Source organism: Choloepus didactylus, chromosome 9 (genome assembly GCF_015220235.1).
Source record: "Choloepus didactylus isolate mChoDid1 chromosome 9, mChoDid1.pri, whole genome shotgun sequence".
NCBI classification, from domain to species: Eukaryota; Metazoa; Chordata; class Mammalia; order Pilosa; family Megalonychidae; genus Choloepus; species Choloepus didactylus.
In genome coordinates, this window is record NC_051315.1 from 41339294 (window position 1) to 41411382 (window position 72089).

The following is a 72089-nucleotide window of genomic DNA, read 5'->3' on the forward strand; positions in this document are numbered from 1 at the left end:
GCATCTGAAAGTTTAGAGATATAGCCAGATACTTTTGCAAATATTATTTCATTTAATTCTAAAAGATGTTCAGTGAGGTAGTTGAAGAAACTGAGTTTCAGCGGCTGAATTACAGATCATGTAATTATAGATCACTTTGTAAGTCAATATTCAGACTCAAGTCCTTTGTCATTTTAGAGTCCTATTCATTTTGCTAACCTGTCCCTCATCTAAGTTTTCTAATTAAGAGGATTGAGAAGGCCAAGTCTGCAGAGGCTTACTGTTAGTGGAAAATTATATCTGGTTGGTGTTAGCAGAGTTTGCCAAAGTGTGGTCTTTGCACTACTCTTATAAAAACACTTGTAGAACTTGTCAGACCTGCAGATCCCTAACCCCTTCCATGAGCTATATAATCAAAATCTCTTGCAGATCCCTAACCCCTTCCATGAGCTATATAATCAAAATCTCTAAGTGTTAGAATCTGCAGCTTTATTCTAGATATTTGATTCCTTTAGTTCTACTGCAAATGGAATTTGTTTTCTTGATTTCCTCTTCAGACTTCTCATTATTAGTGTATAGAAACTATACTGATTTTGGCACATTGATCTTGTATCCTGCCACCTTGCTGAAATTGTTTGTAAGCTCTAGTAGCTTTGTTGTAGATTTTTTTGGAACTTGCCACAAATAGGATCATGTCATCTGCAAATAGTGAAAGTTTTCCTTCTTCCTACCCAATCTGGATACCTGTTATTTGTTTTTCTTGCCTATTTGCAAGTGGTGACAGTGGGCATCCTTGTCCAGTCTTGTTCCTGATAGAGGGAAAGCTTTCAATCTTTCATCATTTAGTATGATATTGACTGTGGATTTTTCACATATGCCTTTGCTCATATTGAGGAAATTTCCTTCTATTCCCACTTTACAAAATGTTTAGTTTTTTTTTTGTCAAGAAAGGATACTAGATTTTGTCAAATGCCTTTTCTGCATCAGTGAGATGATCATGTGAGTTTTCCTTTCATTTTGTTAATGTGCTGTATTACATTAATTGCCTTTCTTATGTTGAACCACTCTTGCATAACTGGGGTAAAACCAACGTGATCTTGGTGTATAATGCTTTTAATATTTGTTGGATTTGATTTCCAAGTATTTTGTTGAAGATTTTTGCATCTGTATTCATTAGGGTGATTGGTCTGTAATTTTCTTTTCTTGTAGTATCTTTATCTGGTTTTGTTATTAGGGTGATGTTGACCTCATAGAATGAGTGAGAGAGTTGTACCAGTTTGTATATATTATGTCTCACAGAAAAAGCCATGTTCTTTGATGCTGTCTTGTGGAGACAGATGTATTAGTGTTGATTAAGTTGGAATCTTTGGATTAGGTTGTTTCCATGAGATGTGACCCACCCAATTGTGGGTGGTAACTCTGATTATATAATTTCCATGGAGGTGTGGCCCGCCCATTCAGCATGTGCCTTGATTAGTTTACTAGAGCCCTATATAAGAGCTCAGAGAGAAGGAACTTCCTGCTGCAACTTACAGAGATGTTTTGAAGACAGCCGTTGAAGGCAGAGTTTTGCTGATGCTTTGGAGGTACTAGCCCAGAGTTTGCCCTGAGAAGCTGACACAGAGACATTTTGGAGAACACCATTTTGAAATGCAACCTGGGAGCAAGCAGACGCCAGCCTTGTGCCTTCCCAGCTAACAGAGGTTTTTCCGGACACCATTGGCCTTCCTTCTGTGAAGGTATACTCTTGTTGATGCCTTCATTTGGACATTTTCATGGCCTTCAGACTGTAACTTTGTAACCAAATAAATCCCCTTTATAAAAGCCAATCCATTTCTGGTGTTTTGCAAAATGGCAGCATTAGCAAACTGGAACAAGAGTATTCCTTCCTCTTCAGTTTTTTGGAAGAGTTTGAGCAGGATTGTTATTAATTCTACTTGAATTCATCTGTGAATCCTTCTGGCCCTGGGCTTTCCTCTGTTGGGGGGGGGGGGGTTTGATGACTGATTCAATCTCTTCTAACTTATCTGTTGAAATCCTCAATTTCCTCTAGAGTAGTGTAGGTTGTTCATGTGTTTCTAAGTATTTGTCCATTTCATCTAGGTTGTGTAACTTGTTGACTTACAGTTGTTCATAGTAACCTCTTTTGTTCCTTTCTGTTTCTCTGGGGTTAGTCGTAACGTCCCCCCTCTAATTTCTGATTTTATTTACATCTTCTATTTTTGTCAGTTTAGCTAAGGGTTTTTCAATTTCGTGGATCTTTTCAAAGAAACAACTTTTGGTTTTGTTAATGGTCTCTATTTTATATTCTCAATTCCATTTATTTCTGCTCTAATGTTTTTTGTTGTTGTTGTTTTGTTTTTTTTTTTTTTTTCTGCTTGCTTTGGGTTTAGTTTGCTGTTCTTTTTCTAGTTCCTCCATGTTTGCAGTTAGGTCTTTGATTTAGCTCTTCCTTCTTTTTTAACATAAGCATTCAGCACTATAAATTTCCCTCTCAGCACTGTCTTCACTGCATTTCATAAGTTTTGATATGCTGTATCTTGTTTTTATTCATCTTGAGATATTTATTGAGTTCTCTTGTAATTCCTTCTTGACCCACTGATTGTTTTAAGAGTATTATTTAACTTCCATATATTTGTGGATTTTCTAGTTCTCTGCCAGTTATTGATTTCCAGCTTCATTCCATTATGGACAGAGAAGATGCTTTGCATAATTTCAGTCTTTTTAAATTTATTGAGACTTGTTTTGTGACCCAACATGTGGTCTATCCTGGAAAATGAACCATGGGCACTTGAGATAAAATGTATATCCTGCTATGAAATGTTCTGTATATATCTGTTAGGTCTAGTTCATTTATCATATTATTAAAGTTCTCTGTTTCCCTATTGATCTTCTGTCTAGATGATCTACCTGTTGATGAGAATGGTATATTGATGTCTCCAACCATTGTAAAGGTGTCTTTTTCTTACTTCAGTTTTGCCAATGTTTGTCTCATGTATTTGGGGGCACCCTGATTAGGTGATAAATATTTGATATTTCTTTTTGCTGCACTGACCCTTTTATTAATATATAGTGTTCTTCTTTGTCTTTTATAACAGTTTTTAACTGAAAGTCTCTTTTGTGTGATATTAGTATAGCTACCCCAGCTCTTTTTGGTTACTGTTTAAGTGGAATATGTTTTTCCAACCTTTCTCTTTCAACCTGTTTGTGTTTTTGGGTGTAGAGTGAGTCTTTTGCAAACAACATATAGTTGGATAATGCTTTTTTATCCATTCTGTCAGTCTGAGTCATTTGGAGAGTTTTATCCATTAACATTCAGTGTTATTACTGAAAAGGTAATACTTCAGCCATTTATTGTTATTACTATTATTTTTGGTTTTTATATGTCATATCATTTTTGACTCTTTTTCTTTACTGCAACCTCTTTTTCCATACAGCTGATCTTTTGTGATGTATCTGACTGATTCTTTTTTGATTGCTTCTGTATCTATTTTACTTACTTTCTTTGTGGTTTTCCTGGGGTTTATACATCTATAACCTACTAATTTGAAAAGATACCAACTTAGCTTTGATAACATACGTCTTCTCTGCTCCTCATCCCTCTGTTTCCCCCTTTATATTTTTGTCCCACTTTACTCTTTGTATTTCATGTCCAATATCAGGAATTATGCCTTTTCCTTGTTTGATTGTATTCTGATGATACAGTACTATTGGGTTTTGCATTTACCCTTTTAGTTTCCTGTATTGAAGATCTTCATTTCTTCACAGTACTCCAGCCACTCTCTCCTGCCTTTTCTTTTCAACCAGTGGAACTCCTTTTAGTAATTCTTTTAGGGCAGGTCTTTCATGGAGGCACTTTCTCAGTTTCTGTTTATATGTGCATATTTTAAACTCTTTCTCATTTTTGAAGGACAGTTTTGCCAGATAAAGAAATTTTTGGATGGCAGCTTTCCTCTTTTAGTAACTTTAAATATATCATACCACTGCTTTTTTTGCCTCCATGGTTTCTGATGAGAAATTGGCTCTTAGTCTTACTGAGGATCCCTTGTATGTGATGATTGCTTTTCTCTTGCTGCTTTCACAATGTGCTATCACCTTTGGCATTTGACGTTCTGATTAGTATGTGTCTCAGAGTAGGTCTATTAGGATTTATTCCATTAAGTGTATGTTGCCCTTCTTGGACATATATATTTTTGTCTTAAGAGTTGGGAAATTTTGGGCCATTATTTCCTTAAATATTCTTTCTGCCCCTTTTCCTTTTCTCTCCTTCTAGAACACCCCTAATATGTATGTTCATGTGCTTCACGCTATCACTCAACTCTCTGAGACACTGCTCAATTTCTTCCTCTTCTTTATCTGTTCTTTTGATTGTATGATTTTGATTGTGCTGTCTTCTAGTCCACCAATTCTCTCTTCTGTCTGTTCAAATCTGCTGTTGTATGCTTCCAGTGTATTTTTAAGCTGTACTATTTTGCCTTTCATACCCACAATTTATGCTATGTTTCTTTATATACTTTCAAATTCTTCTTTGTGGTCAAGCATTGCCATCTTAATATCCTTTAGCTCAATCAATATTTTCCTTCATGTCCTTGAATTGACTTAGGAGATTTGTTAGAACTTCTTTTATTAGTTATTCCAAATTCTGTGTCTCCTTTGAAGTCTTAATTTGCTCCCTTGACTGAGTCATATAATTCCTGTTTCTTAGTATGGCTTGCAATGTAAAAGGATTTGTCCTTTTAATTAACTGATTCTGAGGGGAGATTTTTCTAGGGGATGTCTTATGTTACCATGTTGATGACATCACCATTAGCTCTACCTTTTGAAAAAGGAATAAACCAAAACTCTGTCTGCATGTTTCACACCAAAGACATATTTGAGATCCTCAGAGACAAGAAAGCCAACTTTCTTTACGGTATATATTTATAATAATGATTCAATTTCATTTTGATTCAAAGTCTGTCTTTAATGTTGGCCACCAAATTAAACTTAAAAATGGCTGCCCAGCAGTTTTTCCAGAAAAACAACTTTTAAAGTTGTAGTAGGCAGTGTATTAAATGGACCCCAATGATGCCTATCTCCTGGTACTCACACCTTTTATAATCTCTTCCCCTTCAGTGTAGGCTGGACCTACTATCTTGCTTCTACCAAATAAAATATGGAAAACATGATGGCATATTTCTGAGATTAGGTTATAAAAGACTGTAGACCTTCATCTTGTCCCCTCCCCCTCTCCCTTCCTGTCTCTCTCTCCCTGGCTCCTATTGCTTGCTTGCTCTGATGAAGCAAGCTGCCATGTTGTGAGAGGCCCACACGGCAAGGAACAAGAGCAGCCTCAGCCAATGCAGAGAGGAACTGAGGCTCTCAGTCCAACAACCAGCAAGGAACGGAATCCTCTCAACAACCAACAGTCAAACAATCACTTCCTGGCCTACATAAACTGAGAAATGTTGTTTTTAGCTACTAAGTTTTGGGTACTTTGTTATCTAGTAACAGATAACAAATATAAAAGTTATTAAATTGCTTCACTTAGAAAGACCTTGTGAGCTTTCCTCTCTACATGTTAAAAACTTATGCATATTGTGTCTATTTCCACTATTACACAAGTAGCTTAGTTTACTTAGTTTACATGTGCATGATTTTATGAACCTCTGCTTAATAATTAGTGAAAACAAATGGCAAGTTTTGGCTCTTGCTTATCTATGAACCTCTTTAGGTGTCTCAGAGGTCTTTCTGTCTAACTGCTTTACTTCTCAAATGATGAAGCAACTCTGGCAATACATGGCTTTCCAAAGGACAGTTGCCAGATAAAAATACAGGATGCCTTATTATATTTGAATTTCATTTGAACAGTGAATTTTTAAAAATATAAGTATGACCCATGTAATATTTGGGACATACTTATACTAAATTACTTGGTCATTTGAAATTCAAATTTAACTGGATGTCTATATTTTGTTTGGCAACGCTTTGCCCAGGATCACACAAGCAGTTAGTAACAGAGTCTGCACTAACTGCAAGGTGTCTGATTTCCAGGCCAATACTGTTTTTCCTACATGACCTTGTGATGCTGATGAAAGTGGTGCCTTAGAAACTCATCTTGTGGTTGTGCGTGCTTGAAGTTTTAATGTAATAACCATTACTGAACTGCTCTTGAAAGGAGCTCATGGGTCATTAAAGGACAAAACTGATGTTCTTTTACACAATCAATGGGTCTTGTTCTGCCAATGAAAGTCCAGTCTGATAGCATTAATGGAAGGCAGCTGTGGATCCTGATGTTCATATAATAGCAAGCAGGACCAAATGATAGTTTGACTTGATTGCATTAATTAATGATTTGAATACATAGACATATTATAAAGAGGGACTTTGTGTGTGTGTTGGGGAGAAACTGAATCAATTTTAAGGAGTTTTATATTTATATATTTAGCACATGCAGCTCTATAAGCATTAAAGTAATTATGTCAAATATGTAAATACACAGTAGGCATTAAGAAGCGCCTTGCCACCTGCTTCTAAAAGACCTTAAGCCTGTTTGTGATTGCTCTCTAATTAGAAGTAGTGTTTCTCTGCTTTTGTTCTTTAACTTTGAATATCTATGTGGCTTTAATTGTTTAAGTACATTTACTTGGATAATTTACATAATCTCTTCTTGATAATGGCTTTGGGCAGAGTATGGTCTTTTGAGGATAGCAAGTGAATTAAGAAAATAGACTGGCAGAGTGAAAAAAAATAAAGGAAAGCCCAGTGACCATGGAGGTTGAATGAATTCCACTCAGATTTTGTGCCTTTCCTCATTCTAGTGTATTTATTCCAGTGCATCTCAAGACCTGTAAATGTTTTACATTTATGGATTAAATAAAACTGATCAATGTTTTTGTGATGTTCCACCAATAAACCTCCAATAATTTTGTCTCCTTTGGAGACAAGCAATAAAGTATAAGCAGTAACTTGGAATTCAAATAATTAGGAGTCTCTCTTGATGGTTAGGGTTTTTTTTATACTTCTTTTGGTAATAAAATATTAGGGTAAGCACAGTATCGATTATATGTTTATTTGAGATAAGAAAATTCATTGCTGTTGAAGTAAAATAGTATCAGCATATTTGATAAAGTATAAATGAATAATGCTTTACTTGTAATAAAACACTTTCTTTTACATTGTCTCAAAACAACCATGAAAACAGGCTCAAAGAAAAAATTGCCTGAGGTCGCTCTGGGCAAAGATGGAATGTGGCACAGCCAAGTTTCAACTCATATTTTCTGACTTCAAGCCCAAGACTCTCCACTGTGCCACACTGCCTCTTGTTTTCTTATACTGTTCTGTTAAGAACTGCATTCACTATTCAAAAATAGAACCAGTGTTGTAAGGAAACCAGGATTTATTATCAGACACTCTAGAGCCTGCTTCCTGGAATTTAGCATTTGGAACTTCTTGAAGTTTGAAAATGACTTACTTAGAAATATTAAGAAAGAGGGATGGAAATTCACTTTTTCCATTTAGAATTTTCATGGTTGACCTCATCTCCATTCAGAGTGGTGCATCTTTCTGAATATTTTATTGGTAGAGTTCTGCTTGCAGCTGAGTTAAAGTGCCTGCCCTACTGCCTGAGCCAGGGCACAGGGTGTGTTCCATAATTTTTTGCTGACTGGCTGCCTGACTGACCCAAGGCCTTCAGGGTGGATGTTAGGAGTGAATATAGAACATCTTAGCCAAGAAATGAGCCAGAAATTAAAAGGATATGAAATCTAATGTTTGAGGGAAATAAAACTGTACCAGAATCTTTGAATTATCTGTGTCAGTGTTCGGTTTTGTTGGTGTGGATAATAGAGAACCGAGATGATGTATATTTTTTGTCTTTTGTGATCATGTAATACACAGAAATCAATAACAGCATGATTTTATCCTCTACTCAGAAATAACCATTAAACGTTACTATAGAGAGCTTGAAACCTAGCAACTGATTTCTCCCTCCGGCATAATGAGCTGAGGAATTCTAGGAATTTGAGCATCAGATTTGAATTAACCGCTTTAATATGGTTGTGGAATAACCCTAAGGAGTGCAAATATCCATATAAAGTTGAAGTTACAGAAGAGTAACGAGACTCCAGACTTTCTCTCCTAATTTATTTCATCAATCTCCTGCCACGCCCCCCCCCCATACTCAAACACATCTCAATTCCGCTCTCACTTCTTGTTCCCATCTCCAAAGGAGCTTGGAGACCTTAGTAGTATCCAAACTGCAGTCTTAGCAGTCTTTTTGATTTGGTTTTTACTTGTATTTTTATTTTCTCTCTAGTTATTTTTGACTTCTGGATTCACAATACAGCCCTAATGTGTCTCTTGTGGACCATCTTTGGGGTTTTTATTCTACTCTGGGCTAGCTGTACTAGACTTTGCTGTCTTCTTGATCTGAGCCTTTATCTCATGGCTTACTGTTTTTCCTATACCTTTGGTAGTTTTGGATAATTGATACTATTTTTTTAATGCAGCTCAAGATATTTCTATCTGATGATAGGACTAATAGGGAAGTCTTCCTTTGACCATTATAATAACAACAGGCATTCATGGAATATCACTGTGTGGAATGTGCTATTCTATGTTCAATATTCATGTAATGATTACAACAATCATTAAGAGTTATGTATTCATATTCTCATTTATGGATAAGGAGAGCAAGGCTTTTATAGAAGCTAAATGACTTACCCAAGGTCAACATAAATGTATGAGCCAGGATTTGGATTCATGTCCCTCTGACTCCAATGGTCATGTCTTCACTCCCACACTGCGGTGTGTCTTCTCTGTCAGATTGTCCCTTAACGAGTATTGGATTCCTATTCATGTAGGGTCTCTGTCTGCAAAATACCACAAAGAAAATGCCCTTCTATTTCATGTGCCTCTCAGGTGAAAGGCAGCGATCTCTGTGTCTATTTATCTATTCCTCCTGTGTATGTGAGAGTATGTGTACATGTCTACGGGGGACTTGGTTAGAAAAGAATGTTCTCTGAGAATGTATGCTGGAAATCCACCAGTACTAGTTCTGATTCCCTCTGGCCGTTGTTTAGACTGCATAGCCATTTATCTTGCATCTTTAGCTCAACAGAGTTGAAGGCTACATTTTCAAATGGCATCTCTGCTTATCTATGAGGAAAATGCAATGTGGTCTTGCAGGAGGTTTGATTTGGGGAAGAAAGATCGCAACAGGCTAATAAAGGTCCTTTTACCCATAATTTCCTAGTGACCCTTGTGCAAGGTACTTTCTCTGGCAAAATGAAAGTCCTGACCCAAGGCATACCAGGTGATTTCTATAAATGATTCATTGCTTTTCACAGATTCAGGTCCTAAATGTTTAGCTACTACTCCTAGGTAAAGGGAGGTGCATTGGGTAAGGGGTGTGTGTGGAAAACAATAATTTAAGAGCCATTTCAATAAGTCTGAATAGCAACTAAAATATAGGAACCAGGAAAGTTCCTCAGGACTTGGCACATTAGTAACATAAAACAAATACTTGTAATGTGAATAAACTCAGCCTCTGGTCTTTTTATTTAAGAATACAGCCTGGTAGAGAAAATGGAGTGGATTTATAGAAAAGAAGTCAGAAGAAGGTTTTTTTTTGTTTTGTTTTGTTTTGTTTTGTTTTATGATAAGTTGTTCTTCTTGAAGGCTTCAGAGACTATATCCTATACTAATAAAAATTTAAGGATGTAAGGATTAATGTACAGGTCTTATTTTCCCCCAGTGTTTTTAGACACACCTTACAAAATGTTTATCAAGTGTATAATGGCTGAATAAACTGGAAATACTACAATCTATGAAATGTTATGCAACTATTTGAAAATAGGAGTTATATCTACATTTATTTCCTGGGAGAGGGATATCCATAAACTATTGGGTGAGAAAATAAGCTCCAGCATGATTATATATACATATATATGATATTGCTCACTTCTTGAAATAAAAGCAAACATACAGTCACATTTGTGTGTGTATATATGTGCAAATGTTTGTATGAGCTGAGAAGTTATCTCAGGAAGGTGGAAATGCAGGAGGTGAAGGAATCATTAACTTGACCTTCATACAGCCTTGCATTATTTCACTAGTTAAAAGCATTTTTAATAAATAAAAGAAAAACAAATTTTTAAAGGAAAAAAAAATCTACCCTTATAGTTAAGAGATCACCAGTGTTTGGAAGTTTGGATGAACTTCCATTATATCTTATATCTGAAGAGCTTGAGCTTTGTTGCAGTGTGAAAAAGCCCTAACATCTGGTACGGACATCTGGCAATGGATCCTTGGATGAGAAACTCAGCTTCTCTATAGCTAATTGTTCTTTTTTGAAAGCTTAGAGATGTGAAGCAGAAGTTTTCTGATATCTCTTCCACCACGGATATTCTATTCTATTGTTTAAAAATAATAATACAAAGTTATAGAAAAATGTAAAAGTAGCAATGATGCTAAGATATGGCCTAGAGCTGTAGCCCCTCCTCCAATCCATCAGTCACCTGTACACCATTACCCATAGGCTTGTGACCTAAATAAAATGCGTGAGTATTTCTTATGGGACACATTTTGTTCCCCCATTCTGGGAGAGAGCTGGTCTGCTGTTAAATTATGTCTGAGGAGACATCTTAAAAAAGTGACCTGATTGCGGTAGAGTAACTTGTAGGGATTGCCGTGTACTCCAAGAGATGGAAAGAGCCTTAGCTTCTGATATGGAGAAGTTATCTCCTGCATCAAGTAAACTGCCGCTGAGAGACCTCCAGTATTGTGTATGTGGGTGAGTTTGTGGTGAATGATCTCAGAAGAACCCACGCAAGTACCATCTTTAAAAATTTGTCAAACCTGGCAAAGAACAACACCAGCTCACAAGAGTGTCCATCAAGAATTGACTTCTCTGAACCTCCTGTCTTCTCCCCAGAGTTTTCAGTTTAAGCTGGAGATGTAAGAAGTACAAACACAAAACAGAAAATCAGACCATTTGACCTTTTCCAACTGTAGATTTCCCACCTGTACCAAGCTGGGGGAAGGAAAACACTTTGGCTTTACTTCCAGTTTTGACTTTCGATTTATTACTGGAATAAAATGTTTTGTGATTTAAAGTTACTCTGGGACTTGTTGTTACCTAAGAGTAATTATGAGAAAAAGTAATGGGGACTGCCCAATTTTTCATCTGGGGCCAGTGGAAATACTAGCCCCACAGAATAAATCTGAAGACAGCAGGAGATAAAAATGAAATTCTATCCCATGAGTCATGCTTGTTACGTATGTCTACTCCACAGCCTTGCCCTGATTAGTATGATATCGATTCTCATGTCAGCCTGAAAATATTTGTTGAGCTCATTCTTATTTGATGTGGAAATTTCTCACTATTTGTAAATCAGCATGTAACTATTAAACTGGATTAACTATTTTTTCAATCTTTAAGAAGAGAGCCTGCCAAGGAAGTCTTTGCTTTTAGATGGTCAAAGGTTTGGAAAAAATCCAATTCCTCTTGTCGCTGGGAGAGTTATACCAGCACCCAGCTCAGAGTTTACTTCCTGAAGTCTCTTGCAGTCACACACAGAATACTTCATGCTGGTTTGATCTGTGGAGATTTCCAGTGGTAAAGAAACTGAGGAGCTGATATTAATGACAGTGTAACCCAGAAACTGTATACATGGCAGTAAAACTAAAGAATGGTTAGCATGCTTTAAAAAAATCTACAAAATGTAGGTTTGAAATTTAGAGTATATTTCTTGAATAAAGGTAATAGACAAAACTGACAATTTCCTAAGAAAAACAAGAATCCCAGTCTCCTGAAATTATCTTTAGATTCTGAGTAACACAAATTTATATTTGTCTATAATAGAGACACAGTTTTGGTCCTTAACAATTGTCGTCATGTCTGATAAATGCCTCATCTGGGTGGAATGGCTGCAGTCTCCCCAGAATGTCTTGGTGTGTGGAGACTTGGAGCCTTACAAGTTGGAAGACAAGGGCTGTCTTGTATTTTCTTCCTTCAGAAAGCAGCCAGCCATGGCCCACTGTATATAGTAGGTATTGAAGAATGCTACTGATCAAATGTCTCAGTGTTTCAGTCATTTGGATTGCATGTTGCTGCCTATTCTTTATACTTGAAACACAAGCATCATCAATACTAATATTCTGTGGCTTCTAAATTCCTTTCATGGCTCTCTCCTCATTTAGACTAATTACTATTTTGATACTTAAGATGGAGGAATCTGAAAACTTAAAAGGACCGTGTCTCAAGGAAAGAATCCATGAAAGTCAGTTAAAAGTTATCTCAAATCCTCAGCATCCAAATGACTTTAAGTTTGCTATTTTGTTAAGGCATAAATGAGTAGCGGTTATTTTTAACTCCTGAAAATCACAAAAATGTATTCCCACTGGAGATGATTCCCCTGCAGTGTAAGTGTACCTCAAATTTTAAATAGGTATAAATAGGAATAGGTATGACATACTTCTAAGGGATGACATGAGTACAGAGAGTTGACAACAGAATGGTATATGGGAAAAATCCATCTATTGCATACTAGGGGCTATAATTAATAGGAATACCATGCTAGTACCACACAAATACTAGCAAACAAATAGTTAAGGGCTAAAAAGAGCTACGTGGTTTTTTTTTTTTTTTTTTTTTTTTAAGAGTAGGTAACCTTTCCCTCTGTCATTTCTGTAAGTGAATTTTCTCCTCACATCCTCCAAGAGGGTGAGTAGAGAGGACATATGAAGAGCTAGTGAGTGAGGCTGTTTATCCATTTGCTGTAAGATTAACAATACACTAAGCAATTCTCAATTATTATTTATGAATGGTAATAGCCTCGGGCAGAACCAAGAAAGTTGTCTTTGCTGTCAACTCATACTTATTTTCTTTATCTCCTTTGTCAATCTCCTTCCCAAACTTCTAGAACTTAGTGCCCAAACCCACCCCCAGGCATACATGTCTGCATTCCCTCCAGAGAGGCTTTATGCCTAAACTTTTCTTGACTTCTTTCCTTAGTTCTAACTTGTTCCTATGGATTCCATCCTCTTAGGCTTCGCTTCATGTCTGGTTAACAAAAGTGGTCAATTTCCCCATTTAAGGTAAACAACCAACAATGACTCAATGTGTTATCGAAGAGTTGTATCATATGCATATTTAACTTAAATAAGTCAAGCATGAGCACAGGTTTTGGGAATTGGAGAAGATGTGAAAGAGAGAAAGAGAATTAAATAGCAAGAGGAGTAATTTGCTCCACCTTCTACAGGACTGTGGATGACTGGGAATGAGTGAGAGATGGCAAATATGACTCTGTTTCTCCTTGTTAGTTTCAGTTCCTGCTTTCACTGTATGAATATTGTGATGGTTAGGTTCATGTGTCAACTTGGCCAGGTGACCCAGCTGTCTGGTCAAGCAAACACTGGCCTAACAATTGCTGTGAGGACGTTTGAGGCTGGTTAATAAACCAACAGGCTGGTTTATTAAATCATCAGTCAATTGTCTGCAGCTGTGACTGATGACTCACCAAAGGGCGTGCCTTCCACAATGAGAGAATGCAATTGGCTGGATTTAATCCAATTAATCAGTTGAAGACTATAAGCAAGACAGATAGAGGACCTTCACTTCTTCTTCAGCTGCCCGGTGAAGCATTTCCTGAGGAGTTCGTCGAAGTTGCCGGTTCGTTTCCTGAGGAATTCATCGGACATCTTCCTTGGAGTTGACAGTTTGTTGACAGCTCTACAGAATTTGGACTCGTGCATACCCACAGTTGCGTGAGTCACTTTTACAATTTGATAATCAGAGACATCTCTCATTGATTCTGTTTCCCTAGAGAACCCTAACTAATACAAATATTTTGCTGGATTGAGTTTGAATCTCAAATTTAAATATAAATAAACTCCTTAGGATATGACCAACTGTTTCACCTGTCATCAGCTGAAGAAATAGTTCTGTTCCAACAGTGTTGGGGCTAAAAACACTTATTGAGAAAGGGCATATATGCATGCTGTACTTCATGGCTGATTTAAGGGACTTTCAAGGGTAATTTTGCCGATGTGTTAATTTTCATCTTAGGTATTGTTTTAGGGCCATACCAAAGAGAACTTCATTATACATTTGGATTTTAACAGCCTTGAAAAGGTAACCTAATGTCATGAGTAATTTGGAGATGACAGGTATTTGTTAGGGTGTATTTGGGCAACAAGACCTGGAGATACCTTTGAAACACATGCCATAGGTGGTATCCTCCTTGACAATAGGTAATTAAGAAACGTATTTATATAGGACTTTGTGATTCATCAAATGCTTTATAACCCTCATATAAAAATATAACATGAAGCAAAGTACAAAACTTCAGGTGACTTGTTTATTTAATTCAGAGGGATATTTATTGTGATACAGGAATGGTCAATGACTTCTATTCATTGGGAAAGATGTTTTCAGGTATACTTCTCTTTAAACATCCTCTCTTATTAAAAGCCAAAGTTTATTAGAAATAATTCCCAGGTAGCAGGAAATTTTAGAACAACTTAACTTTAATTTATTCAGGAAATATTTGAGTGCTGACTAAATGCTAGCACTGTTAGAGGTTTTAGGGAGCACTGTTAAGCAGAGCAGAGCAGTAAGTAGCAACTTTATAAAGGGCTTTGTAAACTAGAGTACTGGTCTTTTTAAGCTTCGGCACTAAGAATTTGTTCTGTAATAAATTACAGATGGCAGTAGATGATGCTATATAAAAAAAGTAGTTGAAGACTTTGTGTTTATTCTGAGCAAGCACAAAGATTAATAATTCACTGGAATTAATATAAATACCTTGATGGGAGGAAATGATCATTTCAAGGTAGATAGGCCTGGGAATGGGAAAATGAGCACAAAAAATAATAAGTAGAAACACAGAATTGTTAGGACTTTTCCAGTAGCAAAAATAGCCTAGAGCACTAGCTCTTGAGTCACCAGTGTGCCCCATATGTTGAAACTCGCTAGCATTTAGTCCAGTGTGCTATAATAATGCAATTTATGTGTCATGGCAGTGAAAACATGGGAACATAGGATTAAGGATTTCACAAATACTTCAGCAAGGTGTGGCTTTAGCACCATGATCACGTTGTTTATCATCTCTATGTGGTTATGCTCTGTGTGTGACTTGATGTATTATATACATTGTTATATATTATATGGATATATAGAAAATAAATGAGCTAATTCTATTTTGTATTTTTGGCATTCTCAACTAAACCTTATGCTGTCATGATAGAAGTTAATTTCTTCAGGAATTGTAAATGATAAATGTCTGAATTTGGTGGACCCACTAGTTAAGAAATACTCCACATAATAAACAATCTCAAACAATGTCAAAAAGTACATTGCCTTTATAGGATTATCTTGGTTTATAGATAACACTTAAAATTTCACAAACATTATTTCACATAAGCAGGTATCATAAGCCTCATTGTGGAGACTGGAACACGGGGGCGCAGAAGTATTTCTTATCAAAGCCGGACCAGAGTCCTCTCTTATTTTAAAATCCTGAGAGAATCTGTTTGGCCAATGATATGCTTCCTTGTGTCAGATCATATTCCAGGGTTGGTTAGCTGTGACTGGGGGAAAGGAATGGTGGAATCAGAGCTGAGAGTGTGGGCTGAAGCCAAAAAGTTGGGTGAGCAGTTACTGCAAAACATAACCAGTACATTCACCCAGCAAGGCAGGGTGTAGAAACACTTCTAGGCTAGTATAAACAAAACCTGTACCTGAAGGAGTAGGTTTCTGGCAATATCAAGAGTTTTAAATTATATCAGGGATATTATGAGAAAGTTCTATAACTAAAACTACCCTTGATCATCTTTTGTCCTCTTGCTTGGAAAGATGAAGGTGGTACCATATATGTTCTTGGATATTTTATATCAGTTAAGAATGGGTTCTCAAAATAGAGGGGGTGTGTGGGTTATTTTTTGTTATCATTTGACTCCTTGTTCAAACCATGGTTTTCACACAATCCATACATTTACATGTGTTCTATAATGGTGAGGAATGATCAGCGTGGCTCCTCTAACAGAAACATAGACAGAGTTCCTCTGTCGATTACTGTTTTCTCTTTACCTCTTATCAATAATTCCCTTTCACAAATGGGGCCCTGTTTTTAGCATTTTGAAATTTATTTGCTGTTCCCATATTTTTCTTCTGTCCCTGCTATTTTATTAGAACAACTGGAATAAAACCAACACAGTCAGACCTATATTAACTTTTTTCTTTGAACTTCCAAACGTCATCTCCTAGCATATTTTCTAGGACTTTTCCATTGCAGAACTCATTAGCCATGGGATAATTACATAGCTTGGGAAAGAGTCTTACCTGACAACAGCCCCCAAAAATGGGGAGAGCTCGATTCACTTTGGGGCAAACCAGGATGGTTGTTAACCCTAGTTCACCTTTTGGGCAGCTGACTTTCAGGCAAATCTTCTTCATTCCAAGATGCATTTCTTATGCCCTTTGTTCTCTTTGGCATTTCACTGTCATGTTTGTTTAACAGACTCTTTCATAGTGTTTAATATGGGCCAGGCACTGTTCTTAACTCTTTCAAATATCTGCTTATTTAATCCTCGTAAAAACTATGAGGTAAGTACTATTACAATCTGTTTATAGATGAGAAAACTGAGGCAGAGGTTCAAGTAACTTGCTAAAAGTCACACAACTATTAGATAGAAGAGCTAGGATTCAAACCTAAGCATTCTGATTCTAGAGTCCATGCTGTTAACCCTCATGATGCCTGTATATGGTGTATATATTCTAATTAGTAGTACCCGGAGTACCCCTCTCTGTACCTTAGAGTTTGCTGGGATATAATCTGAGACAACTACTTGAATGAGAGTGTTATGGCTTTGAACAACATGGGGGAAAGGATAAACTAAGAGGCAGGCAAGTAACGTGGTCAGATGACATCCAGGGCTGAATTCCCAGGGTGCAAGCTTTTCGGATCTCTGGTTTTGACTTTCTTTCTGTTACCTGTTTTCATAGATATTTCTCTTTAGAATGAACTGGTTCCCTGAAAAAAGGAAAGAAGAGATTTACTAAAAGAAAATAACAAAAATATCTAATAAAATCAACTATTTTGACTATCTGGGTTTGGGTAGTCATAAGTTGTCACATCAACCTAGATTCTTAACATTTTATCGAATTTTGAGTTAAATAATTCTTTTTATATTGAAATTTTCCCCTCCCCACCCCACTCTGCACCTCAAACACAAACTCACAGTTTCTAGTCTCTTAGGTTGTTCTGCTACAAACTTTGATTAATAGTTGCATGGTTTTGCCACAATAGCTAAGGCTCTTCAATATGAATAGTGGCACAGATGGTTTGAGATATATGCTCAAAGGTTCCTTAGTCTTCTTTTTGCATATCCAATTTAACACTTTTCTTGGAAATATTTGAGAATATGAAAATCTCCTGTCCCTTTTTACTGATTTATTTAAAATTCAGAAATGATTTATTCTAGGCACTTCTCTTGTATCACAAATTTAAATTCAACAGAAGGCATACTGTCTTCATTTCATGTTATTTCCTATGTTTTAATGGCAGTCAGCATAAGATTTCTGAAGGATAAAGTACTATTTTGGGCACTTTCTGACATGAAGTGGTGGTGCCTTCAAGATTATTCTAGAGCCATTTCACACACCACGTTCTGTTAGCCCCTAGAATATAAACCAGAATTTTCCTCTCACAGACATTCTACCGGAATGTTCTCATGATCAGTCTTAAAATTCATTTCAGAAGTTTTTGAGCACCTTTATGCAAGGCCTGGTGCTAGAATGTCCTTTTTTAGATGGTAAATTCCAGAAGATGAGATCCATGACTTGAAGTTGTGCCTTGAAGATATAAAGTAGAACATTATAGGATTTGTAATGGGAGTACAAAGGGATTCTGAAGAACAGGAAAAGAAGGGAGGGAAAGGATTGGAAGAGGGATCTTAGAAGGGGTGGCATTTGAATACAACCTTGAGGGACAGTAAGGGTGTGAGCAGATTTTGAGGAGAATGGGGGGGAGCATTTCAAGCTCAGAGAAAACAAAAGCAGAGGCACACTAGACAAAAGACAGAGTAGGAAAGGGTGAGATACCCAGATACCTGGGTGAGATTACCCAAGTCTCTGGCCCAGAAGGATATGAGTACTGTACTGTCAGAGAGGTGGGAAGACATTTGGGGTATGATAACGGAATAAATTGGCATGTTTTTATCATGGACTTTGTTTTGTGGGCACAGGGGACAATTGCTTAACTGAATAATGTATGTGAGCTCACATGCAACACGAGGCATAGGATAGTTGCTCAATAAATGGTTGTAATTATTACTGTTATTTCTTGGAAGTTTCTGGTAAATACAAGTGACTAGGTCATGTTTGGAAGAGGTTCTGAACTGTTTATATCCTTACTTTCCCCAAAATTGGTCTTTACTCTCCCCAAAACTGGTCTTTACTCTCCTATCACGCCTTAAGAACAACTGAGGGAAAAGTGAACAGAGAGGACAATCAAGTCTGGCATTTGCTGATGTGGCAATCCTACCATTCACTTCCTCAAAGAGATCATGTTATTCCAGCAATCAGTCACCCAACCAACAACCATTTATTATGAAAGAAATAATAATTGACATTATAGCTAACAGTTTTTGAGCACATAGTATATAGCTAACACTTTATGAGCAAAAAGTATGAGCCATGGATAATATTAGGTGCTTCTTCACATGTGTTATTTCATTTTGGGTCCCCACAAGAACGCTGTAAGTTAGCTGGCCTGGGTCAACCACTGAGAGGTTGGAGGAGGTAGGTCTTGAGCTGACCTTGGAGAAAGAAGGGATTCCAAAGATTGTAGAGAAAGAGGACAAGGCATCTTGTTCCTCTTCTCTTGCCCCATCATGGATAGGACGTGAGCAATTGTGGGCATCTATATGTGCTTTCATAAAAAATAAACTAAACTGGAAGATTGATAACTCACTTAAGGTCACACATAGCTGGTAAGTTTAGAGCCAGAATTCATATCCGGCAGGTCTAACTCTGAAGTTTGTGCCTTTAATTCTAGAACTTGAACTCAGGTTTGTAGGACTCAAACAGAACCTGTGCTGTTATTCCCTATTTTACAGTGCTATCCTTTCAATTTTACAAATGTTCATATAAAAGGCATTCATTTTATTAATTATGTTAATCACCATGAGGAACCCTGTTGTCAACTAACTTTTACTGTACTTGAGGAAGCTGGTTATCCAAGTGGGATCCACATCTTTCATTTTTGTATTCTTATTGAGTTTGTTGAAAGAAAAGAGAAAGGATATAGCATTCACTTGAGCACCAGTATGGATCTGGCCTAATGCTTTTTTTACTTAATTTTAAAGTTTTAATTCACAGATCACAGAATTCACCTATTTTAAGTGTGCAACTCAATGGTTATTATAGTCCCAGAATTGTGTAATCATCACCATAATCTACTTTTAGAAAATTTTCATCACTTCAAAAAGAATCCCATACCCATTAGCAGTTACTCCGCATTTCTCCTCAACCTCTCCAGCCCTAAGAAACCATTAATCTATTTTCTGTATCTATAGACCTGCCTATTATGGATATTTCATATAAGTGGAATCATACAGTATGTAGTCTTCTAAGACTCACTTCTTTCACTTAGCATAATGTTTTCAAGGTTTGTCTATGTTGATTGGATGATGTGTCTCTTTATTGAGTTGTAGGTGTTCTTCATATATTCTAGATAAAAATCTCTTATCAGGTACATAACTTGCAAGTATTTTCTCCTATTCTGTGGGCTGTCTTGTTACTTCCTTGATGGTGTCCTTTGAAGCACAGAACTTTTAATTTTGGTAAATGCCAACTTACCTATTTTCTTTTGTCGCTTTGTGTTTTTTTGGTATCATATCTAAGAAGGCTTTGTCTAACCCAAGTTTGTAAAGATTTACTCCTATGTTTTCTTCTAAGAGTTTTAGAGTTTTAGCTCTTACATTTAAATCTTTGGTCCATTTTGAGTTAATTGCTGTAAATTGTGTGAGGCAGGGATCCATACTCATTCTTTTCCTTTTGAAGATCCCCTTGTCCCAGTTCCATTTATTGAAAAGGCTATTCTTTCCCCATTGAAATTGTTTTAGCACCCTTTTTTGGAAATCAATTGACCATAAATGTGAGGGTTTAGTTTTAAATTCTCAATCCAATCCCATTTATCTATATGTTTTTCCTTATGCCAGTACTAGATTGATTACACTGATTACAGTGGCTTTGCAGTAAGTTTTGAAATGGGGAGGTAGGATTCCTCCAAATCATTTCTTCTTTTTCAAAATTGCAATGAATCTTCTGCATCTCTTGACTTGCTGTATGAATTTTTTTTTTTTTAATTTTTATTGGGATTATTCAGATACCATACAATCATCCAAAGATCCAAAGTGTACAATCAGTTGCCCCTGGTACTCTCATACAGCTGTGCATCCATCACCACACTTAATTTTTGTTCAATTTTTAGAACCTTTTCATTACTCCAGACAAGAAATAAAGTGAAAGACGTAAAAAGAAAAAAAAAAAAAAAAAAAGAAGAAAAGGAAACTCGAATCCTCCCATATCCCTAACCAACGCCCCTCAATTGTTGACTTGTAGTGTTGGTATAGTACATTTGTTACTGTTTATGAAAGAATGTTGAAATACTACTAACTGTAGTATATAGTTTGCAATAGGTATATATTTCTTCCCTATATGCCCCTCTATTATTAACTTCCAGTTGTCATACATTTGTTCTGTTTCATGGAAGAGTTTTCTAATATTTGTACAGTTAATCATGGACATTGCCCACCATAGGATTCAGTTTTATACATTCCCATCTTTTGACTTCCAACTTTCCTTCTGGTGACATATATGACTCTGAGCTTCCCCTTTCCACCTCATTCACGTGCCATTCAGCACTATTCGTTATTCTTACATCTTGCTACCTACACCTCTGTTCATTTCCAAATATTTAAGTTCATCCTAGTTGAACGTTCTGCCCATACTAAGCAACCACTCCCCATTCTTAAGCCTCATCCTATAACTTGGTACCTTATATTTCATGTCTGCGAGTTTACATATTATAATTAGTTCTTATCAGTGAGACCCTGCCTATTTATACTTATGTGTCTGGCTTATTTCACTCAGTATATTGCCCTCGAGGTTTTGTCATCAACCCATTTTTTTTTTTTTAAGACGGTTTTGTTCACACACCATACATTCCATCCTAAGTAAACAATCGATGGTTCTCTGTTTGGTCACATATTTATGTGTTCACCACCTTCACCACTATCTATATAAGGGCATCTACATTTCTTCCACAAGGCAGGAGGGAGAGTCAAAGAAGGCAGAGAGGCAAAAGAAAGAGGAAAAAAAATGACAGCTAGGAAGTAGCAAAAGGAAAAGTAACCTTAAATCAAAGTAAAGAGTCAGACAACACCACCAATGTCAAGTGTCTAACATGCCTCTCCTATCCCCGCCTCTTATCTGCATTTACCTTGGTATATCACCTTTGTTACATTAAGGGAAGCATAATACAATGATTCTGTTAGTTACAGTCTCTAGTTTACATTGATTGCATCCCTCCCCCTGTGCCTCCCCGTTTTTAACACCTTGCAAGGTTGACATTTGCTTGTTTTCCCTCATAAAAGAACATATTTGTACATTTTATCACAATTGTTGAACACTCTAGATTTCACCAAGTTACACAGTCCCATTCTTTATCTTTCCTCCTTTCTTCCAGTGTCTCACATGCTCTCAACTTTCCTCTCTCAACCGTAATCATAGTTATCTTTGTTCAGTGTACTTACATTGCTGTGCTACCATCTCCCAAAATTGTGTTCCAAACCATGCACTCCTGTCTTCTCCTATCACTCTGTAGTGCTCCCTTTAGTGTTTCCTGTAGGGTGGGTGTCTTGTTCACAGAGTCTCTCATTGTCTGTTTGTCAGAAAATATTTTGAGCTCTCCCTCATATTTGAAGGACAGCTTTGCTGGATATAGGATTCTTGGTTGGTGGTTTTTCTCTTTCAGTATCTTAAATGTATCACACCACTTCCTTCTTGCCTCCATGGTTTCTGCTGAGAGATCCGCACATAGTCTTATCAAGCTTCCTTTGTATGTGATGGATTGCTTTTCTCTTGCTGCTTTTAGGATTCTCTCTTTGTCTTTGACATTTGATAATCTGATTATTAAGTGTCTTGGTGTAGGCCTATTCATATCTCTTCTGTTTGGAGTACGCTGCGCTTCTTGGATCTGTAATTTTATGTCTTTCATAAGAGATGGGAAATTTTCATTGATTATTTCCTCTATTATTGCTTCTGCCCCTTTTCCCTTCTCTTCTCCTTCTGGGACACCAATGATATGTACATTCTTGTACTTTGTTTCATCTTTAAGTTCCTGGAGACATTGCTTATATTTTTTCATTCTTTTCTCCTTTGCGTGTAAGCTTTCAGGTGTTTTGTTCTCCAGTTCTTGAGTGTTTTCTTCTGCCTCTTGAGATCTGCTGTTGTATGTTTCCATTGTGTCTTTCATCTCTTGTGTTGTGCCTTTCATTTTCATAGATTCTACTAGTTGTTTTTTTGAACGTTCGATTTCTGCCTTATGTATGCCCAGTGTTTCCTTTACAGCCTCTATCTCTTTTGCGAAATCTTCTCTCAACTTTTTGAATTGATTTAGCATTAGTTGTTTAAATTCCTGTATCTCAGTTGAAGTGTACGTTTGTTCCTTTGACTGGGCCATAGCTTCATTTTTCTTAGTGTAGGTTGTAGTTTTCTGTTGTCTAGGCATCTGACCTCATAGGTCACCCCAATCAGGTTTCCCAGATGAGAACAGGCTCAGGTCACAGAAGGAGGTAATATTCAGTATCTGGTTTCCCTGATGGTTTTCCTTAGAGGATTGATACACCTGTGCTTTTCTGCCCAGCAGGTGCACCTATCACCCTGTCACCGCCTGTGTAAGAGGGTGTGGCCTGTGGCTCTCCTTCCCTAGGCTTTGGGGTCTGGTTCCGGAAAGGTGGGCACTAAAGCTGGGCCCCTCCCTTTCCTCTTGGGAAGCTATGCCCCCTCCAGAGAGGTCATCTGCAATATCAATAAGTTCTTTGTTTCTCTGACTCTGCTGATCAAAGTGTTTTGATTTTAAAATGGCTGAGGCTGTCTTTACTGCAAAGTGCTGTGAGCTGAAAACAGCTGAGGTTTCCTCCACAGAGAGAGAAAGGGACAGAAAAGCTCCCAGGTTCACCTATCAGCCAGAGATAGCACCCAATCCTCTGGGCTCCCCATCCTGAGACAGATATGTCCCCCAACTCTCCCAAGGTCAGTTGTCACCAAAAGCCTCTGTCTGCTTGTTGGGGATTCTCTGTCTGTATTGAGCAGTTGACATTTAAACCCCAGTTGGAGCTGGGCTGAGAGAGTGCTGCTCTCTAGCACCACGAGGCTTCCATGAGGGAGAGGCTCTCGGCTCTCGGCTCTCAGCGCGGGTCCGCAGTTTTACTTACAGATTTTATGCTATGATCTCTGGCATTCCTCCCAATTCAGGTTTGTGGATGATGAGTGGACAGTCACATTTGTCTCCCCGCAGTTATTCCAGGTTATTTACTAGTTTTTTTGTCATTTATGAATTATTCCAGGGGAGGACTAACAGTCTTCCACTCCTCTCTATGCCATCATCTTAGCTCCTGCCATATGAATTTTAGGGTCAGTTCGTCAATTTCTGCAAAAACACCAGCTGGGAGTTTGATAGGGATTTTGATTACACTGAATTTGTAGGTCATTTAGGAAGTATTGCCATCTTAATAGTATTAAGTCTTCTGATACATGAACATGGGTTGTTTTTCAATTTATTTAGGTTATCTTTAATTTCATGAATATTTCATTTTCTGAGTATGTTTTGCCATACTTTTGCTAAATTTATTCCTTAGTATTTCCTGTTTTCTGATAATGAATAGAGTTTTCCTAATTTCATATTCAGATTGTTCATTGCTAGTGTAGAGAAAAAACTGATTTTTGTATATTGCTCGTGTACACTGCAACCTGGCTGAATGTGTTTAATAGTCTAATAGTTTAATAGATTCATTAAGGTTTTCTATGTAAAAGATCTTGTCATCTACAAATACAGTTTTACTTCTCCTTTTCCAATTTGGATGCCTTTTTTTCCTAGTCTAATTTTCCTGTACAACCTCCTGTACAATGTTGAATAGAAGTGGGAAGAGCAGGCATCTGTGTTTTGTGGGATCTTAAGGGGAAGGCATTTACTCTCTCACACTTTAAATATAATTGTTTTTTGTAGTTGCCTTTTTGAAAAGACTTACATCTACTGGGATGATCATGTGTGTATTGTCCTTTATTTTATTGATATGTGTACTACGTTAATTGATTTTTCAGATGTTTAACCAACTTTGTGTTCCTGGGATAATACCACTTAGTCATGGTGTATAATCCTTATTTCTGTGTTGTATTTGGTTTGCTAGTATTTTTTTGAGGATTTTTGTGTCCATATTCAGAAGAGATTTTGGCTTGTAGTTTTCTTTTTCTTTTTTTTTTTTCTTTTTCTGGTTTTGGCATCAGGGTAATTCTGACTGCACAGAGCGAGTTGGGAAGTATTCCTTGCTCTTCTGTTTTTTGGTAGAGATTGTATAGAATTATGAATTCTACCAGACATTGAAATAAGAATTAACAAGTGAAGCTGCCTGAGCTTTTCTTTGTAGGAAGTGTTTTGATTACTGTTCTAGTTTGCTAATGCTGCCGGGATGCAAAACAGCAGAAATGAATTGGCTTTTATAAAAGGGGGTTTATTTGGTTACACAGTTACAGTCTTAATTAAGGCCATAAAGTGTCCATCAACAAAGGGTACCTTCACTGGAGGATGGCCAATGGTGTCTGGAAAATCTCTGTTAGCTGGGAAGGCACGTGGCTGGTGTCTGCTCCAAAGTTCTGGTTTCAAAATGGCTTTCTCCCAGGACATTCCTCTCTAGGCTACAGTTCCTCAAAAATGTCACTCTTAGTTGCTCTTGGAGTGTTTGTCCTCTCCTAGCTTCTTCATAGCAAGAGTCTGCTTTCAACAGCTGTCTTCAAAATGTCTCTGTAAACTGCAGTTCCTCTCTCAGCTTCTGTGCATTCTTCAAAGTGTCCCTCTTGACTGTAACAAGCTCGCTCCTTCTGTCTGAGCTTATATAGTGCTCTAGGCAAATAATCAAGGCCCATGCTGAATGGGTGGGGCCACACCTTCCTGGAAATTATCCAATCAGAGTTATCACCCACAGTTGGGTGGGGCGCATTTCCATGGAAACAACCTAATCCAACTGTTCCAACTTAATCCCCGCTAATATGTCTGCCCCCACAAGATTGCATCAAAGAACATGGCTTTTTCTGGGGGGACATAATATATAAAAACTGGTACAATTAATAATCCAATAACTCGTTATTGGTCTATTTGGATGTTCTATTTTTTTGAGTAACATTTGGTAGTTGGTGTCATTTAGGAGTTTGTTCAGTTCACCTAAATTATCTGTTTTGTTGACATACAGTTCATAATGTTACCTTATGGTCCTTTTTATTTCTTTAAAGTTGGTCTTGATGTGAATCCTGATTAGTAATTTGAATTTTGTCTACTTTTTTCAGTCTAACTAAAGGTTTTGTCAATTTTCTTGACCTTTCCAAAGAACCAAGTTTTGCTTTTGTGGATGTTCTGTCTTGTTTTTTCAATTGTTTCATTAATTTCTTCTGTAGTCTTATTCTTTCCTTCATTCTGCTTGGTTTAGACTTAGTTTGCTTTTTTCCCAGTGTCTTAAGGTTGAAGATTATATAATTGATTTGTGATCTTTCTTCTTTAATATAGAAATTTAGTTGTAAATTTAATACAAAAATTTACAGCTATAAATTTTCCTCTAAGCACTGCTTTGGCATGTTGAGATTTCAACTTCCTACACCTCATAGTATTTTCTGATTTCCTTTGCAATTTCTTCTTTGATCTACTGCTTACTTAGGACTATGTTGTTTAACTTCCACATATTTGTTAATTTCCCAAATTTCTTTCTGTTATCAGTTTCTAATTTCATTCCATTATGATCGGAGAACATACATTGTGTGATTTCAATCCCTTTAAAATTTTTGAGGCTTGTTTTATGACTTAGTATATGGTCTATTCTGGAGAAAAGTCCTGTGCACATGAGAAGAAAGTGCCTTCTACTGATGTTGTGTGGAATGTTCTATAGATTTCTTTTATGTCTAGTTGATTTGTAGTTCTGTTTATGTCTTCTATTTCCTTGTTGATATCTGTCAAGTTCTATCAATTATTGAAATTAGGGTATTGAAGTTACCAAGCATTAAAGTTGAATTATCTATTTCTCTCTTTTCAATTCTGTCAGTTTTTGTTTCGTATATTTTTGTTCTCTGTTTTAAGGTGTACACATATGTATGAGTGTTATATCTTTTTCATGGATTGACCTTTTTATCACTATAAAATGTCCCTCTTTATTTCTAGTAACTTTTTTTCCTTTAAAGTCTACTCTGTTTCTGATATTAGCATAACCACTCCAGCCTTTTTTATGGTTGCTGTTTATATTGCTTTTTATATGATCTTCCATTCTTTTACTTTTGATCTAATTGTATCTTTGAATCTGAATTGTGTCTCCTGTAAACAGGATGTAATTGGATCTTGTTCTTTTATCCAGTGTGACAATCTCTGCCTTTTGATTGGCTTGTGTAACCCATTCATATATAATGTTTTTATTGATGTAGTTGGATTTACATCTATTTGACTTTTTATTTTCTATATGTCCTGTCTTTTTTTTCTGTTCCTCTTTTACCATTTTAGTTTGCATTAAGTGAATGTTTTCTAGTAGAATACTTCCTCTAAAATTTTTAATTATATATTATTTGTGGTTGCTCTAGGGTACAGTCAGAAGCTATTTAATATTTATGCTAATTTAATTACAGTAAAATAGAAAATGTTATTCCTCTTTAAATCTATTTTCTCTTTCCCCTTTTGTTTATTTGTATACATACTCATCTGTATATGTAACACACCCAACAAATACATCATTATAATTATTTATATCATTCATTCATTCATTTTATTTATTTTAAAGGAGCTGAGAGGAAGAAAGATACAAAGTATATACTAACCTTTTTTTTTTTTTTTTTTTTACCATTTCTAGTTCCATTCTTTGTTCTGTAGAATTTTTGCCTTCTGGTTTTATTTCCTTTTCCCAATATAGATTTACTCCCACCCATCTCTGTTGTGTTGTTATTGTTAAATACATTACATTTCTATGTTATATACCCAACAGTACAATTGTATACACATTGTTTTACACAATTCCTGCTTATATCAGTGAAGAGAAGTAGAAGCAATATGTATTGTCTTTTATAATTTCATAATTTTTTTTTCATGTTTATTTGAATTACTGTCTGGGGTCACTTGCTTTCAGCCTGTAGAACTTCCTTTAGTATTTTTGAAAGGCATGTTCTAGCAAAGAATTCTCTCATTTTTTGTTTATCTGGAAATGTCTACTTCACCTTCATTTTTGAAAGATAGTTTTGCTAACTATAATATTCTTGGTTGACAGTTTTTTCTTTAGTCCCTTGACTGTATTACTGTACTGCCTTATGGCCGCCATTGTTTCTGATGAAAATTCAGCTATTAATTTTATTTGAGTTCCTTTTTATGTTTCAGGGTTTATTTGCATTTGCCTTTAAACATTTTTATTATGATGTGTCTGGGTATACTTCTGTTTGTTTTTAGCCTATTTGGAGTTTGTTGAGCTTCTTGATGTATAAGTAAAAATTTTTCATCAACTGTTTCTTTAGATATTTTTTTCTGTTCCTTTTTCTCTTTCTTCCCTTTTTTGTTTATTCCCATTATGCATGTGTTGCTGAACTTGATGGTGTCCTACATTTCTCTGAGGTTCTGCCCATTTTTCCTTTTTTCCTCTCTGTTCTTCATATTGTACAATCTTTATTGCTCTGTCTTCAAATTCTGATTCTTTTGTGCTCCAGTTCAAATCTACTGAATTTTTCACTTGTTTATTATACTTTTCAACTCCAAATCTCCATTTTAAAAAATCTTATAGTTTATATCTTAATAAATATTCTCTATTTGAGACACTGCCATCATACCTTCCTTACATTCTTTAAGCATGGATTACATTTGTTCTTTGAATGTATTTGTGATAGCTGACTTGAGAATTTTGTTAGGTCTGATATCCTTCCCTTTCAAAGGCAGTTTCTGTTGCCTGCTTTGTGTGGGGGTGGGGTGGGGAGGTGGGGGGAATTACATTTTCCAGTTTCTTTTTGGATGCCTTGTAATGTTTTGTTTAAGACTTGAATATTCAAAATTTTTGAGTAACTTCCTGTCTCTCACTCTTACCACATAAAACAAATTTCACAGGAAAGAGCCTTGGAGCTCTGTTTTACAGATGCTTCTTCCTCTGGGAAAACTTCTGTGTCACTGCTTGGTAGCTTAGGGTAAGAGGAGGGGACAGTAGCTCATTTCTCTTGGAGTGATATCCTTACCTCACAAGCAGGGTGCTGGGCTGGAGAAATAGTCCCTAGTCTTCTGATGTGGAACATCCATTCTATGAATGAGCTGGGGTGAAGGTAATCTGGACCCTAGTAATCTCAGCCTGCAAGCCTGAGGTAGAGATTCCCCTCTACTACTGGGGGACACGTGAAGAAAGAGAGCCCTGGACTTTTCAGCTGTTATTGCTAGGAATAGGGACTCAGCAACATGGAGCTGGTAGCCTTCCCCTGCCTAAGGAAATACTATAGCCATCAATTGGGAGTTGGAAAGATAAGGAACCCTGCGTTCTTGACTGTACCTGCCAGGAATGGAGCGATCATCATGCCTAGCTGGAAGTGGAAAAGGAAGCAGAGGTTGTGGCTCAAATGCTGTAGATTCTTATTCTTATGGAGATTTAGGTGATTTTCTTCAATAAATGTTTCTTTATTTGCTGTACTTCCTCAGGACAGTTTTCAGAGGTTTTAGGTGGTTGTTTATTTTTTAAAATAGTTTTCATCAGTTATGGTTATTTTTCTGGGGAGAGGGTTTGTTGAGCTCTTCTGCTGACATTCCAGAAGCTGTCTCCCTATATACGTAATTTTTAATCTGATAATCTCTGTTAATCCTTAGAACAACTTAAAAGAAAGGCAGTAAATGTCAGAACCAGGATTTTAATTCAGACTCTTGGCACAATACCCTGCTTGTGCTATGTGCTTAATAATATTTGCCTAATAAATGAATGAACCAAAAATAACAAGAAATGCAATTTAAGAAAGCACATGTTTCCAAATGAGGTATAGTGATGATAAATGCTGTTGTGGTTGAGTTGAAAGAGATTTCATGGAGCATTTTCCTATTATGGAAAAAAATACCTAATTTCTTATAAATTGCAGAATTCTTAAACTTTGTTCCTGAACTATAGAAATGACCAAAATATACTGTATAGCCAATTCTTCAATTCTGTACACAATGCTATTACAGTGGTACTTCAATTAATTCATTTTGAAAGATGAGTCATTTGTTGTCTTCACATACAGGGCAAGACTCTTGAAGGGGATAGGTGGGAAGTGGCTACTTAATATTAACACTGCTGGAACTCTGGCACCTTGGGGCACATTTGGGAAAGCATTTGGTCATTTTATTTGCATAAGTCCCAGTGAGATTCTTGGAAATAATTGAGGATGAGAGGTTCATGGATGAAGGTAGGGAGAAAGAGCCTTTCCCGAACACCCAAATAATGTCCTTATTGGACAGTGAACTTACCATGGAGGGATACAAAGTTTAATTGGTTAGGTTCAATTCCAGGGATTAGGCTGATGATTTGGGCCACTAGACTGTGGCATAATGTGTATTATCTTCTAACCCATTACCTGGGAAGAATGTATCACAAGATCTTTAAGAAATGGGCTCTTTGAGAAAAGAGAGACTGAGAAGGAAGAAGGAGGTGGAGGAAGGGAGGATGAGAGAGAGATAAGGGTTGTAGATCTAGGGACACTGTAGGGTTACTTTGCCTTAATGATGATCTCATATATGGAAATGAGAAGATTGACAAGTCAAAATGTCAAAGATATCTATGTGACAATGCCAAGTCACACAGCTTGGTCTGCCGTTAGAAATGAAAGTGGGACGGAATAATGGAGATGGGATGAATTATGAAGAAATGCATAGAATCAGAAGGAATGATGTCAACATAGTGACCCACTGCAGCTACCCAATTTCCAGTAAGTGGAGGAGTAGCTCAGAAAAGGGGCATCATTTCCTAAGGAGAATATGGATTCATTTGGTGAACATAAGGAGGTATAGAAGGCAATCAAGAGCTCTGAGGTGGTGAATACAGAAGAAACACCAACAGTGATAAAGGGGAACTTTAGTGGCTGAAGAATAACACAAGTGGGTGAGCCCAGAATACCAGCAAGTGAGGGACATGGAGAACTAGAATTTTATGATTATTTCTGGTGGCAGCACTTAGCCCAAGATTCCTGCTATCATCTTTCAATCCCCTGATGGTTCCTCTAGCATAGGACAGGGAAAATGTTCATTTCTCTGCTGGTATTTTCTCTTTTGCAAAATGGTTAAAATGGGGAAAAGAAAAAAATGGAATTATTTTTCATATATTATTCCTGTGCCTTTCTTTAGGCCTCCTCCTATCCATTTTTTTTCAGTACCCTGAGGCTCGTGCCTGTTAACATCTGAAGCCAGATCCCAGGATCCATCATAAAAATGTTATTGTCTTCTCTGGTCCATCCCAGAACACTTAATCTTTCTCTTTGGGTTATAATAACTGTGGTGCCGTAGTCCCACAGCAATGAAATCAAGTTAAACCTGGGTGTAAGAATGCTGCCCACACTGAAGGGAAATCTTGAAAAGCAGCCATGGTCATTTCAGTTCCATTCATCTCCCAAAGCAAGTAGCAGTGTCTGCCAGATGGAAATAGTCTAATCTGAAAGATGGAAACATTTCTAAGACTCATGGACCGTATTACAAATGCTTTAAGTTGAAGTCTCTTGTATGACTCAGAATTGTATTTACTGTGCTGTATCATTTAAAAAGCCCAAAAAGAATGCTTAATGGAATGGAACAGATAATCTAACCCCAAAGCTTGCTGATATCATTTAGAAATCAAATACGTTTTTGCCTACCACTAATGTGTTAACAACTTTTCAAAGATTTTTTCCTGCCCTCAGCATATTTTTAAATGACAGGCACAGATGTTTGCCTTCACTTCTAAGCATCCTCACCCTGGGCATTGATTGTCTAAGTACTGGAGTTTGGGTCATCACGTGAATGCTTACAAAACATGCAGCCAAGTCCACTGTCCTTTTCCACCTCTAGCTCTCATATGGGTCATTGGATAATTAGATATTTGAAAAGCACCTTGAAATAAGAGTTATAAATAGTTCCTTTCTCCATTTTTAGAAATCTCCATGTAAAGAAGGGTCATTGGAAAAATCCTTGGATAAAGCTGCATTAAATGCTGGTGTATGTTTGCCTTTGAGTAATTCAGGGAGAGGGACTGTGGTGCTATGGAAATAGGTCCTGATGGAGAGGAGAATGGGGATCTAGTCCTGGCTCTGTTACTAATTAGCTGGGTAAGCTTAGGAAAGTCTTTCACCTTATGAGCCCATATATGTAGTATAAGAAGATAAAACTAGATGTTTTCTAAGAGGCTTTTTTTTTTTTTTTTGGATATTCTGTGAACACTTGATTTTCCCATGTGCCACCTTCTCAGTCTCCTTGGACTATCTAAATAATGGTTCTGGTTTGTCATTAGGTAAGCAGTTCCTCTGACTCTAGGAAAACTTGAGAAGCCTGGATTGAGCACTTGAATCTTTAAGCCTCCATGTTACCCCAGAAGAGAGAGAAATTTATCTTGTGTATCAAGCAGGCAGGAGATAGATGAATTGATTTTCAAGAATGAGCTGACTCAGTCAACATTCAAAATTTAAGATGCTAGATTTCAGTCTAATTCCTGGATATATAACAATCCTCTCCCACAAGGCCTATGGATAATAAGAGACCAGAAGAGGGAAAGTGTTCATGACCTGGGGAAAACAGTAATTAAGGAAGTGGACTCTGAAGTCAGACAGATCTGAGTTTTTTACTCCAATTTGCCATTTACTAGCTTGGGAAAAATTTAACTTCTCTAAGCGTCATCTGCTTTATTTATAAAATATAGCTACCTAAGAGACTACCTCAAATTGTTATTGGGAGTATCATGTGATGTGTATAAAGTGATTAAATACCTGGCAAATAGAAAGTGCACAATATGCACTAGTCAGTATTCCCTTCATTATTAGTAAGGGTGGTACAACTTGATTTCTATTTTATAAATAATTTAATAAATACCTATTACATGTTTAGCACAATATAGTTATACAAAAGCGGAAGACATGGTTTTATTCCTCAAAAAACTTAAAATCCTATTTGTGAGACAAAACTGTCATCCACTATGGTGTTAAGAGTATATGTCTATGGATTGGGGGTTTTGTGTTTCTTAGATAGCTATTTAAAGGCAGTATACAGGATGCAGTTATTCATTTATTTAATCATAAGAACAAAATAAGACAAAGTAAAATTTCCGGTTATCTACTACTTTTAGCCAAAAGCTTGTGAATATTATAATGTGGAAAGATATGTATAAAATCATATTAATTCTGAAAGAATGCATAGATATATACATTTTAATTTAATTAACGTTACTGAACTATGTTGGAAAATGCTTTAGTTTTCAAAGATACATTCAATGGGATTTCACTTCAAAGATTGTTGATTATATAATAATACTAATCCTCAAAGTTTGAGCTTTAGAAAAATTAAGCTGAGTTCTAAAAATATTTCTTAATTGGATCATTTTGGAACCCCAGGTCTTTGATTCAAATATAATTTTGGCATTGGGGTTTTCAGAGTGTGTGACTATCAGGCACCTGGCAGAGATGGATTAGGTCCAAATCCAACCAGACGTTCTGTGGCAGATGGCTCCCAATGCAGTTACTCCAAACTTGGAATGTGTAAAAAGTTAAATGTTCGGAGACCGAAACCTAATCCATTATGGACATATGTGTACTGAGTTAGTGGGGATCTGTGACCACAGAGAACAGGATAGTAATACTGCACGAGGATCTTTGCTTGGGCATGACCTTCAACTATCAAGATGTTCTTCTAGGTCTAAGTGACTGTGAGAATTAGATTAAATTTAGCTTTCACACAGGGTGGGGGCAGCTCAGGGGAATGGCAGAGGGTTAAGAAGCCAAGCTGTAATTGGTGGCCGGTCCTCCTGTTTATCCGCCCACTATCCTTGCAAGGTGGAGACTCGGGGGGGTAGATGTTCCTAAAATAGCCTCATAACTTGTTACCAAACTGGCTCAGACTGGCTCTGCTGTTAAAGGACAAAGGAAAGAGGCCACCTAAGCATAGACATGGTGTCAGTGCCTTATATAGTCATAACAGTTACAGTCAGGGGTGGAGACTTGTTTCAAATGTTTCTTGTTTCAAATGTTTCAATTTTGCACAGGCTGAATGTTTCAAATTTGAGCAGGTTATTTACGCCTGTCAAATAGGCTGTAACTTCTGGAGTATCCAGCCAATGGAGAAACAGGGGAAGGACTTGGGTTTTAGGCTTAGGGCATAAATAGTACTGTGTTCTATTGTTCTTTGTGCCAAACCCCCATGTTTTGGTTGCACGCCGATTCTTGCAAGATTGTAAATAAATTCTTTTCTTCTCCACAATTGGGTGAGCTTTTATTCCTTTTTAGGTATAGTGCTTGTTTCCCACAGTGACTCCTTAAGAAAACGGAACATTATTCTTGGGTGCTCTGAGGACACAACTCAGTTTATCCCTATTCAGTTTATTTATTTTCCAAGTTCCTTTCATCCAGATTTAGTCCAGCAGTTCCTTCTAAACCCAGGGAGCCAGACTCACCCATTTATTCTGGTTTGGAGTAACTCTCATCCTAAGAGCTCAAAATATGAAAAAAAAAAGCCATCTCATGGTACAAAGAAGCCCTAACTGACTATCATAGCCAGCTATTGCACTTACTGGTAGGCACAGGTTCCCAGACATTCCTCATGACTATAGGGCACAATCACAGAACTGTGCTCACTAACCAGGACATCTCTATCTAGTACCTGTTCCTGTTGCCCTCTAAGATTCAATTCGACCAGTCTCTTTGAATCAGGGAGGCATGTCTGAGGTTTTCTTCAGCCAGAAGTTCCTAAAGCATTAAGATTCTACTAGAAAAGACATTGTACCCAAGTTCCCCAGCTTACAGAGCCTACAGAAGGCTAGATAGTCACTCTTTATCCTAGACAGCCAGGCAACATATATTCATAGAGTGCTTGTGTGATGGAAACAGTACCATGAGCTTGTGATATAGCATTTGTTTGTGGAATTTATAGTTCAGTGAACAAGCCCTATCCTTGAGTGTAAGTCAGGAATAGATTCTGTTACTTCCTTTAAGGAAGGTTTTCTCAACAGTAGAGCTATTGACGTCTTGGACCAAATAATTCTGTCCTATGCATTGTAGGATGCTTAATGGCACCCCTGGCCTCTACCCACTAGATGCCAGTAGCAATCCCTAGTTATGACAAACTTTACAGACATTGCCAAATGTCCCCTGGGGGAGAAAATTTTCCCCAGTTCAGAGCCACTGGTATAAGACTTCTCATCTACTCATCCTATTCTTTGGGCTTCCCTAGTTTCTCAGTTTATGTTCAGGACTTCAGGGTCCACAGAGTGCGCTAAAGTATCAACAGAACAGCTTGAATATGTTGTGATGGCTCTAGACCAGCTTTCCCCAACTGACACCCCATGAATGCAGTTATCTAGAATGAAAATTGATGCATTTTAAAAACAAAATAAGTTCTATTGTTAAATATGTTTGACGTATGCTGGGTTAAACAAGGTTAAACAGACTTATTCACTGTAGGACTTTTCATTACCTTTAAAATGCTCATTTGAATTGTAACTATCTACAAGGAGATACAGTATGCAACATCCCCAAACTTGTTTCAGCAAAGGTTCCCTTTTCACAACTTGCTTATAAGTCTCAAGAACAGACTTCTAAAGAATACAGTTTGGGAAATGGTACCCAAGGAGATTCAACATTTTCACTGGAGCTTAATGGCTTAAGAAGAGGCCTCTCTAAAATCAGATGAAGGAAATTTAGCAGCAGGGAAAAGCAATGGGAGGTGGAACAGTAAGGTGGTTTAGCACTGGAGTCAGTCTCCTCGCAAATTGCAGCTCTACCACTTACTAGCTGTGCCTTGTTAAGGTAAGTTACTTAAGCTACCTGTGTCTCAGCTTTCTTATCTGGAAAATGCAGTTATTAATGATGCTACTCTCTAGAACTTTAGAGAGGATTACATGAGTTAATAGATGCAGAGCGTGTAAAACATCACTTGGTATAAAGTAAGTGGGAGCTATTGTCCTTATTATTAGGGCTTAGAACCAGTATGGTGAGTATGGAATCCAGTTTTTGTGAGCCTGCCTCAATTAGGGACAAATGAACTGCTCCAGCAAACTGGGGGAGAATCTGATTGTTTGCCTGAGGATCCAGGATATTGGAGATCCCATATCTATGAAAGAACTGAAAACCAATCCTGGCTGAAAAATATTAAGTATTATTTCAGGTATAGAAAGATCCAAACAGACCAGTGAAGGAATGAATTTTCCTTTCTGTGGCCCTATACAGTTATGTGGAGAGCATTGGTTTTTATTGTTATTGTTATTATTATTATTATTATTATTATTTTATTATGATTGTTTACATACCATACAATTATCCAGAGATCCAAAGTGTGCAATCAGTTGCCCCTGGTACCATCATACAGCTGTGCATCCATCACCACAATTAATTTTTGTTCAATTTTTAGAACATTTTCATTACTCCAGGAAATAAAAAAAAAAAAAAAAAAAAAAAAAAGAAACTCAAATCCTCCCATATTCCTAACCACCCCCCTCCATTGTTGACTTGTAGTATTGGTATAGTACATTTGTTACTGTTGATGAAAGAATGTTGAAATACTACTAACTGTAGTATATAGTTTGCAATAGGTATATGTTTTCTCCCTATATGCTCCTCTATTATTAACTTCTAGTTGTAGTGTCATACATTTGTTCTGATTCATGAAAGAGATTTTTAATATTTGTACAGTTAATCTCGGACATTGCCCACCACAAGGTTCGCTGTTTTATACATTCCCATCTTTTAACCTCCAACTTTCCTTCTGGTGACATACATGACTCTGAGCTTCCTCTTTCCACCACATTCGCACACCATTCAGCACTGTTCGTTATTCTCATAACATGCTACCATCACCTCTGTTCATTTCCAAACATTTAAGTTGAACCTAGTTGAACATTCTGCTTATACAAGCAACCACTACCCATTCTTTAGCCTCATTCTATATCTTTGTAACTTATATTTCATGCCTATGAGTTTACATATTATAATTAGTTCCTATCAGTGAGACCCTGCAATGTTTGTCCTTATGTGTCTGGCTTATTTCACTCAGTATATTGCCCTCAAGGTTTCATCATTAACCCATATTTTTTTAAGATGGTTTTGTTCACACCCCATACATTCTATCCTAAGTAAACAATCAATGATTCCCTGTATAGTCACATAATTATGTGTTCACCACCCTCACCACTATCTATATAAGGACATCTATATTTCTTCCACAAAGCAGGAGGAAGAGTCAAAGAAGGTAGAGAGGCAAAAGTAAAAGAAAGAGAGAAAACAAAAACAAAAACAAAACAAAACAAAAACATGATAGCTAGGAAGTAGCAAAAGGAAAGATAACTTAGCTCAAAGTAGAATAAAGAGTCAGACAACCCCACCAATGCCAAGAGTCTCACACCCCTCCCCTCTGCCCCCCTCTGATCTGCATCTTATCTGCATTTACCTTGGTATATTGCCTTTGTTACACTAAAGGAAGCATAATACAATGATTCTGTTAATTACAGTCTCTAGTTTACATTGATTGTATTTTTCCCCCTATACCTCCCTATTTTCAACACCCTGCAAGGTTGACATTCAGTTGTTCTCCCTCATGAAAAAACATATTTGTACATTTTATCACAATTGTTGAAACACTCTAGGTTTCACTGAGTGATACAGTTCCAGTCTTTATCTTTCCTCTTTTCTTCTAGTGTCTTACATGTTCCTAACCTTCCTCTTTCAACCATACTCATAGTTATCTTTGTTCAGTGTACTTACATTGCTATGCTACCATCACCCAAAATTGTTTTCCAAACCTCTCACTCCTGTCCTTTTCTGTCAGTCTGTAGTACTCCCTTTAGAATTTCCTGTAGAGCAGGTATCTTGTTCACAAACTCTCTCATTGTCTGTTTGTCAGAGAATATTTTGAACTCTCCCTCATATTTGAAGGACAGTTTTGCCGGATATAGGATTCTTGGTTGGTGGTTTTTCTCTTTCAGTATCTTAAATATATCACCCCACTTCCTTCTTGCCTCCATGGTTTCTGCTGAGAGATCCGCACATGGTCTTGTTAAGCTTCCTTTGTATGTGATGGATCACTTTTCTCTTGCTGCTTTCAGGATTCTCTCTTTGTCTTTGAAGTTTGATAATTTGATTATTAAGTGTCTTGGCATAGGCCTATTCAGATCTATTCTGTTTGGGGTATGCTGTGCTTCTTGGATTTGTAGTTTTATGTCTTTCATAAGAGATGGGAAATTTTCATTGATTATTTCCTCTATTATTGCTTCTGCCCCTTTTCCCTTCTCTTCTCCTTTTGGAACACCAATGATATGTGCATTCCTGTATTTCATTTTGTCCTTAAGTTCCCAGAGACATTGCTCATATTTTTCCATTCTTTTCTCTATCTGTTCTTTTGTGTGTAGGCTTTCAGGTGCCTTGTTCTCCAGTTCCTGAGTGTTTTCTTCTGCCTCCTGAGATCTGCTGTTGTATATTTCCATTGTGTCTTTCATCCTTTATGTTGTGCCTTTCATTTCTATAGATTCTGCCAGTTGTTTTTTTGAACTTTCAATTTCTGCCTTATGAACATCCAGTGTTTTCTTTATAGCCTTTATCTCTTTTGCCATATCTTCTCTAAACTTTTTGAGTTTATTTAGCATTAGTTGTTTAAATTCCTGTATCTCAGTTGAAGTGTAAGTTTGTTCCTTTGACTGGGCCATAACTTTGTGTTTCTTAGTATAGGTTGACGTTTTCTGTTGTCTAGGCATCTGACCTCCTTGGCCACCCCAATCAGGTTTTCCCAGAGGAGAACAGGCTCAGGTTCCAGAAAGAAGAAATATTCAGTCTCTGGTTTCCCTGATAGTGTGTCTTAGAGGATTGACACACCCACTGCTTTTCTGCCCAGCAGGTGGCACCTGTCAGCCTGTAGCTCCAGACTGGTGTAAGGAGGTGTGGCCCATGGCTGTTTTCTCCCAGGCTCTGGGAAATGGTCCTGAATGGAAGGCAGGTAGTACAGCTGGGCCCCACCTCTTTCCTCTTGGGAAGATATGCCCCCTAGAGAGAGCTCATTTGCATATAAATAGATTCTTTGTTTCTCTGACTCTGCTGTCTTCACCCTTGTCTGGGTCAGAGTGCTGCGAGTTTAAAATGGCTGAGGCTTTCTCTACTGCAGAGCACTGTGAGCTGAAAACAGCTGAGGCTTTCTCCACCAAGCCACCCACTTTGAGAGAGAGAAAGGGACAGAAAGCCCCCTTTCAGGGTCAGCCAATGGCCCCCAAATTCACCCCTGAGCCGGAGATAGCACCCAATCCTTTGGGCTCCCCATCCTGAGACAGATACGTCCCCTGACTCTCCAAGGTCAGTCGTTACCAAAAGCCTCTGTCTGCTCATTGTGGATTCATAGTTTGTGTTGAGCGGTTAACATTAAAACCTTAGTTGGAGCTGAGCTGAGGTATATTCACTTGTTCAGAGAGTGCTGCTCTCTAGCACTGCGAGGCTTTGCAGTTCAGGTTGCCATGAAGGAAGGGACACTCAGCTCAGGTCTGCAGTTTTTACTTACAGATCTTATGCTGCGATCTCAGGCATTTCTCCCATTCCAGATTGTTGCACGATGCGTGGACAGTAACGGTCGTCTCCCAGCAGTTATTCCAGATCTTTTACTAGTTGTTCCTGGTTTTTTATTAGTTGTTCTGGGGGGACTAACTAATGTTCACTCCACTTTATGCCACCATCTTCTTGAGCGCTGACATGGTTTTTCAGAGCATTGGTTTTAAATATTGCTAGATCCTTTGCAAGTATCCGTTTGCTGTGAAAGGATAACACCAAAAGAGAAACCTGCCTCAGAATCCTTACAGAATCACAGAAATTGATGAGGATGTTCATGAAGGGAGTTGGTGAAAACACCCCAAGAGGAACATTTTGAAGACTGCACATAAGCTGCAAGAGGAGCTGGAACACAACCCGTGATCAGCAGATGCTGGCCACATGCCTTCCCAGCTAGCAGAGGTTTTCTGGATGCCATTAGCCTTCCTTTGGTGAAGGTATACTCATGTTGATCCCCTAATTTGGACATTTTCATGGCCTTCAGACTGTAAATTTGTAACCAAATAAATCCCCTTTATAAAAGCCTATCCATTTCTGGTGTTTTGCTTAATGGCAGCATTAGTAAACTGGAACAAGGTGCATTTGGACATATTGGTTTTCATGATTTTCCATAAATTATATTCCATAAGTAATTACATATTCTAACTATATGATGGGCCATCCCTGAGTAGGACATCTTAGCCTGTCATTCTTTGAAATTCTTAGAGGTATTCTTGTACTTTTATCCAGTATTTGTCTTCATCTTATATCTGCAAAGAACTTTATTAACATTCTCCTCTTTTATTCCTTACCTTTTTCACTTCCTTCCAGAAGCAAGATAGTAGAATGTAATAGACAGAACCATTAAGTCATACTGAACTACTTTGAAAAATAGATCAGTAATACCTCATTTCATAGATGAGGAACTGAGAAGAAAATAGGTTGTCCAAGATATGAGACTAAATAGATAACTTGCCCTTCTAGGCCTTAAAAAATATATTTGGTATGTGGAGAGGGTGGTTCCTTCTTATGTTTGCTACCCTAAGCTCCAGGATCTGATCTTGATGGAGCCCTATTTACAGGAAGAACGACAAGGACAGTTAGAATGTGATCAGAATTGGCTCCAGATTTTTCTTGTTCAGAGGAACTGGCATTATAAAATCTGCACAGAACTCAATATAATCTTAAAGTGCTTTCTTAGTGATGAACACAAAGCATAGTTGAAGGATTCCTACTTTATCTTGTTTCTCTCTTCCTGTTCACATGAGTATAAGGAATCTCTAAAGAAGGCAAACAGGATAGAGAAGAGTCAACAATTTCAGGGTATTTGTCATGTCAACTCCCTTCCAAGGGTGTTTAGGAATCATGAGATTTTTGTGCTACTTCCCCTTGATGTTTTGAAGCCAACTATAGTAACTACAAACAACTAGAGATGTCTATGGTGATCCAGCAGAGTTACCTTACATAAGGCAAAATTTAAGGTGGAAGATGGCTTAAGGAATTAGGGAAGTTAAAGACAATGAATTTATAGGAAAACTTGGGTATAATTTTTATGTCCTTGTTCTATTGAAAATCTGGTCCTCAAGTCATCTCTTCTTGATGTCTTGACTACTCTGGATCATTAGGCATTCATTAAATGGTGTGCAGGGTATTTTGAATTCTTTCTAGTTGAGGCAAAAAATAATATCTAAAAAAAAAGAGGAAGGAGTATGGTAGCAGTAGCTGGGAACTCAATACTCTGTCAAATACCGGAGTAACCCTAGAATGCATTGTGGGAGTTGAACATGTTTGAGTCAGGATTGTCTTTGAGGTACAGCAATAGAATAGGAACTAAATGTATAAATTTACTTCCAGTGGTTAGATTCCTAGTTTCTAAGGAGTATTTCAATAGTTTTGTCTTGACCAAGATTGATATATGCATAAGCACATTTTCTGGAACTCTAATAGAAGACAAGCTGCTGCATTCTTTTAAAAAATTCATTAAGAAATGCACAAAAATAATCCACATTTGGTCAGAATGCTGCATATTTCATTTAAAAATAACTCCTTTGTGGGTGTTGAATGCCTCTTTGCAGCATCTCTGGTACCACCAGAGGTGATTTGTAACCTAGCACTGGAGAGGAAGTATCTATCTTGAGTTAATCCAAGCCCTGCAGGATGACACACACTCCAGCAATAATATCGGTTTCCTAGTTAGGTAGCAGCTGCTGTCTCTCTTGCCACCTGAATAATTCTGTTGACAGATCTTTGTGGTGTGAATCAAATCTTAAAGGCGTAATGGAAAAAAGGAAAACCACAGCTCCGATCTACTTTCTCTTTCTCTTTTATTTTTTTAAGATTCTTACTTAGTTGTTTCAAAATAACATTTGAAAGATGGCTCTCAAGTGAAATGTAGTCTATTTTGCATCTGAATCCAGAAATGCTTAACATGGAAGGTATATTCATTCACTTGTATTAAATTTACCTCTTTAATGAGGGGAGACAAAGCTAGAAAAGAAAATAATATAAATGCCGTCACTCAATTTCTATTGCTCATTAAGACATTCAAGGATTCTGAAGTTTTTACAAACTAGTTTCTGAAAACATAGTAAATCCTCAGAAAGAAAGATGTATTTGATTCAAAGAATGTTATCTCTAATGCTTTCAATCTATTTCTCTAAAATAACGGAAAAAAAATGGAAAAAACAAGGGGAAAAAAAAGCAAATACCAGAACTCAAGAGGTTAACAATCAGGTTAAAAGCCTCAGAGATTTTGCAATTGAAATATGACATTAGAAATCAGGAAAGAGAGCTGTGGTCAACAAAAAAATGGATGCTGGGATGTGAAGAGTTTGCACTTGGTAAAATAAGGCTTAAAGTGCACAAGCTCACATCCATACCAGGGTGACTTTAAATGCCAGAATAGTCTTATGATTTGATGATAATAAAACTGAAATCTGCTTTAATCTTAGGGCCAGTTGTAAAAACCTTGAGCTGTTTATATAGTAATAATATTGGCTTCCATGTACTGGGCATTAAATATGGGCCAGAAAATGTACACAGATAATGGATTTAATCATCCCGGCAGCCCTGCAACATAAATGCTCTTGTTATTCCCATTTTATAGATGGAGTAACAAAGATGAGAGATTGGGCAACTGGCCTGAGGTCCTATAGGATTCAGTCCTTTCTCTGATTCCAAAGCTTGTGCCTTCTGTGACCGAGACAGTACTTGGAGTTATTTTCTTTTTTCTGGACATCGGTAAGATTGCGTTTCTCAGCCTTCCTGCTGGAAGACTGAGTCCTTGCCAGAACTTACTTATGTGACGTCTGGGCTGAGACAGTTAAGAGATGGTATTCCTCATTCGTCATTATTATTCTCTCTTCTGCTTCCTTTGGAACTTTGAAGTCTGAATGTTTTGAAGATGTTAGTGTCACAAGGTGGAAGAACTCTGAGTCACAATTTATGAGAGTCTCCAAGGAGAGTTTTCCAGCACATTTGCGCATGACATGGGCAACAGATAAACCTTTTCTTTGTTAAGCAACTCTGATTTAGGATGTGTTCATTACCACAGCATAGTCTATTCTATTCTAGTACCTTTCAGTTCCTGTACTACACCTTACCTTTCAATTTTTTGCTGTTAATACAGTATACCCTCGTGTCTTGTTTTTGCACATGAAGAACTGGTAGTTACTAAAATAATCAGATCGAACCCAAACAAAACATTATCTCTAGAAGCATCATCTGGAATAAGATAATTACTTAGAAAACATTTGGAAAGGCAGACTTTGTATGACAATGCTTTTGGGTATGTAGAGTTATCTTTCAGTTGTTCAGAAATCTGCTGATCTAATTTATAAAGAACGCATAGTTTGATATCTCTTTTGTCTCTATGGCCCATGAACTCTTACCAACTTCACTCTCATCAGCATTTCTCTGGAAGAAGGACCAAACTGTATTGAACTACTTCTTGTCCCCTTTAAGTAACTCCAACATGCTATATTGCTTGACCTATTTGATTGCCCTACACCTTTGATATCAAGAGATAGACTGCGTAGAAGAGAAAACTTATGGCATACTGGCTCTATTAATAAACACAAATAAAAAGTTGACCTGCTGCTGAATCCTGAGTGGAGTAGGTGTAACTTATCTCCATTTTATTGATGGGGAATATGAAATCCAACCTGTTTTCTGGAGGAAAGCTAGTAACCAAACCTTGATATTTGACACCTTGCCTTTAGCTAGGTATTCTGAAGTCTGTAACATGGAACTCTTTCCAATTTTCCTTATAAGGGATGACCTTTGATTTCTTTGTTGATTGGCCTCTTGAATATAAAATGCTGATGATGTGAATGACTAAGGCAAGGAAAATAACTTCTCCCCAGGAAACATCATAAATGGGATGTGGCAGTGGTAACTGACTTGGAAAAGACCATGTAAAATATTGCATTCAACTGGTAATATCAGTGTTCTGTTGGGAAATCTTAAATAAGAAAGACCTTTATCTCTCAGCCCTTTCTTCTAATTTTCTCTATAGTTTAATGATCTCTAAGCCAATAATACATAGTGCTGTATATTTGATTTAAGATGCTTCCTATACCAGGTTTCTCTCTAATATAGTCGTATAGTTTAAACACATCCACCCTTGGCACATCTTTTCTCAGTGAAGGTAAACCCTGATTACATCTTCCTTAGACACTGGTGGAAATGAAATGAAGATATATGATGATACATTCAGGAGAAGGGGGACCTGGGGTTTTGAGGATGATAATGAAAAGGTTTGATTTCTCATTTTCTCTCTACATGATTGTTGCCATTAGAAACCTCAGTGTTTCTAATTCTTCTCATACATCTGATTTGTCACTTTTCCCTATTTTTAAACTTATAACTTAGCATTGACTAGAATACCAACCCAACATCATTATCCAAACCTCACTTAAGAAATTTATTATTTGAGAATTACCAATCCTGATTGTATCCCTGTTTTAGAAACTGATCTTGGTTAAGGACTTAGGGCAAATTGCAGCAGTGCTAGAGGATGAGAATTGAACGATGTTTCTCTCTTTCTCTTTGTATGGAGGTAAAGACTTTTCTGGTTTGGATATAAAGTAAAAGTTGTGCCATGTTGACAGTACAGATGAGGTAAGGCACGGCATTAGCTGTTCCATCTGGTGTTTCTTAAATAGGACAAACTATTCTTGGATCTGTGAAGTGCCTGCTTCATCTCACAGGAGTTGGAAATGACTGGGCTTCTCAGTGAAGATGTGGAAGATGTGACTTTTAAAGCTAAATGGGAAAAAATGGAGAAATAATGTATATTGAGAAGAAATGTCTAGCAAGTAATTCCATTTCTACGAAAGCTCAGCAAATAGGAGTTTTTATGATAAACACACATCTCTTTCCAATCCAAAAACCTTATTTTTAATAGAAGTCATCTATTAGTCTCTTTAGTAATCCTTTTGAGATTCAATTGCAATTTATCTTTTGCAATGATAAACTCACCAGTCCACAGGTGTTCAGCACAGGATTTGGGACGTGAATAAAATTGAAATTTCAAAGCCACTATCTCTGCATGTGCCTTATTAGAGTTTGGCAGCTATTGCTGCAATAAAGCTTCCCATCTATTTTCTTACTTTGGCTCTGATAGAGCCCCTTGCAGCATACTAGCTCTGTGTTATTGGGTGTTCTATGAAGCTGTCTAAGGTTATTTCTCATTTCCCTCTCTTAAAATGTGTCTTGACTGCTGGTTTCAAGATAAATACAGATATCTTTAGATTAAACATATGTTTCTAATCAGGAAATCCTTGAATAATTTTTGGAAGCATCCTCTTCTAATATAGTTAAAAAGACAAGCTTAAAAGAAAGCTCCTGGATTGTGACCTGGTCTCACATTGATAATCATAATGAAGAGAATCGGGTCAAAGAACATTAGTGTTTGAATGAAATGTACTTGATTTATTATATCTTCATATATTTGTGGAAAGATCCCATTCACTAAGCACCAAAAATTTAAAAATGCCTAACTAGGATGAATCTAGCAAAAAAAGAAAAAAATGTCCAAGGCATATATTTTCAAAAAAGTGTAAATCTGTATTGAAGGATAAGAAAAGACTGGCAAACAGAGGTATAGCATTTTTCTAGTGTAGATGACTCAATATGGTAAATACATCAATTATTTCCAAATGTATCAATTCAAGGTAATAGTTGTAGTAAAAACTTCAGTGGAACTTTTTACATACCTTGAATATAAAGTTCGCCTGTTCTGAAGTTCAAGAAAACAATTAAATGTCGAGGGGGGAAGAAAACAGAGGAAAATGTCCATTAGTCTCCCATTTATTTGATTGTTAATATTGGCCATAGTGTTTTAGACAGTTCGGTTTGTTTTGTTAATAACTCTTGGCTCTTTTTCTTTTTTTAATTAGTGTACTTTTTTTTTTTAGCTCAAGGTATTACTGTCAAGTTCCATTTGTGCCTTTGTGGCTAAGTTAATTCTATATAAATCAGACTGCCCTTAAAGTTTATTAAAAGGATTTTGTAAGAATAGGACTTTGGTATGCTCACTACAAAATAATAATTTAGAAATTTTATTATTTTCCTTATTTGACTACAAAAGAGTTCTGAGGCAATGAAGTGATACAACTTTGTATCAACAATAAACAACAAAATTGAGGTTAAACTTATTTTTCTGGGTTTAAGTAGATTCTGAGTGGGCCTATGAGCAGAATAAATATTTCATTATAACCAAGAACAATGAACCGGTGAAAAAATGACCATCTGTAAATAGTTATGCTTAGCTATAAGAAAAATAGTGTATTTCTAGTCTCCTTTAACTTCATGTCAATAACATCTTACAAGAATATTCTAGGCAAGTAACAGATGCAAATTTGCTGAGCAATTTGTACGTAGTATAATGGGAATGAGAACAAATTCATAAACTGCTGTGCTGCTTCTGTGACCTATAACTTGACAGAAAGCATCCTGAGGAAAGCCCACGGTTTGGAACATGATATACTTAATGAAAATTCTCTGCACGGATGGAATCTTGAGTACATTCTAGTCTGCTTCAATGAACCATCCACAAACAGGGCAACATGACATTTGAAAAAGTGGATGTTTAATAAAGATTTTATGTCAGAATGAAGTCAGTCAAGCTGTGACAGCATGGTGTTCCTTTATATTAACTGAGTTCTGCATAAAGAAGCTGCCTTGGGATGTGGACAAATATACCAACTATCTTGTGAGGCTTAGTTTTGTGAATTAAATACAGTTAATAAGGCTGGATATAGAATTTGGAGTTGGGACAGATTTATAGGTAAGAGGTACTGCGATGACTTTCTTTTGATTCATTTATTCACAGTTATTTTTGAGCACCTACTATGGGCCAGGCATCTTGCTAATTGTGCAAGATAAGTGATGAATAAGGTAAGTATGGTCACTCATTCAAGGAGTTTAAAATCTGTTTGATGGGGTAAAATGTACTCCATTTCTTATGAAAGTTCCTTATGAAGTTGAAATAAAGTAATGTATGTAAAGTATGTAAGAAAGTGCTCAGTAAACATTAATCTTCTTTTCTGCCTTAGATCTTTGTGCATAGGATACCTAATTGTGTTCTGTTGTGAAGAAGATTTAGGGTATATTAAGCAATATTACTTTTTATTATCAGTCAAATGCAGGTCACAAACTTATAAATGATGCAGGGAAAAGGTGACAACACAAATGTATTCTGAGATGTATCACAAATGTATCATGAGAAAACGAGGGACCAGCATGTATCCCTTACAGAAAATTAATCATTTCAAAGGTAGACATTGCAGATATATCATAGAATAATTGTCAGGGAATAGAAGATCTGCAAATCTCTCCCCACTCAATCAACTGAAGGAAAATGTTGTGGATCCTCTTATTAATATCAGAGTGGGTGTCCTCGGAGGCGACAGTACTGATGAGAATAAGAGCGGCCAACTTTCAAGTTACTGGGTTGTTTATATTCACCCTCAGTGTTCTCTGTCCTTTTAGAGAAGGCACCATTTCAAGGAAAAATGGAAAATGAGGGAGTGTGGTCAGAAAGTGTCAGAAGGCTCTTTAAGCCACAGGGAATGTCTATACAGGGCGGGGTTGAGTTGGTAGACTAGAGAGATTCTAGATTAAATAGTGGTAAAATCCTTCAGGCAGCTTTTGAGTAACTGCTGCCCTAGCAATTACTACCATGGATGTCAGCAAGTTGTGCTACCTTAACTTTTTGACCCTGTTCACTTCTGCTGTGTGTACTTCTTCTACACTACTTGACAACTTTGGACCAAGGACTATGCCTTTTTGACAGGTGCTTGCTCTTACACTGCACAGTGAAAGAGCCAATAGGGTGAACAGTGTTAATGTCTTTATTCATTTTTAATTCATTTAACAAAATTGGGTTTATTGAGTATGTACCATGTGCCAGATCCTCTTGTGGACACTGAGGATACATCAGTGAAGAAAACAGACAAAAATCCCTGCCCTTGTCGGGATTACATTATAATGTGTATGTATAGACGGGGTGATCTTGGGGATAGATAAAATAAATAAACATAGTAACTAAATCATACAGCATTTAAATAGCTGGTAAGTACTCTCTGAAAAATAGATTATGGTAAGGGATCAGTGGTACTGGGGAGAGGAACGCATTTTAAAAGGGATGGTGACATCAAGGTGATATTTGAGCTAAACATGAAGCAAAGAGAGTAAGTAAGCCTGGAGGATATCTGGAAAGAGCATTTCAAGCAGAGAAAACAAGCCCAGAGACCTGTGGCAGGGGGTGTGTAAAAGGATTTTCAAGGATGGGAGTGTGGTTGAGCCAGAGTGAGGAAGAGAGGAACTAGTAAGTAAATGAGATCAGAGAAGGAATGGGTTCCCATTTTGTAGGATTTTATAAACCATAGTAAGACTTTTAAAATTTTCACTCTTGTCTTGGCCATGTCTGGTGACCCTGACACCATACAGCCATCAATTAGTAAATATTGTTTCAACATCTAACAAGGGACGGGTACTTGACTTTCTAAGAAGATGGAACAAATTGTGGGAGGAAAGAAAGAGAGCTTATAGTTTCCATGATCTGGTAATTGAGTTGATTGTTATTAACCGATTTTTATTGTGCCATCTGAAGCCATGGGCATAACACTCTAGCGTGAGATCAGTGGTGCTGACGCAGAGGCTCTCACCCCAACCTGTGGCCATTGGGTAGCCTATATCCCCAATACCCACAGATGTCAGTCACTTTTTAGTCATTTAAATGAGTTCAAAGAGCCATTTCCTGGCCCAGGGTTATTGTGGATGTTTTTCACGGAATGTGATTTTAGCAGTTGGTTTTCCAAACCTTCATCTATAGTTTTAGAATATCTTTTGGCCTATTTTGTTATTCAAAACTCATAAATACATTTTAATTATTTGCTTTTTTAATGAGGAATAAGAAACACCAACATAAGGGGCGAATTTCTGACAAGATTATCTTAAACCCTGGAATGTTGGAAACCTCTTTTCCACCTGCTAATTTTATTGGGGTTTTCCAAGGAGATTGAATCATATCTCATTGCAGCTTCAGATGAGAGGAAGCAACTTCAAGAAGTCAGCCTTCTGCGAAGCATCACAGTTTCACTAAAACTAAAGCAGAACAAGTAGCTGAGCACTTGGAAAAATCTGAAACATATACTTTAATTCTTGTTACTTAGAAGCCTGTTGTGTTGTGTTTTATATATATATATATATATTTATATTTAAAGATGCCATGTATTCCAGGAACAATGCTCAGACTCCATAGCTTATATGAACACTAAATTCAGAAAATGCCTAATCTAGTGAAACTATAAGTGGATCAGTTCTGACCCTGAGAGTTAAATTCTCCATAAGGGTGTTAAGCAGTTTAGAAGATGAGGTAACTCTTATGTGTGTCTGCTTCTTAGAATACACTGTGGGGACATGTTTTCAGTCCAGTGAATTAGTTGCAGCTGAGGGGGGTGGGGAGTAGAATAAGTGTTGACAGTAGACTGGCAATTAATTGAGGCCAGAAGAAAAGGCATTTATAAAGCAGAGAAACATTTTCAAATATTTTATCAAAAACAAACTTTCCTACTAATTATTGCCTTTTCCATCTCAGCATTCACTCATACTCTTTTCCATTTCAGCCTCCATTCGCACTGCCATATTAGAGATTTTATTCCTGGCCTGATGGTGAATTGAATTGTGTTTTTGATTTCTGGGAAACTTGACTATCTTCATAATGAAAGAAATCCCATTTGTTTGAATCAGTGTCCATAGTGAGATAGAAACAAACATCTCTTTTAGACTTAACTATCATGGAGTAGTCTAAATCGGAATACGTGACTAGACCAAAAAAGTTGGGTTGAGTTTTGCTCATTGTTGGTTTCCAAATTCTCAGAATCCCATTTCAGGGCTGTCTATTCTTGAGGCTTAAAGAAACTTCCCAAAGCAGGTTTGCCTAATCAGACTTTGAAAGTCTTCTTACTTGCTTCCTCAACAAATGACTTCTTATCCTCTAAAGTGATATGATCTAGGATTTAGGTCCATTGCAGACTAGGCTTTCAAATTCAGAACCACAGCTCCTTTGCCTTCTGAGGATGACCCAGAAACAAAAAGACCAAATTTGAGGTCACTGTCACCTGGGAGAAGTCTCTAAACCATAGATACCACTCAGATTGCCAGAAAAATGAATTAGTTTTTTCTGAATTTGCTAGAAAAAATGAACTGCTCTTATTCATTTTGCCTCTTAACATTTAAAATATGGTCGGGCAGAGAAGCCAAAATATAACTCCATAATTCTAACTAGAATATGACTTTCAATGAATCTGATTCATTTAGATGAAGTCAGTTTCATTTTCTTATTCTATCTTAATTGGAATGGTGTAAAAAAAAAAAAAACTGAGTTAATACTGAGGCTGTACAATAAAAAGTGATAAATATATTTCCACTCCACACTCCAAGGCTCCCTTTTGCTAGAGACAACTACTAACAAGTTCTTGCTTATCCTTCCAGAAAAAAAATACACATACATGTATATGTATCCCATTTTTTCATGAGTGTGAGTATCTCAAGTAGACACATCTGTACTTTGTCTTTTTATTTTTAATTATACATTTGGGAGTTTAACCTTAAGAAAATGTCTTTATGCTAGTCTGTGATTATAAATCCAGGCAGGAGAACTGTTAGATCTAAGTTTATATGAATTTTAAGTTTTGATTGATATTACTATATTGCCTGCCAAGGAGGTTGCCCCAATTTCTACTCTTCTTAACCACATATGATAGTGCCTACTTTCCCACAGCATGTCAAATACAGCACTTTCAAACACTTTGATCTTTGGCACTATATTACATGAAAAGTTATATCTCATTGTCAAAGTTTGCATGTCCTTAATTATGACTCATGTGGATATCTTCCAACCTTTTAAGCTAGGTATGATTATATTTGATTTATAAACTGGGTTTAATTCCTTTCATAGTTTTCATTTGGATTGTCCTGCTACCTTCTAGTGTCTTTGAATACAAGAACAATATACAACACTTCGGGTTAGGAATTATATTGTCACTGGTGTTGCCAATGACATCTATCTGGTTTGTATAAATACAGTATTGCTTTATTATAAAACTGTGTTGAAAGACAAGGGTACTTTCACTATAGCAGAGGGAGAGAAACATTATATATCCCATCTAACAGGCACTTGATTAGTACTGCAATACAACATCCATGCTCTATAAAATGTTTGAATTTCTCTTTGAAATTGATTTTACTCTTTAAGCCAAACCATTCCTCAGAATACTTATACCAGAAATTGCCACAAATGGCCAAAATAACTTTTGCCAAGTTGTACTTGAAAATCTTTTGAAGCATTAGTTTAGGCTTAGGAAAAATAAAATTGGAAATAGTTAACATTTAGAAGTATATTTTTGGTAAGCAAACCAAAAATATATTTTCATTCAGTGTGTTCTCTGGCAATGACTTTTATTCAGACTGCTTGGCTTGTAAACATGCAATCAATATACGCTAACTTTGGAAACTTGAAGACTGGTATTCTCTCTTATTTTGATAGAAGCTGTGCTTTGCATAGGTTGTGTTCATTAGCTGTTCTGGTGATACACATTGTCTGTGTGACTAATGTGGAAATGCTAACTGATAATTCACAGGGAGCAGATAAAACAAACTCTAAAAGGCAAAGATATATTTAGGAGTAGTACACAGTAAAAGAAATATCATCTTCTAGAAACCAAGATAAACAAAAGTAAAGACCCAAGGATGGTTTTCATCAATATCATGACCAAATATTTTCTTAAATGTTTTTCTTAGTCAATGGAGAATAGCAGCCACAAAGCCAGAGAAATATGATGGGATTAAAAGAAAAATGGTGCCATAATCTAAATGTCTAAAAAAATAAGCTTTCATGTACCTGGAACTATAATATAATATTTCTGGTAATAACTGGAATATTTTTGGCCAAGTTCTTTAAGCATATATTAATGATATATGCTAATCTCTAGGGAGAACCTAAATATGCCCCATTAATTTCTCCCCATCCCCACTTGTGGCAGACCAACCTAAGGTGGCCCTCATGATCCCCATCTGCTGGTGTTCATATCTTGTATAATTCCTTTCAAGTGTGGTTGGAATTGGTGACTTGCTTCTATCCAATAGGATATGGCAAAGGTGATGGGATATAACTCCCACGATGGTATTATATTATATAAGACTTGCTCTAGAGACTCCCTTGCTCCCTTTAAAGAAGGAAGTTGCTACGCTGTGGGCTGCTTATCTTGGAAAGGAATATATGGCAAGGAACTGAGAGTGGCCTGTGGTTGCTGAGAGCCTCAGACCTACAACCACAAGGAACCACATTCTGCCAACAACAATGTGAGCTTGGAAGATGATCCCAAGCCTCAGATGAGACTGCAACTCTGACTGGCACTTTGCAGCCTTGTGAGACCATGAAGCAAAGAACAAAGTCAAGTCATGGCTGGGATCCTGACCCACAGAAACTCAGAGAATAAATTTGTGTTGTTTTAAGTCATTAAATTTGTGATAATTTGTTATGCAGCATAGAAAACTAATTATTACCATACAAAAACAACCTATGGTAGATTTTGTTTTTATTCAAAATATTCTCTGCACTTCACTGGGGGCAAATCCTAGTTCCCTACTCCTTGGCTTCTTGTAATATGTGGTTCTAGTCCCAAAGGAAAATTATAACTTCTTGTCCTTTTAACTCAGGAGTAACCATCTGATTTGCTTTGGCCAATGGAGTATGGATGGATGCTGAATCTTTGAAAGCCAGCTTGAGGTTTGTCATCTCTTTCTTTATTCTCTGCTGCCTGATTGTTGCTTATCTATGTTGGACATATAGTGAGAACAAAAACAAACTTTGATTTTTCTAAGCCACTGAAATTTTGGGGCTGTCACCACACCATAACCTACTTTTTTCTCCTGAGGGGAAAGAATTCCACTAGACATAACTGAGTCAAGTTGCCATGCAGTTTTAAAATTGTCTTCTAAGTGGCAGAATCTCTTTAGATGGCTTCCCTCTTTGTTTTATCTTACTTTGTTGATTGCTCCACATCATTCTATTTTTGTGTCTTCCAGAAAGAATCGAGTGCAATAGGACAGGTATGGAGCTGTTGTACTTTTGGGAACTTCAGCTGCAAAGTCACCTTGGGATTAGGGTAGAGTTCTGCAGGAAGGAGGGATGAAGTGCATTACTTTTCCCTCAGGAAAAGGCTCTTTCTGTGGGCTGATTTTTCTGCTCCTCCTAATCTTTGTAGAAGAAAGACTTCAAAGACCAAGGTCAAGATGGGACCCTGGAGAAAAGGGCTTAAAGGCTGTTTGGACTGCCTCTTGCCTAGTGAAAGAATTTCCAAGAACACGATGCCAAGTTCATCATGGTGGGGGACCAAATTAGAATTTAGGGCCCAATTCCTAACTGATCATAAAGTGGTTATTTTCCCAGAATGTCCACCTTGCTTTGATCCCGCAAGACTTGGCCATTGTTAAGTGGCTAGACACGGATTTAGGGATTTAGTTTCCTGGCATCTCCTTGGAGACATAACAAGTGTTGTTGATGGTATTTAAATATTTAAGGATAAGATAGTAGAGGGAGGCAAGAAGATATGTTTCACTCAAATCTTACTTTAAACCATCATTTAATGAAGGACAAGTGATACCCAAAATTGTGTTCTTGTCTTGCCACAGAAATTCCTTTGCAACTATTTTAATGTGAAATAGGACACAGGAATTGGAGCATTCATTTCTACATATTTTGTCATTTTGGTAATATGATGTAAAGGTTAAAAGCACTGTAATCAGACTACCTGGGTTTGAATTCTTGCTTTGTCACTTGATTGGTTGTATGACCTGGGGAAAGTCATTTAAACTCTGACTCAGTGTCCTCATCTATAAAATATACGTATCTCCTATGATTGTTATGAAATTTAAATTAAATAATACATATTAAGTGCCTTCTTAATAGACCTAGCTTACCCTTATTGTTACCACTTACACTTTTTACAATGGAAAGGCTGCTGACCATATAATTGAAGAGGGGACTTCATACATTATCCAAAGTAGCATTTCATTCATTTCCATTTCCTTTTTTTCTTATTTCTCCAGATTGGCCACGTCACACATTTGTTAGAAGAACTGTAAAAAATCACAGCTTGCTTTAAGCCTTCTTTCTTGTTACAGTTCCCCCACCAGCTGTTTGCTCTCTAGCAACAAAGTTGGAACTGAAGTTAAAAAAAAAAAAAAAAAACTTATGTTAATGAGGGGGGAAAGAATTTTTTTGCTACAGATATAGTCACTGGCTTTCTTTGCACTAGCTCAGAGTTGAGCTAATTTTTTTTATGTAGCTATCAACTAAATGCAAGTGTCCTGATAGGCACCATACCCATGTGTCTTTAGTAGCCCTGCCCAGCTGCCCAGCATAATAAACCTTCAATCTAGAGCGATTGACCTGGGGGCATACAGACCTGGTAATTAATTGGTGGAGGTTGAGGAAAACTGGTTATCAGCAATAGGTAGACAGTCTAAAGTATAGTCTGAAAGGGAGTGGTGAAGTCAGGTTCAATCTAAGTGAGATCAAAGTTCAAGGGCTTTTGAGCCAAGTGGCTGACTTTCAGATGGCTGTAATTCTTGGTGATTGGTATCTAGAGTGTAAGAATGGAAGGCCCACTGAAATAAGGTGAAAGGGGTCTGGAAACCTGCTCTGCCTCTGGAGAAAAAATCCCTTATAGGAATTAGAGATGATCAGGGCCAGAATTGTCCAGGATAGAAGGCTAAGTTGAATTGGGACCCAAGGACTTGTATGTATGATGGGGGTAGATTAGGAATGCTGTAGCTCACTGATCATTTTTGGGCCAAAGACACTGTTTACTCAGGGATGCATCTACATGCTAAAAAGTGGCTCCCAAAGAACCACTGGGCCTGACTGTCACTGAAACAGGTCCTGACTGGGACAGAACTCCCAGGAGGAAGATACTACTACTGGCCATGTGGGTGAGGATGAGACAGATACACAGAGGTTTTTTGCTTTGTTTTGTTTTGTTTTTTTAATTCAGTTTTATTGAGATATATTCACATACCATACAGTCATCCATGGTCTACAATCAACTCTTCATGGTACCATCATATAGTTGTGCATTCATCTCCCCAATCTATTTTTTGAACATTTTCTTTATACCAGAAAAAGTAAAAATAAGAATAAAAAATGAAAGTAAAAAAGGGCACCCAAATCATCCCCCCTACCCTATTTTTCATTTAGTTTTTGTCCCTGTTTTTCTACTCATCCATCCATACACTGGATAAAGGGAGTGTGATGCACAAGGCTTTCACAGTCACACCGTCACCCCTTGTAAGCGACATTGTTATACAATCGTCTTCAAGAGTCAAGGCTACTGGGTTGCAGTTTGATCGTTTCAGGTATTTGCTTCTACTATTCTCGTACATTAAAACCTAAAAAGTGTTATCTATATAGTGCGTAAGAGTGCCCACCCTAGTGACCTCTTGATTTCATTTGGAATCTCTCAGCTGCTGAAACTTTATTTCGTTTCATTTCTTATCCCCCTTTTGGGCAAGAAGATGTTCTCAATCCCATGATGCCAGGTCCAGATTCATCCCCAGGAGTCATATCCTGCATTGCCAGGGAGATTCACACCCCTGGGAGTCAGGTCCCAGTGAGTTCACCTGCTGAGTTGGGTTCGCTGGAGAGAGAGGGCCACATCTGAACAACAAAGAGGTACTCAGGGGGAGACTCTTAGGCACAATCATAAGCAGGTTTACCTCTCCCTTGCAGTAATGAGCTTCATGAAGGCAAGCCCCAAGAAAGAGGGTTCAGACATACACAGAGTTTAAATCTATAATTCATTATTTTCTTTACCTTCTCAAAACATAGTGTGTTTATTTTTAAAGCGGTCAAAAGCACAACCCCTACTATTGTTAGCATCCAGCTGTTTGCTGACATGTGTTAGAAATGGAAATTTAGAAGGAGTTGGCCCTTTACCTCATTAGCATGTGAAGTTTCACCTTTTCATATAATTTATGTAAATGCCTTTATCCAAAATTAGTCTTGAATAGCATGTTTGTTTCCAACCAACCGGTTTTGATGTTTAAGTAAATACAATTTAATTATGTATATGGATAATTATAACTTACCTAATTTATAAAATCCTATCAAATTTACTTTGTAGATTTAAGGAAAATGGTGGTTAAAGCCTTAAATCTTAATGTTTTATAGGAAGCCTACATCATTATAAGAAGCTAAATTAAGATCTTTTTACTAGGAAAAGAAAAACAGGAATGATGTTAGAATAAACCTAATATGTTCCTTAAATTTTCTCAACTTATCAGTTTTCCTACGCATGAAGACCTTTGTTTTGATTGCTAAAATAAGGTATCAGAGAAGATTATTTTGAGCTAATTATTTTTTAAAAATAGACAAGTTTTGTCAAAAAAAAATGCAAACCTTGTTAGGACTCAAGGGATTTTATTGTTTGGCAGGGGAATGAGGAACATTTAACTGCTGACCTGAAGGATTTTATCTTTCATTGAATCTATAGTAGTCGTAAAAGGAAATGTATATATGACTATGTAAACATAAATGTTATAGCGAAAGTCTAGAACAGGTGATTTTTGAAAATAGAATGAAAAATTTAAAATCAACTTAAACAGTGGGCTAAGCACGAAAGTGTCGTACAGAAAGGAATGAAAGATCTCTCAATATAAACCAAATAACGATGGTATTAGCCAAATGATGCATTGGGTATCTACACATAAAATTGCTGACTTCCAAATACATGCTGATCATTAGCCAAGTGGAACAGTGAAGACAACATTGCCTAACAAATGTTACCTTATTTGAAATTCAGACTACAGCCTATAACATTTTGGTTACAGACTGATTTCAAGTCAGTGGGGAAATGGTTTTTGAATTATATTAACAAGTTTTTCTCTTTTGCATTTCCATGTACATGATCTTCTGACTGGTCAGATAAATCCATTTGTCTAATATAGCAGTTGTTCAGTTTTCGATTATCATATTATGGTTTTGAGTAGAGACAATCAGGAAAGCTAGAATTTCTCAAGAGATAATAGGATTTTCTAAATTCCTTGCATTTTTAGGATACACTCTTGTTTGTCTATTCAATAACTATTAACCTTCATTTCTCTATTCTAACAAAAGCCTGATTTGGTTCAGTCATCCCACTGGGCCTGAGACTCAAGGGAGATTTGCCTCTGCACCAGCCCCAGGGCTGAGTCATGACGGGCCTGAGCCAATCATAGTGCTCTCCCCTTTGCCAAAGATAGTTTAAATGTAGGCACATGATACAAGCCTGGGAAGCGAGATGCTAAGAATGCTTCTGCCAACATTGTCTTTGTTATTAGAAGCCACAGCAATGTCGTTTTGGTACCTAACTGAATGTATGAATTGGCTAAATGGCTATATCATTTGGTTAGTTTAAAAAGGTGTGAGATAACGAGTACAGTGGTACCTTGGTACTTGACTGCTTTGAAAATCGTCAAATTTGGTACTGGACGCATTTTGATGCAAAAATTTTGTTCCGGTACTCGGTTTTTGTTTGGAACTTGGCACACAAGCTAGAGCTTGTCAATGTCGGTTGCCTCATGACTTGCAGCCCTTTCCAGATGAAACAAAGGGTCACACATTAATCACGCAGTAGCTCTTGTCCTGTGTGCATCCCCTTGTGCTCTTATCTTAGATTCTGTGGTCCTTTTGTGTATTTTCATGCCTTTTTTCTCATCATGCGTCCTAAGAAAATGAGTAGTGATAGCACTGAGGAGCTGCAGGATCTGCAGAAGGAGCAGCAACAAGAGGTGGCTGAAGAGATTTCTTTAGGTGAGGAGGAGATGGGAGAGGATGTCCCCAGTTCCTTGATAAAAGAAATGTGTACAAAATGGGCTGAAGTTCAAAACTTTGTGGAGAATTACCATCTGGACAAAACTCTGACAAGCAGAAATGTGAATGTATTGAATTAGCAAACAATTTCACATTTTGAGGAACTCTGAAAAGAAGACAGAAACAGCCCTCATAGGATAAGTTTTTAGTGACGGTGACAAAGAGTGTGTCAGAGCCTATGCTGCAAGTTGAAAAAAGGCAGAAAAGAGAAAGAACATCTAAAGTGCAAGTGCCCGATTTTCTATTGGAGGGGGCTCTCCTTCCAAGCAACTCTCCATGTAACGTCTCCTCCTCACCACTCTCCTCCCACCATCCCATTAGGCCATGGACTCTTCTCAGTACAGGTAAAGTGAAGTTTTTATTTTACTTAATCTAAGTATTTATTAATTTTTAGGTTTATTTCTCATGCAAACTAATGATATAACCATATCTTTTTATATATTGCCTTAAAATGTGCATTGTCTTTGGTTTGCAAATGCATTAAATTTATTTACATTATTCCTTATGGGAAAAATTTGATACCCTTCATTTTTGGTACTTGTTGCACCTCCTAGAACCAATTTACGACAAGTACCGAGGTATCACTGTATAGAGGAAATGTTCCAATCTAATTAGCATTAAATACATAATAATTATTCAGGAATAAAAAAAATCCACAATGAGATAGTCACTAGAATGGCAAATAATTTAAAATAAGTGACAATACAAGTGTTGACAAGAATGTGGGACAATAGTAACTTTTCTACTCTGCTGGTTTATAATATTAATTTTTAAAAAGTTTCAAAAAAAAAAAAAAAAACCTCAGAAGAAGAAGTGTGGCAGCTGTCAGGCGGCTTTGGGCTGAGGCAGTAAGGGCAGAAAGATGTAAGGTAACTTTGATACAATTGAGCACTGAATTAACAAACCTGGAACTCTACTACCTTGGGATTAATGACATCAGATAATGCAGTTTCTTTTTGTTTAAACCAACTGAGTTAGCATTTTCTGTTAATTACAGCTGAAGTCATTCTAACTGATAATTGTCCATTAACATACCAAAAGCCTGTCCTGACCAACTATATGACAGAGTTTCTTCCATAATATAGACAGGTTAACTCTTCCATCATTAAGAAGGAAACATGAACATAATTTCTACAAGGAAGGTGTAAATGAGGGGTGTTCACGTGAGAAAGGAGGTTGAAACATGCCATTGTTGCAAGGAATTATGGGCATAGAGAGGAAGAGACGAGACATGGACTTCCACTGGTTCACGGAAGTCCTAGGCAGATGAATGCATAATAGATAGATTGCAGGAAATGTAAAGCAGAGCCCCTTTTACCCCAATTTATATTTGATATTCTGGGCTAAGATTGTATTAACAAGGGCCCTATATCTACCTGTGGAAGATGGCATTTGTGTTTCAAAAGAGGCCTGAGCCACTTTTGTTTTTTATATGGTGGAGATAGGAACTCCAAACCCAGGATGGAAATTTAGCTAAGAGTCCAAATAGGGAGCTTGTAAGAAAAGGTAGTGACTACAGAGACAGAGTGACCCGTATTCAAGGCTTTGGACAGATGAGTTGGGATTCACAGCCCAGATCTCAAGGGGTTTGCAGGGCCACTGCAAGCTGAGGTGGGCCCAGAGCAGCAGAGAGGACCACTGGCTGAAGGAGAGCGGGTCATGAGTTGTTTCTCTCACTGCAGATATCAGCAGTGGTGCCAGCAGTGTCACTAGTGACCAGGCAGACAAGGAAATACGGGTTCATCAAGAGCTTAGAGAGCTGCACAAGGGCACTTAGTACAAATAGGAGGCCCTGTCTTCCTGTGCCAACAAAGCACATGGCAAACCACTGTATAGGCTTCAGTGATACCTTGGAAATACTAGGGAGAGGGGAGGAGATCTGAAAGACTGAAAGACAGTGAGCCATCCCTAAGAGGCTCTCTAAACCAAACTTGATTTGATTTCTTCGTACATCTTTGGCCCTGTGGCGGGCAGTCTATGGTTTGGATCTTGACTTTACAAACAGGTTACTAACTGAATGATGACGTAGATTACTTAACCGTCGTGTGCTTCAGTTAACGCCTCTAGATAATGGGAGTGATAGGGGTTATTGTGAGCATTGCAAGTTACATATGGAAAGTACCAAACACAAACCAGACTAAATAAATTGTTTGACATGGAACCATATAACTGTGCTTTTCTTTTCTGGAGACCAGAGTAAAACAGTATCCTTACAAATAGGGGCAGTAGACTGGTTATACTGGGGTGAGCTGTGCATTGCAGTTCAGAGCAAAGCTAAGCAAGGGAGGCTCTGTCCTGGTTGAGCCCAGGGAAGTGACAATGGCTTGATACCAAACTACATCTTCATGGGTTTTCTGGAATCAAGTTATGATTGGCCCAGGATCTGCAGAAGGGGACAGCCTTGAGGTGAGGAGATTAATTTGGCCCAGGTTTGGGAAGTTGGAGTAGACTTGAGAATAAGAGAGGAGAGGAAATCTCAGGGATAGATTAAATCCTCATAGGTCTTTCATGAATAAAATGTCTTTCAACTTTCCTCGTGGTATTCTATCCCATTCAAACCCCACCTGTTTTCACAGAACCACCTACTAAACACCCCCAAATGTTTGACAATAGAAAATATTTCAATACAGGAGCTGAGTGGAAAGGGAAGCAGTGCTTATAGGGGGTCAGCTGAGGTAGTATCATTACTTCCACTTCCTGGAGATGGGCATCTGGCCTACTTGCAATGGACTTAGACATTGGAACACCATTTGCCTAGTTGAATCAGCCTATGGTTTTGAGCCAGTTTTCTATTTTAGAAACATAGTGTATGATTTTGACTAGAGTGGGCAAATAGCTCCATTGGGGTGAAGAATTAGTTTGTATAAAAATATCCCCCTTCTGATATTTTCACTCTTAATTGGAGTTGAGTCTAAGAAGGGAGGATTTTCCAAATTTAGCTATGCTTTCACATAATTCTACAGACGCCCTCTCCATTTACTTAAAAAGAGTACATATAAACAAGTAGCAAAGTTAGACTTTTGATCTCTCAATCTATCCTTTGTTCTTAAACTTAGTGGCAGCATTAAAGTAAAGTCCATCTTGGTGTTTATCTCTGCAAAATGTGTGCATGTGTAGCAGAGGGAGAGAGAGGCAGAGTGCAGGAGAGTGTAAGAGTGAGTGAGTGAGAAAGACATATATGAGGATATGATTTGCAAGTGCTCAGAACATGGCATCTGTGTCAGTTTGAATGTATTATGTCCCCCCAAACGCCATTATCTTTGATGTAATCTTGTGTGGGCAGATGTTATCAGTGTTGATTAGATTGTAATTCTTTGAGTGTTTCTGTGAGACTGCGCCCCACCCAACTGTAGGTGATAACTCTGATGAGATATTCCCATGGAGGCATGGCCCCACCCATTCAGGGTGGGCCTTGATCAGTGGAGCATATAAATGAGCTGACATAACAGAAGGAACTCAGTGCAGCTGTGAGTGATGTTTTGAAGAGGAGCTACAGCCAAGAGGGACACTTTGAAGAAAGCACAGGAGCTGCAGATGAGAGACAGTTTGAAGATGGCCATCGAAAGCAGACTTTTGCTCCAGAGAAGCTAAGAGAGGACAAATACCCCAAGTGCAACTAAGAGTGACATTTTTGAGGAACTGCAGCCTAGAGAGGAATGTCCTGGGAGAAAGCCATTTTGAAACCAGAACTTTGGAGCAGATGCCAGCCACGTGCCAGCTAACAGAGGTTTTCGGGACACCATTGGCCATCCTCCAGTGAAGGTACCCGATTGTTAATGTGTTACCTTGGACACTTTATGGCCTTAAGACTGTAACTGTGTAACCAAATAAACCCCCTTTTATAAAAGCCAATCCATTTCTGGTGTTTTGCTTTCTGGCAGCATTAGCAAACTAGAACAGCATCCATACTTTTTCTTCTCAAAATTCAAATTTAGAGCTAAGAGGAGACAGATTGATGGGAGGCTGTGTAGGGGTGGGAGCATAAAAATGAGTGCTGGCTCTGGTTCTTCTTTCATACTAGTATATGTAAGCCAATGATTGCCAGTAATTCAAACCATTGTTGACTTTTTAAGTATTAGCAAAACACCCATAAATGCTGTCACTGCTTTTTCAAAACAAAGTAATTTGTGTACTTCTGCTATTAAGTTGTAGTAGATAGTAGCAGAACAACACTGCAACAACTGGAAAAAAATAATAACCATATTTTAAAATATACTGGAGAATTTCAGGGAGCAATGAGAACTGGAGGCACTAAAATTCTAGAGTAGAAAGAGCCCTTCCAGGGGATCTGTATATTGCAGGTTTTTGTCCCTGCCAGCATTTGGTGATTCAGGACATAAGCTAAAGACCAAACTTGACATAGGTGGAGGGATTCCACTGGGGCAAAGAAAGATTAGTAGGGTCATAATTGAGGAGGATGCTGGGCTGGGAGAGAGTAAAATCTCTGGAGTCCTAGAGGGCAGTGTCCCTTGGAGAAGAGGAGGCTGCATCAAACACACAACAGTGTCTTCTCAAGGAATTTGTGGGACGCTAATGAGTAGCTAAAATCTCTGAAAGGAAGAACTGAATGTCCTAAAACATTGCAGGGAAGAGGAAACAGACCTGGCAAATTTTGAATTACAAACCATAAAGGCAATATTTGAGGAACAGGAATAGATAGAAGATGGGTCGCTTCTGATTAAAATTGCAATCCAGGCCAAACTCCACTCAGTTCTTTATTGGATTCAGATGATAATCCCCTTATCCTATCTGCCTAACAGAGGGAAAGATTAGGCATTTCTGTGGGAAAAATGCTATCATCTGAGGTCTCCAAAATTATTTGATACACAGTGTCCAGCATATAATAAAAACTTAAAGGACATGTGAAGAGACAGAGGTAGAGCCACATTGATCCAACTTTATGGTTAGTAGGAAACAACTATAAAGTACCAATGATCAATATGTTAGAAATGGACAAGGGATAAAATGAGTGAATAGATGAAAGATTTAAACAGGGAATTGAAATCTATAAAATAATATAACACATTTTATAACTGAGAAATATAAAATTTGAAACTGAGAACTCATTGGATTGGCTTAATAACAGACAGGGCACAAAAGAGAGAAGACTAGTAGACTAAAACGCAGGTCAATTGAAATATCCAAACTGAGGAATATAGAGAAAAAAGAAGGAAAGAACCATGCATGAGACAGGGGACACACAAGCATTCTAACTTATATTAATTTTATGGTTTTCACATTGTTCTGAACTATAAAATGCTAATTTCCTCAAACTGAAAATAAAAATGCATTACATTTTCTTTTTAAATCTTAAGGTAATGTTAATTTTTTCCCTCCTATTGGGGGAGTTGAAATAATCTTTTATAATATAAAAATGGGGTTATCAAATAGCATATTTGCAGTGCTAGGTTTAGTTCTTTAAATATACTATAAAATATTTTAAAATCTGAAACACACTAATAATGACACTAAAAAATCTCAAGGGCAAATCAGGTATACTTCTAAAATGAGTTTTAAAATCCAGATTTAGTGTAATAATAGAGAATAAGAACAAAAAATTAATGTTCAAAATGTAGCTTTCTATGGAAGATGCAAAGATACTAGTCTAGTCACAATTGCCTGAAGCAGAAATGTCCACTTTGTCCAACTCCTGGACATTTTCCTTCTGGTATTACTGAGAAAACAGTTTGTGTTGGAGGCAGGAACATCTAGGTAGCTAAAATGAATTTTCAAAATAATAATTTTGAAATAATGAATTTCCTTGGAGGGGGAAGAGTCAGAACAGTGAAAAGAGTTCGGATTATGGAAAGACAACATTTGTTTTCTCTACCATGATTGTAATTTAAATCAGGTGTCTCTTCTTTTCCTGTTATTTCTTTGCAGATCTATAGCTCGTTATCAAATTCCCATTTCCTTCCACCCTCTTTTGCCTTCCTCACTTAGCTCCTCTCAGAATTGATCCTGTGAGATCCACAGGTGTTTTTTTTTTTTTTTTCTCTTGCTAGATGAAAGGTAATGAAGGAAGCCTATGGTGATTGAAGATATTTCTTTCCTCAGAAAGTTTGGGATGATAGTCAGTCACTAAGAATTTTAGTTCTCTGTCCTAACCCCTGTAAGCTGTATTGCCCTTAGATCTAGGCAAGCAGAGCCCCTATCCCTGAGGCACAGGCCAGAGCCCTGTGCTTTTAAGAGATTCACCAAATCTAGGGACTGGACTGGACTGGGCTGGCTGTATCTTCTAGTGCTGCCCATATCTTTATGTAAACCCTGGTTCCTATTTGTCCCCTTTGGGACACTTTCAGATCCTCTACCCTGCAAGGATGGGTTGACCAGATGACCAGAAAAGTTCTGGTATTTATTCTTCTGGGGTCATCCTAGGATCTTTTGACCTGGCCCTTGTTCCTGAAGGGCAGTCTGGCAAGCAGATTGTTCCTGCTGCCTGGTGTCGTATTTCTTTCTTAGGATCACATGATATTGGGACACTAGATTATTTCCTATTGATAAATAACCATACTTCATGTGGACCCATGAATTTTGTAATACACTTTTATTAAAATTGCTTATGTAGTCAGGGGCCCCACAAAAATATTTGCCTGGGCTTAGTATATCCTAGGGGTAGCCCTGGCTGTGAGAAACAAATAGAGTAGACTTTAAAGTTGATGGTAAATCCCCTTCCTGGCTTCTGGGCTGCATCCTTGAAGCTGAAGTCGTTATATGAAAGTCCTAGGGATAAACTGAACCTGGAAGGTCATACCTAAGACAAGCCAAGTCCGCAGGATTGCCGGGGCTGAGAGTAAGGATTGTCATTGAGAAAAGCAAGATCATAAACCGGGAAAACAGCGGTTTACTTCAAGTCTGCTGGTTGAGGTAGGGCTAGAAATATAAGAACTAGTGTTGAAGAGAGAGTTGAAGCCAGCTGGGGCAAAGTGTGATGAGCAGTTAATTTGTGTGGCTGTGAACTGAGACCCATTAATGCTAGTATGCTCTGGGGAAACCATTTTATGTAGCCTCTGGCCAGTGCCAAGGGGACATAAGTGGCATCTTAGAGAAACCATTATCAGCTGCACATGGGAATTAAGACCATGTGCTCCTTAGAGGCAGAGACTCACTCTCATGTATCCTTGGAACCACAGAATCTAGTTTATTGCCTAAAATGTATCAAGAGTTCAATAGATGTTTGTTGAATGGATGAATAAAAACACTCAGCAGAAAGAAGTTTCATTTTGAGGACTGAGAAAACTCAGAAGCCAAGTCTGCAAAAGTTGGCTTAAATTTCTATGAACTATTTCCTTTCACTTAAACTGGATAAAACTGTGAGTTGATATAGTCAAATTGGAGTTTAGGGTAAGAGGAGAGAAAGCTGTGTCCTTCTATAGGAAAGCCAGGCTAGGGTTTTGTTTCTTTCAAGAACACCCATTTCCACACACACACAAAAGCAGCATTGAATTTAGAGGCTGATTGGGTGGTGAATGTTTTCTTTTACTGATAGTTGGACCATGATTTGGCTGAAGGCATGAGAATTAACTATTTTTCATTATGATTTTTCTTATGTTCCTCCTAGACAGTGAAAAGATCTTTTTCCCATCAGTAATTTTCTCTGAAATTCCCATGTTTCCCTGATTCTGTTGATAAGATAAAATCATACAACTCCATCTGGTCCTACATCTGCTTGTTCCTGAAGGGGGGATAAACTTGCTCTCTGCAGAGCTTTTGATTGGCTAACCCCTTAGATGTGGCAAAGGAGACCTAACCATGGATTTTGCTGCTCTGTGGGTCTGTTGTCATTTTGAGGTGTGTTGAGTACTTATTTCCTATAGGATGGAAATGGAAGGAGTGGCTGCTTATCTATTCGGATAATTTTTATAAAAGAAAGAACCTAACAAAAAGTAAATTGACATGCATTTTAACTACCCCTTCCAACTTATCCCTTTAGTGGTGGCAATTATGAGTTATGATTGTATTGGTCATGCCTTTAAATTGATTCATTTCATCAGCTAGTTAGTATAATGCTTTTCAGAAAAACTTCTTTGAGGGTATATGCTTTTTCCAAAGCTTCTTTACATAGCATTTAAGGAACCTGCCTACCTCTGTAGAAATCCCTTTTATCTTCCACCAATTCTTTCTTAGTCAACCTATATCCATTCAACTTCTTTCAAAACGCAGTATGGGGAGGAATTGCTTAAAAGGTGCAAACTTTCTGTTTGGGGTCATAAAAAATCTTGGTGTAATGGATGGTGTTGATGGTGGCACAATATTGTGAATGTAATACTCAAGTAGACTTAAAAATGGTTATAGGAAATTTTGTGATATGTGTTACAATAAAAACAAAACAACACAATGGAGATTTTCTTACATGTGAACTGTAAACCATTATTTGAATACAATTTCACACAATAATATACTCCATACAAGGCAGGCAGCGGTCGCCATTTTGTTCTTCTCCTGTAATGATATAATTTTAACCATTTACTGAACAATATTTCCCTTTGGGATGTAATTCATGGGTCACCCAAGGCATGAGTAGTTGAAGTTCCAGATCAGAGTCCCCATATTCTTTCACGCCACTCAAAGCAGAGAGGTCACTGTTAATACTGGGATGCAAGGCCCTTCTCTTCATTCACTTGATTAGCATCCAGATTAGGCCATTCATCCATGTGTGCTACCTCTCCTGCCTTCTTCATTTAGCATCCTGCAATGCTAACCTCTCCAGGCTTTATTTACAGATATACAAGGTGTGCCCAAGAATTCATGCAATTCTGTAAATAAAATATTCTGTGATTCTATAAATACATATAAATCTATAAAGATTACAGGAAATAAAATGCTGGGCAGCACTAGAGGAGAGCACAATGCTCACATGGATTAATTTGGTCTTCTGATTCCAGATTACTAAGATTGACATGAATGAAATCCATTCACAACTGGCAGAGTCTGTCCAGAAACCTTGCTTAGACTTTAGTCAGTATTCAAAGTTGGGCCCCAGTCCTGACCTTCTGCATGAGTGTGTGTTTAGAATGAGGACAATTTGGCCATGTTCTTTGTCACTCACAAATTATTCAAACATTTCTATAACCATAGCATTTCATGACTGCTATCGTAAAGTACAACTAATAAAGAGAATAAACATACTTACCCTTATCTATAATGTAAGTTGTGAACTCAAAGGAGTGTGCTGCGTTATTCTAAACCAGAATAGACATGAATTTCAAGATTTTTATTCCATTTTTAAAACATGTATTTTTAATTTTCTAATAGTTAATACAAACTGAAAAATATATTGAGATTTCTTTTTAATAGTTTACTCTAATGAAACTCTAAGGTAAAGTAATTGTTTTTTATCTCAATTTTTTTTTTGTATTGTTCTCTTTATTTGGATCAATATATAGATTTCCCTCTCTGACTTCCCTCCAATTTTCTTCAGGGCCTAGCCCAATGTGCTTTTTGGTACCTCCCTTGTTAGGTACAAATTACGCATCTTTTGAGTCTATTTCTAGAGTCAGGAAGGATGTTAAATGTCTGCCTTTGGGAAGGTAAGCTCATGCCTTCATTCTTTGACCATATAGGATTCATGATGTAGGTTATTTTAGATGATACCTCAAGAACAGAAAACAGTTCATGCTGCTCTCATTCCCTACTCCAATAGAACAATTTTTTTTTCCTGGTGTGGTAGGATAAGGTCCATTAATCTAGCATAATTGCTGGGGACTGAGACTTTAGATAGGATACATTTTTTTTTTCTAATTTCCTGACTTTTATAAATTAAGAACAATATAATTGAAAACAATATCTTGAAAATAGATAGTAACATGTATAGGCAATGTAATTTACATTTTTAAAGCAATATCTTAAAAATAGTAAAATGTGGTAGGCAATGTAGTTTACATTTATTGAATACTTCTTATGCACTAGGAAGTGGGTTAGGGGCTTTCCATGGATTATCTAATTTATTCTTTATAGTGTCCCTGTATGTAAAAACACTCTTATACTAATTTTACTGATTAAGCAAATTGAGGCTTATAGAAGTCCAAATCAAATTTTAGTAAAAAAAGACACATGTCGTTTTTATTAAAAATATAACATAAATGTATTTATATAAAATATATTTTATATAAATATACATAAAATATTAAAATATATAAAAATACATTTATATAAAATATATTTTATATAAATATACATAAAATATATGTATGTATGTGTATATATATCCACCCATTTCATATCTCTAACATACTTTTATGGTCTCACCTATTTCTGTGGTACAGTGCTAGGTGCTTGGAAAGTTAGGAAGAAGATATTATCTCTGCATTTAGACGTAAAACAAGTATACAAACAAACATTTTAGGGAGCAGCCCAAGATATGTGCCAAAGGCATAGCTATGAGCATTCTGAAGATGAGGATTTCCCTACAGGTTGGGAAAATCAAAGACCAATTTATCAGGAAGATGCTCATATACTTACATATGTGATTGCCTGTTTCTTGTTTCCCTAACTTAAAATACAGCATCCACACAATCATGAGATATAGGCAGCCAATCATTGAATGTATATTCATGGAGAAAAGGTGAATAAAATAGTCTTATACTTTAAAAATATTATGTAAGGAATTAAAAATATAGTTGACGACAATGAAATTAGCAGTACAATTAGCAGTAAAAGGGTTACTCACCACTGTGATCCTCATTTGTCCGGATTCTTTCCCACTGCAGGCCCATAGGCCCTTCATTTCAGGACAAAAGGATGTGTGGCATGCCCTGCTCCCCAGGGGAACACAGCAAAACTGGGTGTTTCATTTAATTATTTTCCAAGTATTATTGGAAGTGAAGTGTAGCCGAAATCTTAGGTGTGACAAGCCTGTTGATAGATGCTGAATGAGAGACAAGGTTGTTGAAAGTGGGGTGATACAAGCAGAAGAACAACTGCATCCGGCTCCTGTGACCCAAGATAAGAAAGAGGCCTCCGCAGGACTGGCATGGCCATGCTCTGCAGCATCAGAACTGAGGTAGACTGAGCACGATGTTCTGCTTATTTCTAGAGGGTTTTGTTTGCTTGATTTATCAAATAATAAAATGGTACCAACATGAACATTTACTATCTTTCCACAATAGTTCAGATATACGATGGATTAAACAGCTTGCAGTGGGCAGCCCTAGTTAACCTAGAAATCAGTATCATTAGTCCCTCCGGGAAATGTATTCTGAGTTGCAAACCACCATAGTACAAATGCCTTTTTTGAATACCCCCAAGTAGTAAGTTGAAGCTACTTGCAACAAACATGATAATTATGAGGAACTTATGTTACATATGGTCTATTTTTATCTTAAACTTACAAAGTAATTTTAGGGTCTGTAAAGACTTGAAAAAATACTGCATGTATTTTGCTTTTATTAAAGATTTATTTATTGCAGGAACAATTTGCAGTGCAAATATTTCTGGAAACATTACATCACTAATGGTATTTTCTTCATTTGATGAGTTGATCAAATATAATCAAATATAAAATAACTTCAATAATTAGTTTGATTAAACAAGTATAAATAAACAAGTATAAATAAATATTGGCTAAATTAATCAAATATAAGTAACTTCTTTAACTTAGGATGCATGATACATAGATTCAGGGTTAAACCGAAAAACTTTTTTTCCTATTGTCTACTAGATGAATGCCTTGTGTAGTGCGTGACTCTGGGTACATGCTAAATAAAGATTGGTAAAAGACTGCATAGATGAAGGAATAAAATCGTGTTTTTGTAATAAAGGAATGATTTTGATACAGTTATCCCAGAAAAGGAATTTGAGTGAGGATTTGGGTTTCAAGTGGTGAATTAATGAAGTGCTGCCAAGAGAAACCAGGAAGAACGCGGGACGAAGCCAAGCAAAAGCCTGCTTTCAGGTAAATCCCTGTCTCAGCCCTACTCTTCCAGGGGCTCTGGAGTATAAATTGTATCTGAGTTTGTTGTTCTAGAGAAAATGAATTTGGCTTCTGTACTCAACAGTGGTTGGAAAGGACATAAAACTCCTGGGCACCTTTTGCTCTTCCAGTGTGCAGGCAGCTTCAGAGTTCGGGGGCAATCCGAAGGTCTGTGGTCTCCAAAATGGGCAATTAAGATCAAAACATGTAGAATCTGGCAGATGGGTAATCAAAGTTGTTAAGAAGGATCCAAGGGGACTTACATGAAGCTCCAACAGTACTTGCTCCAGCCAGTAAGTGGCATGCCCATGGTTTTAAAGTGAATCTTTACTTATTTGAGAGAATGAGCTTTTCAAGTACATTAGAGTCACCCATTTTTTTTTTTTATCTAAAATGTAATCATTGTTTGGTTAACATAAAACACAATAGAAGTTCATCTTAAAACACCAATGGTTTAAGAGTTTTCATGACCTCTTTTTTATTACTGCAAAAATCATTTTACATATCTTGAATCAATGCATACATCCCATTTTGTCATCTTTTTAGCCTGTATTTGTATACATCATAATGGCTTCTAAACTCTTTACCAGGGTTCCCCAGGCCCCGCATTATTTGGTCTGTGTCTGTCTCCCTGGCCATGTGTAGCTCCCATCTCCACCTGTCTCCCTGTACTTCAGTCACAGTGACTATTCTTTTTCTTCCAGCTTTTGGTATCAACTAGCTTTTTCTACATAGGGTCTTCACTGAGTCTGGACTGAGCTTTCCCCCTCTTCAAATGACTGACTTCATCTCAGCCTTTAGATTTTAGCACAAACGTAACCTTCAAAGCCTTCTCTGTTCACCAAAGCTCCACTGAAATTCTCTATCCCCTCCTGTGTTTTTTCACTTTGTGGTACACACAATTTGTAATTAGGTACTTTTTTGTTTGCTTACTCACCTGTGTGTTTTCCCCACTACAATCTAAGTCCCATGAGTGCAGAGCCTATCTGTGTTCATCACTATATGTCAAGTTCCTAGTACAGTGCCAGCACAAAACAGGTGCCCAGTAGATATTTCAGTGAATAAAAGATGAGACTCCACAGTGATATCAGAACATTGACGCCTAAATGGTTATTATTTTGTTATGCATCACACTGGTATATGCATTTATTTAAGTGACACCTGCACTGTTCAAACTATTTTTTGAAGCACTTCTTCTAGAATTACTCTTCAGGATATATTCTTTTGAATAACATCAATAACAAAAAATGACATCATTTGAGGGTAATTTTTTTTTTAGTGGAAAAAGACAATTTTCTTTAGTTGTAAAGACTGTGGAATAAAATTAACAATACTGATTTTGGTCACAGAAAAGTACTGTGACTGCTTTTCTCCCCCCTGGGAGACTCAGGAACTGACTCCAGAGGCTATTCTAACAGAAGAGTTAGATAAGATTTTGTGCAATGGCAATATCATTGGAAATGGTACATGGTGCCTCTAGGTAAAGACAACGCACATTTGAACATTGTTCTGATTTTTGTTAAAAACGAATTTCAGCTTCCTTTCTTTGAAATAACAGCCTTATACTGAAAATAATTAAACTGAATAACTTTTAAAATATTTAATGATCTTTATTCAAATGAGTAGTTCTTCAATTTCTTTGAGAATATATATTGATTATGGTAGACCATACCTACATGATAAGAAAAATAAGGTGTGGAATCTCTAAAATGCTTTCTAAATGCAGTAAAACAGGGCTAAATTGTCCTAATTGGGAGAAAAACCTGTCTTAGTGACAAGTTGACATGGAACATTAATTTCAGAAATGAAATTTTATTATTTTTAAGTGCCTATAGTCACATTGCTGACAGGGACAGGAAACGGGAAAATAAGCTGTGTCTTAAGAATCATGTAAATGTATTTTTGGTCACTATTTTATTCATATTGAGAAGTTTTTACCAACAAAGTGGTTTTATAATTATCTGAAAAGAACTTGGCCTTCAACCTTAATCAGGGTAAATATTTAAATATTCACCTTTGGTAGATAGTATGTTTCCCTAATGAGCTGGGTTTTTTTTTGTTGTTTTTTTGCGGGGGGGGGGGTTGGTATGGAATAAAGTGAAATTTTAGCTGTAGTAGTTATAACTATCCAAATTTCTTAATAAGTATGGTGGGAGATTGAGTCTTTAAAAAATTTTAGCCAATATAATTTGGAAAAGTATTTTATTTGAAGCTTATTTATGCCTACATTTTCTCCTTGTAATTCCATCCTGTACTCTACAAACTTGCCTATTCACAAGCATGTAAATATTTATTGTTTTGTCTGATATTTGAGCTCTGATTTGGGTACAGGTGTAGGGGAAGGCAGATAGTTGGATTAATTCTGGGTTAAAGTTTTGCCAGATGGGTGGGATGAAAGGAACATGAGGCAAAACTGTTTAGGATACTGACAGAATGGTTGAAGTTCTGGACTGGTGTACCTGTGTTAGAGATCAGTTATGAGAGTAATTGGGCAGGCACCCTAGAAGGACAGGGGATTGATGTAAATGACTAGGACCTCTGAATTAGCAATTTTGTTTTTTTGCTAATTTCATTTTACATTTCAACCTGGGAATATGGGAAGCAAAGTTGTCAATGGAACGGATTCAAGGACATTACAGATGAGGTGGTTAAGGGAGTGAGAGGCCAGATAGTGGCCAACTTGTCCATTTGGGCATTGGATTCACCCAGGATAATGGCAGGGCCTGGGTTGGAGAGAATCTGGTGTCAAACTTTTCATAAATGGAAGGCAG